Here is a 72,089-nt window from a genome sequence, read left to right on the forward strand (position 1 = left end):
AGAGAAGGGACTAAATGTGAAGAGGCTGAGAAAGAATACACTCCTTCCCCATGATTTCAGCAGCCACCTTTGCCTCCCCTGTACAGACTCTCACTCTGCAGTCTCAAAGGTCATTCACAAGTTTGTCTCAAATCTATTCACCTCTGTAAAAGTCATGTGTACAGAATTAAACTCTTGTAGTTCATTAAAGCACACCAAGGTGAAGATAACTGTAATTGTACATAATTAACTTCTTTTTCCCTGTTTCTTAATAGTTGAGATTATGGATGTTGTTTCCACAGTTTGCAGTAATGAGGCCTGAACTCTCACTTTCTTTAAAAATAGGCTATAATAAGGCAGCTGCTAGATGACTGTAAAAAAAATCTTCTGGATACCTGTGTCTGTGCAGATAATTCCACCTTCCAGTGGAGGTGGGAGGTTTCTTCTCCACAATTATGTTTTGCAGGCTAGACCCAAGTAGACCCAAGGTGATCATGATAAAGCATTGTAGAAATGGGTAGTTCAAGCAGGTGAATTTATTTAAAATTACTGAACTCTACTGCATACACCTCAATGCGTCAAGAAGTCATAACAAAATCCCCTAGCTGCTATGAGAAAATAAGTAAGAAAAGGAGTCACTGAAGATGTTGTCTGTGTTGCATCATTATTTTGGGTTCTATCTAGACTAGGTCTGTTGGAATAGAGCAAAGCACAGACATTTTTATTGCTTCATACGTCAGTGTACCTATCTCTTGTGATTCAACCACCATTGCTATCAGAGGGTACTGGCTCCAGAGCAGTAGAAATTTTGGGAGGTGTTCCTCTGAGCTCACTGACTGGCCAATTTAGATAGTTTGGCTTCTTCCTGATCCTTCTCAAGGTCTTTTTAGTCAAAACAAGATCATTAAACATTTAATTTGACATTTATTACTTTTAAATATTCATAAGAAATTGACTATTAAGGACACACCTCCTGCAAAATTCAAGCTTGACTGAACCTCTTGTTGTATGCATGTGAAAGCCAAGGTAGGAGCAGCAGGAAGAGCTGTGGTATGTTTTGTACAGATTCCTTTTGTGACTAGAAGAAATTAACTTCCTGTCTGCTGGAAGAGCAGATGGGGCAGCTGGAGCTGTGTCCTTCCCTAATGAGATCACCTTGTGGTATCCAGCTAGGATATCTCTCTGACCAAAGTTCATTTAAACACTACTAAAACCATTGCACACTTTGCTGTGTTGTTAGTGGGCTTCCAACCACAAGGGTCTTTTGACCAGGACAGAACTCCAACCACAACATAGTCTGGAATCTGGGCATAGGAAGTTAAGTAAAAACCCCAAGGCTCCCATGACTTATGCTGGCAAACAAATAAATTGCTGGAATACAAACATTTCATAAAGCCTAATTTGCATTCAACCCATCCCAAAGCAAGCTACGCCAAATGCCATGATGAAATGAGGATGGAATCAAGGAATCAAAATGCTGAAATTATCTCTCTGTCTTTATTGCAACATTTTCCATGTGACTGTATTCTTCTACTGTTTTCTTATTACCACTCTTTTAGTGCTGTCACATTATCTAACTGATTAAGAATATTTTCCCTTCAGTGTAAAACCAGCACTCACATGCCCAATAGCTCCTTCATTGCAATAATAATTTTATAAAAGAATAATTAAGAAAATGCTTGAAATAATATAACTTTTTTTTTTTCTCTGATGAGTAGTAGATTGTTTAAATGAGTGGAGTGATAGTCCCAAGATTAAGAAACGTAGGTTCTAAGCAGTGTGTGTTCATACTAGAGTAGGCATGTAAACTGAAAATTATTGATCCTGAAAGCTGACTCTAACAACAACAGAAATCAAAAAATATTCTACTTTAAAAGTTGTTTGTTGTCATCAGATTATGGGATTCTCTATAAGATTTCAAAAACTTTTCAAAGAACTTTTGCAAATGAAATTCCAGAGAATTCTGGTAAGGACAATTTTACAGGCAGCTATTTTGTTTTAGCACATAATTATATGTAATTTGTCTAAATATTTTGTTAATTGTTTATATTCTTAACATATTGTAGTGTGTGCATTCCTTTTCAGTATTTTCCCATTCATCCTTTAAATAGGACAGAAAAAGTCATGTCTGGGTTCCTCTTGCAGATAAAACTCCTTTTGTATATGATAATTTAATTCCCTTGGTTTAAAACACCTCAAGTTAAAAACCATGTGCATTCTTCAGGAAACACATAAACACCCACGTGCCGAATATATCAGATGCAATTACTTTAAAATAATCCTGTAATTTTTCCTGAGAAATGAAAGATTTTTGTTTTAAAAAACCCAACAAAAAAACCAATAATACCAAACAAAACTCTTCCCAGGAAACATTTTGATAAGAGCTTTAAGTTGATTACATTTTATATCCGGTGTCCTGTTTGACTGATAAACTCCCAGTCTTCATCCTTTCACATTGTTTTATCTTTCTGTTCTGAACCCATCTACTCAATGTCATCTTATAGTTGCCAGCATGATGGTGGTGGTGGAGAGGGAGCAGAGAAGAAACGTGAGGGTGGCACAGTCCAGCATCAAGTCAGAGATTAGGGGTCAGTCTGCCCACACAGATAACAGCTACACTCTCAGGAATTAAATTTGTTAATCTTTGGAATACTGTTCATCTTTCATTAATCGTATGAGCTATAACAGAGCCTTTGATCTAAATGCAGTGTAGCCAGAAACCTGCTGCTTCTTTTGGCTCTGATTTATGAATTTGAGTTGTCAAGAGCAATGCCCTTCCCCCTTCTCTTAAACCTGGCTCCTAACAGTATCCAACTCTATTTGCAAAGAAATGGGATGATTTCATGGCTAGGTCATTGTGCTGGTGTTTCAGCAGTCTGGATTTGGTGCACAGCCTTTGGCAAATGCTGTCTGCCACTATCAGCAGAAAGGTGATTCTGTTGATTGACAGGATTCTATTCACTGCTGATCTCTGCTGGACAGTATCTGAAGTGCTTTGTTTGGTAGGGTCACTTCTATCAACTTGGCTCTGACAAAAGCATGCTATTCCCAAAAAAGGTTTGAGTCCTGTGCTGGGTTACATCAATTCCAAAATGCATGGCTTCCTTAATGCACAATTGGAATTGTTTGTTGGTCTGTATTTTGTAAATATATGAAATGAAAGCATGGTGAAATTAAATCACAGGATCTCAAACACCACTGACACTCTGAAATACAGTCATTATATTGTGTGATTGATGTGGATTATTGACACAATTAAAATGCAGTTAAATTGGATAGCTAGTAAAAAAGGAAAAAAACCCAGCCAAACTCATTTTATGTTCATCTATGCCACAAAATCCCTGCAGATGTTACCTTGATACAGCTTTACTAGCCTCTGAGAAACTCAAAACTTCTTTAAAGGGACCACACACCCAGCTCCCCAAAAAGTGGTCACAGCACCAAGCTTCATAGAGTTCAATAAGCTTTTGCACAATGCTCTGAGGTACATGGTGTGATTCTGGGGGACATTTTGTGCTGGGCCAGGAGTTGGAGTCAAGAATTCTTGTGGGCCTCTTCCAACAGAGGATATTCCATCATTCTGTAATTCTGTGATTCCAGGTCCATCAGTGATTCTGCTTTTTTGAAATGTTCAGTTTGCCATGCATACAGCAGGATGAGAGGGTCAAGAAGATGATGCAACTGAAGAGGGGAGAGAAGGTAGCACAGAAATTTGAGGAAAAGGAAAAGTAGTAGAGAGATGTGTGACAGCACCAAATGAACTGAGCTGGTGCCTTTCAACATGGATGTTGAGATGGAAAATAATCTGAGATTCACTCAACTCATCGGCTTCTGACACCCATAGGATGCTCCACTCCTGCTTGTGTCCTAACTGCCATATTCATGAACCTTCAGCCTTGTCTCCTGTTCTACCAGAGGCAAGCTCCCTATTTTAAACTGTTCCCCTTAACTTTGAGCTTTTCTCTCCAATCTTTCCTGTATGGATAGAAGTGCTGTTCCACTAAGACTGAATATTGATATTTAATTCCCCATTTTGAACTATGTTCTCTAAAGAGTCACTTCTTTGATCATATTCAGCAGCTGTAATAAATAGAGGTCCTTCCTAGAACAGTGGTTCACAGGAAAGATATATGCGTTCAGTCTCTTACATTTTCAAGTAATATAATCAATATTAATTGTTGTACTGCAAAGTAGGATTTATTTTTCACTGTGAATGGAATGGAATGGAATATGAGTTTCACTAAATCTTCTCTATTTCAGTACAATACAACAAAAGCCAAATTTAACTACAGCTTTCAGAATTTCTGCAGATGGTATAAAAGGAATATACAAAAACTTAGAAAAAAATCTGTTTCAAAAGTGTCAAAACATAATTCAACATGTTTAGAGTGTCCTTGTAGAATAACAGATAAAGAGAATACATAATCAATTGATTCATAAGACAGAGTTGGGATCATCAGGTTTACACTTTGCTCTGACACTTTCTCTGAGTGACTTCTGGTGAAACCGGCCCATTTCCCCATGACCCACTTTCCCAGTCATAAAACAAGGAGCAGTTGTGTGCCTACAGTACCCAGCAGTTGTGAAGATCATTTCTACAAAATGCTTGGATAAATGCAGAGGCATAAAAGTCCTGTAAGTTTGGCAGTGAGTTTTTTGCAGTTTGCCTGAATCGAGGAGAGACAAGATGATGTGAAGAACAGAGGTGTTGAAAATCCTTTTTGAGGGCTGATTACGTTCTGCTTTTTATGTTTATAGCACCTTCACATTTGGAAGAATCTAAGGGATAGATTAAAAAAAAAAATAAATCTGAAGTATATTCGTTAGTTGGGAAAAAACTTTCCAAATGTTCAGATGTACTGACATAGTGTTTCTTTTATTGAATCAGCAGCCTAAACCCATGTGCTTGGAATATGCTTATTTCTCATCTCTATTTTCTACTGCAGTCTTTCTCAAGTAATCATTCACTATGAAATTATTGAACTTTTATGAGACTAAGTTAAAACCCAAGCTGGAAAACTAGGAGTTGCTGTAGTAAAAAAATGTTAAAGGACAAAAAAAAAGGAGAGAAAGGAAAAAAAGAATGAGAAGAAAAGCACAAAGAGAATGATGAAGAATAAAAATTTTGGAGATGAAAATGCTTTTGCAAAATGGGTTCATTGATAAGACATATTTGCTAGTCATTGGAATATTTATTGATTTACTTTTCAAATTTACACAAGGCTTTCAGTAGACTGACTCTCAGTGGCATGGATAGTGTCAGTGTTATGTCACCCTGGTTCACTGACCCCAGTCCAGAAATATTATTCACCCTTACCTAAAAAACAGTTTTGAATTGCTGGAAAATTATAATAAGTTCTATAAAACAATGAAAATTATGAAATTCCTCCAGTTTCTTCTTTAGAAGGACAAGGTCTTGCATAAAATAATGAAAATTATGGCTGTAGAAAAAAATCTCATAGAATCATGAAATCATAGAGTGATTTGGGTTGGAAGGGATTTAAAGATCATCTCTTTTCAATCCCCACCCCTGCCAATGTCAGAGATATCTTCTATTAGACCAGGCTTCTGAAAGTCCCATCCTTGAAATCTCAAGTGTGAACATTTTGGAATTATAAGAGATGTCAATCATGGTTGAGATCTGAATCATCCCCAAATCAGGGTGATGCATCTGAATATATTAATATATTCCTTATATTTATAATGTCTTATTAATCTCTCTTCTGTATGTACCAATGCAAGAGAAAAAATCAAACCATTTTAATCTTGTAGTATAGTGGGCAACTTTTCATTATAATTTTTGTTTTGAAACAAAATTTAGCCTTTTTTTTCTTTCTGAAATTTCCATGTTCCCCTTTTGTTTGCCATCCAGACACTTCTCATGTAATTTTCAACTTCAGAAAAAGTAGAGATAGTAGTCTCTTCATAGAAATGACAGACAGCAATGCTTAAATCTCTCCCTGCAGCAGCCTCCTTGTTAGATGGTGGGAAATTCACTCAATCTCTCTCCTGGTATATTAAAATGTGTTAGATGATCAGAGGTGAAGCCTAGGCAATTACATCCAGAAAAGATACAGGCACCTCATACCTTACACTGAATTTTAGTGCTAACATGCTTTTGAGCCATTCAGAAATCAAATCAAATGACAAGCTGTTGACACTGCATAGAGCAGAGTGGCACAGGGACACCTGACTTGGAAAACTGCATAGAATCTGAGGTTTCTAGGACTGTTTCAACACTGTGGCCTACCCACAGTAATAAGTTTATTTCATACATACACTGTAGCCAGGAATGCATCTGTGTGACTCACAGAACCAGAGCAGAAACTGGAATGAGGGCTGCTTGCTCCTGGCAGGGTTCTCATGTCCCTGAGTCATGATTTACCTCTGGCCACTGAAACTTCATTTCATAGAATCATGCAGAGCTATACAACAATAGAATTCCTGAGCTGGAAGGGACGCATGAGGATCACTGTGTTCAACTCTTGGCCCTGAAGAGGACAACCTCAGGAATCATACCATGTGGTTTCTTCCTGCCTGTGGATGTATTTTCAGCAGGGAGTTAGAGCACAGCCTAGTCTGTAGTCAGGGCACCCTGCAGATCTGTGAATTGTGAATTTCAACAATGGAAATCATTTAACCAAAGTCTTCCACTTGCTGAACCAGGCTGAAGTTGGACATCGCCCTTGCTTATCCACTTGTCCACAGCAAGAAATAACTGACGTGTTAAAGTGTTGGACACAGCTTTAGCACCAAATTTCAGTATTGTATTGGCTGAGGCCAGCAATGATATGTCCAAGAGGCAGGACTCGAAATCTTGCAGCAGACTTTCTTTTTGGCTCTTGAAAGCCTCTTCTGGCCCAAAGTTGTGAATTTTATTATTATGGATTGAATTATGCTGGCATAGTTTGAGATTTTTTTTTTTCCTGTAAGACTTTTAAGATAGATAGAAGCTTTGAAAAGCCAATAGCCAAAAAACAGCAAAATAATTAGCTAATTCTTCTTTTAAAATTTATGTTATAAATATATGTATATATTTATGTACTTTGTCTTATTATGCTGTTTGTTTTTTTACTTCAGTCCAAGTAGTCACTGAGTGAAAGCACTGAATGATCCATAAAACCAGAGGAATTATGCTGGAAAGCAATATTTTATTCAATGGGGGGAAAATGTGCATGCCCACGCCAGAATTATTGTTGGAAGGACAATGGGTCACTTCCTTTAAGCCTAATCATGGTATATCTAGAGAAGTGCCTGACTAAATACAGTGATGAGGCAAACTGTGTTGTTGGAGACTGAGTAAGCACAAAACCAGAGCAAAGCTCTTTGCCATTAAGAAAGTGGTTACCAGGAAAGAAGTACTGTCAATGCATCACTCTTGAAAGCAGTAACAGAAGGGGAGATGGGAGATGTGCTCCTCTTCTATCAAATGCATTAAAAGGGATTACTATTGTGAACTGTGGATGAATACAGTCTTGTCTTCTAACACAAATGTGCAGACTTGTGGAAGCTAAACTGAAATGGCAGCAGGCTGGTTATTACTTAAATGAGTAAAATGTTTTTGTAACACTGCCCTTAAAGAGGCATGGAATATAAAGGAACATACGGCGAAGACTTGCTCTGAGCTGGATTGGAGTGGGCAGCACTAATCTTTGTTTAAGTGCTGAGTTTGGGATGTTCACTAATCAACTCTGTTGCATGACTCTCAGGAGGCTGAAGCTGATCTCAGCTGGTTAGAAGCTGCGTTAAAATTGGAGTGGGGGCCATTGTAAAATTATCTTCATTGCTTACCTGTAGCAATACAACTGATGCTTTTTTTCTTGATTTGCAAGTGATTTTTGATGACAAAAAATATCTGAGGCTGACAGAACTGTGACTTTCTTGCATCAAGATTCATGTGGCAGAAGGTGAAGGCAGGCTGACAAGGAAGTGTAAGCGGAATAGGGAATATTTTGAATCACTATTTACAAAATTAGTATAAAGGATAAGTATTCTTATGACAGCAAGTGACGGCCTCTAGGAAGTGTGGTCCTATTTTACCCTGTTTGCCCTCACCTGTTAATGAGGACATACTATGTGAGATATCAAACTTCTTGTGCTGGCTTTATGAAATTATTTCTCCCTACTGCCTCTTCTGACAATATTTTTATAGAATTTAAATACTCCTTGAAAGAAGTATGCCTTAAATAAAGTCACAATCTGGCCATAAATTTGAAAATTGAATTATTTTAAAATATTGATATGCAACAGATGCAATTGAAGTGTTAACATATTTACATCTGTTTGTGGGTTCTAGTGCTGTTATAGTTTTCTGTAAAGCACTACTTATACTAGGAACTGCATTTACAAAACAATTTGTAATTTTGACTTCTAAGACCAAAATAATTAATAAATGTCACTAGACTTTATCAGGGCCAAAGAGGAGTTCTGAAAATCACCCTCTTCAGGTATCCAAGTCTGACCTGTGAATGTTGAGCCATCCAAGCTCATCAGTGTTTTGAAAATGTAACTTCGACGTAAAGCAAGTCATAGTTATAAATTCTCACTTTTTATCACTTACTAAATTATGTCCTTTGTAGGAGAGGCAGGATGTAGCAAGACTAGAGTTAAACTCTTCCACAGTCCTCAAACATTGTGAGAGAGAATTAAACTGAAATCAGTTGTTCATTCATTGAACCATAGGAAGACATTCAGCCTTGGGGGACTTTTTTCCCTGACTGTAGCCACATGAAATTTAAGTATCTTATCTAGTCAGAGGAGATAGAGAGAGAAATGTAACTCCATAGGACAGTATCTCATGTTGGACAGAGCTGGTTGTCTGTATGTAGCTATCTCTCTCCATTAGCCAGTGTGGATTAGATTTTTTCTGTGATAAGTATTTCTAAAGACTTTGGATGTGTTGACTTGAGCTGCTGCTGGGGCAGCAACATAAACTACCAGGCATAAGATTCATTTTCCCTAACTTCAGATATCTGCAGTGTAAGTAACAGTATGTAAGCTGGTTGACTGGATCCCTCCAGAGTGAATCAAGAAAATCAGGATAAGAATCATCTTACGGATTTCAAAAGTTTGTTTTAAGATTAAGTGCTTTCTGCTTCTGGAGATGTGTTTCCTCTACATGAAGTCAGAGAAGTACAAAAGAAGCTCATATTGGCTAACTCAGATAGCTACACATTGTGGAAGTTTGTGTTTAGGCAAATATTCCTCCTCTGTAGCCATATCTATATTCTCTAGATAACAGACTACAATAGCCTCTCTACATTTAAATGCAGAATTTAAATAACTTGCAATCTGGGCTTGTTTTGGTAGTTCAATAAAGCTGTTATCCCTCGTGTAAATGTTTTATCATGTAATTTTAAATTCATGCTATTTGTTCGATAGATTGTGACATATCCTCAAACTTACTGCCTGTGTCTGTACTGAAGCACATGTAAGCACACAATGCCCAATACACAAGCCTATCTGTGGTTTAACAAACAAATAATGTCAATTCTGCAGGTCACCAATTTGTAAAATGCAATTTAACCAGGGCATTATTTGGCAATGAGAAATACTTTGAACACATGCAGCCGGTGTCTTGGAGACATTTCTTCACTTTCATGCCAGTCTGAATGAAGAAAGAATCATGGTACTTGTACAAAGCCCAAACTACAAAACATGGAAACAGTAAAAGGTATCTTAATTCAGAATTGATTTTTCCTGCTACTGTCCCAAGCTCCAGAGGTAAATCAAATGTCTAGAATATTTATATAAAATCATATCTAGTTGTTCTTGACAAAGTCATCATGTAAACCAAGGCACTTGCTATTGCCAGCAAGTGAAAACAATGCCAGCAAGTATAACAATGGTCAAAAGCCACAAGAATACCTTTTTCAGTGTAGTCTGTAGAAAACCACATTGGGGTGAACTTTCGGCTCCACAAAAGTGATTTAACTATTGCTGAGGTCAATGGGGCAAAGTTTTCACCTCCTTTATCTCTTCCCTGTCCCTGTAAGTGGAGGACCCTAAAGGAGTATTTTAATTACTGTTTGCTTCAGGCTTTGGAGAGGCTTTGTACCTCCAAAGGGCTCATTACCAGTGGCAAACATTAGAGCTGTGTCTTCACTGCTCAGCCCTGAGCACAGCTGCTCTTCTTTCTCGTCCATCAGCTGTAGTCTTTGCAGCATCATCTGGGTCACCTAAATTGTTCAGTGGCTGTATTTCCATCTAATAAAATTCATGCTCCTGTAGCAGATATTTGTTAAAATCCTCCTGCCATCCTCATTTCAAACTTCAAACACATTTTAGTCTGGTTCTTCTTCTCAATGCTGTAATAGGAGAAAGGGATAAGTTAAAAGCGAAAACCCCAACTATATAGAAAAGGGGCACAAGCAAATAAAATTCTGTTGCAGGGGGTAATAATTATGGTAGCAAAATGTATTTCTAGATGAACTTCCATTTTAAATATTTGACCTGGACATAAATATCCTTCGCTGCAGCCATGTTCCCGAATCCTGGGAGCAAGGCTGTTTGCAGGACATGCTCAGGAAGCCCTTAGCTGGAGCAAGGCTAGTGAGAGCTATACAATGTTCCAGCATTTTCCCCAGCACCTCCATCTCTTCTGATACCACAAAGGGCTCAATGGGTGTTTGAGTGAAAAGGGCTGGGTTGGAGATAACAGAGTAAAAGAGAGAGAGAAAGAGCTTGTCAAGCTCAAGGGAGTATATAAATATATTATAAAGCTCTGGAATACTCAATAATTAATCCTGAGCAAAGTCTCCCTTTCTATCTTATTTTTCCTGTGGAAAGAACAATAAAATAAAGCCTTTGAATTCCCTCCCCTGCTAAATTAAAGCAAAAGGGAGTTTGTTTTAAAATTTGACATACACAATGTTATCTGCTATTTACTGACATATTATAGCATCATAGAAAGGTTTGATTGGAGTGGGACACATAGATCATCTATTTCCAACCCCCTGAAATAGGCAGGGACACCTTCCACTGGACCAGGTTGCTCAAAGCCCCATCCAACCTGGCCTTGAACACTTGCAGGGGTGGGGCTGCCTCAACTTCTCTGGGAAACTTGTTCCAGCACCTCACCACCATGGCAGTAAGGATTCTTCCTAATATCCAATCTGAACCTTCACTCTTTCTGTTTAAAGCCACTTATCCTATTACTCCATGCCTTTGTCAAAAAACTCCTATATATGTCCTGCTTCTCCTTTGAAGCTTTTCTTAACCTATAATAAGAAACCAACTTGCCTCCTACTTTTAGTTTTCCTTCACACAGTGTTGTACAGGTTTTAATCAGGATTTCTGGAGCAATCCCAAACACTGCTTATCCTCATTTCCCCATGCAGTTCAACCTCCTGCAGTGGCTCTCACTTTTAGCCACACATGCAGCAGATGATGTCTGTACCAGCTTTTTTTGCTACTGAACACCTGGGTTGTCTTATTTTGTCTTCTCTGTCTTGAGCTTTGTCTCCTTCATTTAACTACGGGGTGATAAGGCTGCAGGATGTGTCTCACTGTAGCTGCTCCCAGGGCAGATCCAGACAAGCCAATGTGGTTATGTGACACTGGGAAATTTGTCAGCTGTGATGCTGTAGTCAGATACTGGAATTCAGTGTCCCTGGGCTGACAGTGGATCCTCTTCTGTGGGTCCGTGCTGGCAACCAGGAAATGCAGGCTTGGGAATTTAGTTGGTTTTGTAGAGATTTATTTTGTGCTGAAATATAGCAACCCCTTCCCAGGAACCACCTCTGAATCCTCCTTGTCTATTCTCAACAATTCAATGTTGATTCTCAATTACATGTTTGCAAATGTGTATCTGCAGGAAAAGTCACTGATGGTTTAATCAAAAATACAGATAAAGGAGCAGCTCTGTGAAATGGCAGCACTCCCTCCTGAAAATAAGCTCCTCTTAACATCGGTTATGTTTATCATTTCTTTTACTCTAGAAAAATGCCCTGAATTGGGTCCCTCTTATGTTCAGCAATGAGAAAAAAACGTAACCCTTGACCTGAAAAAAAGATGGTTTTTGCAGGCTGAATAACTAAAAGACAAAAGAGTTAGAAATGAGCAGAAAAAGGAATGTTTTCAAATGTCATGTTAGATTTACAACGCTGGTACCTCTCATTCTTGCTCAGTCTTTGTTGAATCTGCCTTTCTTTTGTTTGTCCAGGAGTATGTTCTATTGTGTGTACTAGGATGATCCAGGGTTTGGAGGGAAGGCTGAAATCCATGGAGTTATTTTAAGACACAAATTCATGATGGTTAATGGAAAAAGAGACTTGGGCTTCAGTTATTACTCAATTTTGTTCTCAAGATGGCCCTGTTGTATGGCTGTGTCAATGTCACATTTGCTAAATAAAAGCTTCTACATTTGAAGTGGTTTAAATACAATAATGCCCAAAGAAATTTAAAAAGACCAAAACAAAAAGCCCAAACCAGATAAAAATAACCTAAATAAAATTGAGTAATAATAAATAAAATGAAATAATATAAAATAAGGTAAAATCAATACAGAACATCCTATTATTGCTACCCAACACTCAGAGCAGGAGTTACCATTCTTCTCTTCCATTTCAAATTAGCTGTATCAATATAAACATAATGATATTCAGTATCCCATTAGAAATACTGAAACAAGTACCTTTTTATTTTACTCACGCAGCATGAATTTATACACTGCTAATAATGATTGCTAATAACTGAAGATTTTTTTTCCTCTTAGTGATGTTAGCACTGAATATAATCATTAACTTTATTTTCAGGCAATGGAAAAATAAGTTGAGGATAAACTGATGCATTGGTTCATTCAGACCTAAGCATAGCATAATGGTATTTATTATTACCTGAGATATTACCATAGCTGATTTTTCTGGAAGACCCTGTAGTGTATTAATCGTGGATTTGCTGGGTTTACACCCTTTCACCTTCCCAACTATAAAACATTTTTAATGACTCTTGGAGGTTTTTTTTTTTGGTGAGGTATTTAGTATTATATACTTGGGTATTTAGTGATGAGAAGAACTAATAAAAAAAGGAGTAATGGGAACAGAACACAGGGCTTCTATTCAAAACATTTCAGAGAAAAATTGAAAAATATTGCCTTTGATTACTTTATAACTAATCATTCAGGAAATATATGCTGTTGAAAAAATTTAAACCTCTGAGTTGAAAATTCAACCTTATTAAATATGATTATGTCAGACAGAGCATTGGGGCTTTTTCTCACAGTGATAGCATGGTCAGCCCTGTAAAATGTGCAGCACTGGTCAAAAAATTCTTTTCTACATGTAATGTTGCAAGTGGCATCTTGACTCCACTAATTACTCAGGACAGAAAAATAAGGAATTGTCAAAAATAAGGAGAGCCAGAAAAATGTGTAATGCTTGCTTTTACCAAGCTTTTTAGGGATTAAGAATTGTCATTTCAGCTGTATCTTTTTCTGAGTACATTTACTGTGCTGAATAAATAATAAAATATTTAAGAAGACCAAGCATCTAAAACATGAAGGACAACAGAAATAATGAGGAAAGAAAAGGAGAGATTGTTTTGTTATTCAGTTAGATTTATTTCCTCATGGGAATTGTGATCTTTTTGGAGTTTTCTATATGCAAAATAAAGTGTAAATCTTTGATTTAGGCCACCAAAGGATTATTTTTCTAGTCCTGAGTATTCAGCTGAGTGAATGAGTTAAATTGATGTGTAAATGTTTGTCAAATTATATTTGTACCTAATGAGAGAGAAAGTTCATGATGTTTGAGAGAGAGCAGAGGATGTAGACTCTAAACCATGATGGAAAAAGGAAGAATTATGTTCTACTCTGCTTCATACCCAGCCTTTATCACTGCACGATCTGAGTGCTTTCCAGTAGAACATTTAAGCATTATGACTAACAACTGTCACATCAAGAACAGTTCTCCTTGTCACTTTTCCATCACCACTCCCCTTGAAAAGTGGGAGCACTTGATGTGCAGGAGACAGTTTAATTTTGGTAGGTTTGAGGGAAGAGGGTGTTTCTTTCTTTCTTTCTTTCTTTCTTTCTTTCTTCTTTCTTTCTTTCTTTCTTTCTTTCTTTCTTTCTTTCTTTCTTTCTTTCTTTCTTTCTTTCTTTCTTTCTTTCTTTCTTTCTTTCTTCTTTCTTTCTTTCTTTCTTTCTTTCTTTCTTTCTTTCTTTCTTTCTTTCTTTCTTTCTTTCTTTCTTTCTTTCTTTCTTTCTTTCTTTCTTTCTTTCTCTCTTTCTCTCTTTCTCTCTTTCTCTCTCTCTCTCTCTCTCTCTCTTTCTCTCTTTCTCTCTTTCTCTCTTTCTCTCTTTCTCTCTCTCTCTCTCTCTCTCTTTCTCTCTTTCTCTCTTTCTCTCTCTCTTTCTTTCTTTCTTTCTCTCTTTCTCTCTTTCTCTCTCTTTCTTTTTCTTTCTCTCTCTCTCTCACTTTCTCTCACTCTTTCTCTCATTCTCTCTTTCTTTCTGCTCTCCCTTTCTCTCTCTCTTTCTCTTTCTCTCTTTTTTCTCTCTCTCTTTCTCTCTCTTTCTCTCTTTCTTTCTTTCTTTCTTTCTTTCTTTCTTTCTTTCTTTCTTTCTTTCTTTCTTTCTTTCTTTCTTTCTTTCTTTCTTTCTTTCTTTCTTTCTTTCTTTCTTTCTTTCTTTCTTTCTTTCTTTCTTTCTTTCTTTCTTTCTTTCTTTCTTTCTTTCTTTCTTTCTTTCTTTTTCTTTCTTTCTTTCTTTTCTTTTCTTTCTTTCTTTTTCTTTCTCTCTCTCTCACTCTTTCTCTCACTCTTTCTCTCATTCTCTTTCTTTCTCTCTCCCTTTCTCTCTCTCTTTCTCTTTCTCTCTCTTTCTCTTATGCACAGCCAGCTCCCTATTTAAACTGGAGATGGATTATAAGGTCTGCACTAGTACTGCAGAAGTTTTTTAAACTGTCATACACTCATCAGATCCTAAAGGTAAAAGGTTTCTCTGAGAACTTTGAGGGAAAATGACAGATCTTGAGTCTGATCCAGGACTCTGTGGAGCAGTGCTAACCACAGATTGAATCACAGAAGTGTTACATTCCTGAAAATCCTATTGGTAAAGTTGTGCATGGAATCTGGGGAGACTCCAAGGATGGGCCCAAACTTTGACGTTCATACTCAGTCCTAAAGTCCCATATCAGTGAGGAGGAGTTTTGCTGCAGGAGGAACAGACTGAGGATTTCACAATTTGGCTTTGCTAATGATAACACTGATAAAACTCAAAGCTTTGTAGTTGTTGATTCTGTTTCACTCTGTTCTCCACACATTACAGTGCTGATGTTGATTTGAACAACATTGGCATTCATGAATTTGCTTCTCATTTTAACGCTCAGATAACTGGGAGCAGGACCAGGACATCTGGCTTTTAGCTTTTCCCTGAAATATGGTTGCTGAGATTTGTGTTGTTGATTCTTAAAAGAGAACAAAATATATTCAGTCAGGCTGTAAAAGATAAAATTATCAATTCCATTGATTTTGTTAACCTTCTTTTATTTTGGAATTAACATCTTGAATTGGAGATATTCCCCTCTAAGACATGTCACCTGTTTGCATTTCACTTGATTTCTCTCAGTTTCCTTTTGCTGATCTGTTAGAGCTTTTTTACTGACCCCATTGTGGTCTGAAGACTGCTTTTGAAAATCAGTTCACTGTCTAAATTAAGATTTGTTCAGAGATTTCCCAAACATGAGATTCACTGTAATGATTCTATTGAAATTTCTGCTGTATATAATTTTTAAAAAAAATTTGTACCTCCAAAGTGATGGCTTCATGTGAAGACCTGAGCTTTCTGATATGTATAAAATGAAGTTTGAAAATATAACCTCAGTGCAGCCTTTTAATATCTTGTTGGTAGTCTCAGGAGAGCATGTAATAATTTTAGAATAGTCAGAGTTTTAGAATATTTCAAACACTGCAGGTATTTAGATCAGTTATAGAGAGGATGCAGCTACCCCTCCCTCTTCCAGGACTATCAGGAAGGTTTGGGAATAAGAATGGCAGAAAGAGTAGGTGACTGTACTGGCACAGAAAAAGAGGAATATGCTAGATGCAGACAGGATCCCAGGGTGTATCCCATGGTTCTGGTCCTCCAACTCCTTCCAGGGTATGTGACTTAACTCAGTATTACTGATAGCAGGTTAAAATGTGTTACAGTGAGGAATGGAAGACTAATTGACATACAGAAAGATGAAGACTCAGGACTGGTGGAGGAAAGAGGGATATAGTGAGCTGGCAGATAGTAGGCTGGAGAAGCACATAATTATTTCTCATTGGGCATTTTGGTTGGAGGGGGAAAGGTGGCTACACCAGCTGGCAGCTTTTTGTGATTTAGTCCCAGCTGGTTCTTCTAGACAGGCTCCCAAAGAGACTAGAAAGCTGGCCCTGCTCACTCTAAACTGTTGTGAGTTGGCTGATATGCTCACCATCAAAAGAGGCTGCTCAAAAAGCAAAATTTTGGAGGGTAACATAGGAAATTTTAATAACTTCCAGGCTAAATCTCACGGCTTTGGCAGCTCAGCTCATCAGTTCTGGAGTTCTTGAGATTGGTATTCTTCCTGCCCTGGAAAAGCTTAAATACATACTCACTGCTGTGCACTGGCTAAAACTCTACAAACATTATACCATGTAGAGACTTAAAAATGTCTGTGAGTCTTTGTAGAAATAATGTCTTACACTATAATGTCTTTAACAGAGGTGCCAAAAGTTCAAATGAGACAATTTATTTATATGTTTCTATGGACAAAAAATAAAATTAAAAAAAAAAAATATTTTTTCACTATTTCAGTTGTTACACTGTCCTTTCCTGTGGTAAGGGCATTGATTTGAGATGACCTTTAAGATCCCTTCCAACCCAAACCGTCTGATGATTTCATAATTTTGTGAGTCTTTTTTATGTAGAATTTTTCTATCCTTGTTTGTGTTCTTGTTCTATCCATGTTCTTGTGATATCAATATAGTAGAATCAAAGCTCATTCTTCTTTGAAAAAGTAGTAACCATGTTTCACCGCCTGTGTGGTTGCCACTCAACTAGCACCTTTCCAGTTTGTCTCTTGTCACTTCCACTTCACTTTTAGTCCCCCTTAGCTCTGTCCAAGCTGCTACAAATAAAGCCATCATCATTTCTGCCTGGTAGTGTCTATCCCCTTTCTTCTCCCTCCTTTTGTCACCTTTATAATCATCTGCAGGATCCGGTTGCTTTGCACTGATTCGAAGCACATTGCTCATGAGCCCACATAACCCTCCCTGGCAGCATCTCACTTCAGCTCATGTTATTTCATGTGTGCTGTCTCTGGCAGCTTGTTCCACTCTCGTCTCAGAGCAAGCTTCAAGCCTTGCATCTCCCTCTCCTCTTTCATTTGTTTGCTTTCAGGCTTGCTGCTCCTCAGGAGCAATCACCCTCCCTCTTAGCAATCCTCCCGCAGACACTGTTGATGTGCTAATAATTCACTAGTGCGAAAGGTGACTATATTATATTGTAGTATATATCTATTATATGTTGCATTATTAATAACAAGAAACAAAAATCAAAATGTGCAATTATGCACTTACATATGTTATAAATTGAAGATTAAAATTGCTGAGGATGACAGCATAATTGAATCAAACCTGCAATCTCTCATTTCCCTTACCCTTTGCTTTCCCATTTCTCCAAGAACCACTCAGCCCTGCTCCTTCAGGGCCAGGCAGAACTCTGTAGAAGAGCAATACAAGTATGCATGGGAGGATGCTGCAGGAGGACAATCAAAAACAGAGTCAAGCCCTGAGCTCTAGAATCTGGAATCTGATCTATAAGGACACTCCTTTTTACATCCTAGGAAAATTCTGAGAGTGCCTTCTCACTTAAAGTGCCTAGATTCCTGTTGAATAAGAGTCATTGCTTGTCCATCTGTTTGCTTTTTTTTTTTTTTTTAATTAGTAAGACTGACAAGAAGCTGCCTGCCACATTTTTTTGTTGAATTAATTCTATTTATCATGGGTTGGCTGCAAAGCAACTCCATGCTTCAATCAGATGGAGAGACCTGGCAGATGGGACATCTTTCAAGTCATTTTTACATGTGTCTGTGAGTATATGTGGCCAGAATAACCTTCACTGTGTCACTTTTATTTAAACACTTTTTTTTTTCCACCTTTGACTGTAATATATTGAAAATAATACAACCTAAAAATATTCTGCAAATACAAACTCATTTTCATAGCCTTGATGCCTTTTAAATATGTCATCAAAGTTTATTTTTCTAGCAATAAAATCATAAAATGTGATAATTTATGGAAGTAGCAGTGTCAGTGTATGAAATTAAGGAATACGTGGTGAATAGTATCAACAAGAGAACCAAGTCATAGCAAACATCCTAATTTTTATTATTTGGAACCCTGTCAGGCTCTGCCCTAAGGCTCTGACACAGCAGCTGTAGTTACTCAGTAATGCTGAGAATGGCCAGTCTGCCCAAAGGCTTTTGTTTTAGATTCCCCTCTATTGGTAGATTTTTTCATTTATGCAAGACATTTCTTGCAATGAAGTTTTCCACTTGACTCTACCTAGTTTTATGTCCTTGGTGAGGAACACAGGGTTGTTTGTAATTGTGATCTTTCCCCATCCTCCTTTAGTGACAGCCTAGACTTCTTTAAATTACACACAGTCCTTGCAGGCAGCTGACAGAAGCAGAAGGATGCTTTGGATACCTACAAAATACATGAATGTGATGTTGTAGGCATGTACACATCTACTCACCAAAAATATATATTAATTAAGAAAGATTTTGGGAATTATCTTAAAAGGATAATCTAGGATAGAGAAATATGTCACAGCAGGTCTGTACGTATGTGTTCTATAAAAAGGAATAAACATAGCAATTACTTATAAAATACATAACAGATATTGAAGCAGAACACTTTTTCCATTTAGAGCCAACTGTGAAAGAATGCAAACCCACATCAGTTTATTTGACTGAGCAGAAAGCTGATAGGTCAGCTTTTTTTTTTTTTTTAACTGCAGATATAGGTAAAAGTCACAGAGATAAAGGAGATTGTATCACCCTGAGTTACTGAGAGGAATCTCGTTGTAGCTGACCTGGAAATCCCAGGGTGATTTGTCCACTGGAAAGTCAAAATCTTTTGTGCTCTTTTCACCTTGTAAAATAATACAGTATTTCACTAAAATATGGGGGTTTATGGCTGAAAGAAAAAGAAAAAAATAGCATATCTCTTTATTCTTAAAAGTGTTTCCAATGGCTCTATCCAAAGCCTGTTTGCAGTATTTGAAAATCCTATAGCAGGTTCTACATACGCAGTGTCAGTCCTTTTTTCTGCTATGCTGTTCTTAAAAGACACTCATCAATGTCAAACCTGGTTTAAACAAATCAAAACAAGGAAATAAAAAACTAATCAGACGAATTAGTGAGGATAAACTCAGAGATAAAGTAGATAAGGACTTTATACATAGTGTACCTATTATGCCATAGCAAAATAACTTATTCATACTTAGAGAGTTGTATAGTCTGAGCATGCAACACACAGTTGTATGTGTGAGCATTTTCCTTCTATCCAACAAGAAAAAAGGGTCATACATTACTGCTTGTGTAACTTGGTTTTGTCACAGTGGATGAATGGAGTAACAGATTATTTTAAGATTACTAATAGTTAGATGCACGTAAAAAAAAAAAAAAAAAAGGAGTAAAAAATTAAATTATGTATGTGTACACATATATATTTATATACTTGTGCATACACATACACATATACATACATAAGATAAATATTTATTTGCTTTATGTCTTCCAAACAAATAGTGGAGAAAAAAAAAACAAAGTTGTACTTGAAATATTTCTGATAATATTTAAAACTCCATAACTGCAAACATCCAAAATTGTTGAGAGCAGCTATGATGTTAGAAGAAAATTTTAGCTACATTTGCATTGAGTCAAGGACTTTTCAGGTTCTCACATCATCCCATCTGTGGGGAGTCTGCAGGGGGGAGGAGACTCAGCTGGGGCAGCTGACTCCAGCTAATTGAAGAGATGTGATGATAATCTTCCCAGGGAAGTGATGGAGACATCATCCCCGGAGGGATTTAGAAGACCTGTAGATGTGGCACTTGGAGACTTGGTTTAGTGGTAGGCTTGGCAGTGCTGGATTAACCACTGGACTCAGTGATCTGACAAGTCCTTTTCAACCTAACAACTATATGATTCTAAACCTAGATTTGTTTGGGGTACCTCAGCCTGTAAGTATAATGGTATTATAAAAATGACATAACCTTTTTGCTTTCAAAGGTTCATTCTGTAAATGTAGCTTAGATGAACTTTCTTCAAGACTACAAAAACAAGTTGAATGTAGCACATAATTGACATATTGCTAATCACCACTTTTTAGAGATTAAAGATGAAAATTATATTATTTGAAAATGTGTTATCTGCTACAGTTAAACAATACATTTTCAAGATGAACTAATCTTTGTCGATGTTAAATGGATGATGATTTTAAAAAGTCATCATCAACACATCAGGCAGTTTTCTGAATTGATGTGTTTTTCTAGTGTGGGCTGAATCATTAAGTCTAAACCGTTCTGTATTCAAGCAGAAGAAAAAGGATGAGAATTGTAATTTTTGCAGATGCAAAACTGTTGTGAGTGAGAATCCATATGATCCTCTGTTCTCACTTTCCATCAAGGCAATGTGGAGACATGGGGCAGTCATCTACCATGTGGGGCGTGGGAGGGCTGAGCATCTCTTCCCTAAGCCTGTGGGACATGGGAGAACTCCAGCCAAGACACCAGGGCAGGCAACTTCTTTGCACACAGACAGCAAGGGTGGGGTTAGAATGAGGCACAAGCCCCTTGGCTTTTGCCCAGTGCAGAAGTCTCTCACCCATTGCAGGAGAATCAGGGACAGATGAGGAACAGCAATTTTCTTGGATTATTACCTGGATGTGGCAGTAGGTCTGGGGTCAAGGACTTGAAGAAAATCCAGTTTAGTGCTGGGGAATGGATGGGCTGCCAGAGTTTCAGCAGCAGGAAGGACAAGCCCAGTACCTCCCATCTACATCCTTCAGTGACATAGCTGTCCACAGGGGACCTCACACACTGGTAGATCTCTCCTTCAATTTTGTGTTATCTGGTAGAACAGTGCTTACTAGTAACTTCTGTGTCAATTTTATAACCATTGCCTGTGTGTGTTTTCTTTTCAAATGGGTGTGCTGTAGCTCAGCCTTGAATGAAACAGTTTAACTGATGAAGGCCTACCATGAAATCTAGATACATTCCCTGAGGACCCAACCATTCTACTGATTCAATCTGAATTTCTCTAGTTTCTGCTTCCAAACATGGGCTGGTACAATTTATTTGGTTTTATTTGTTCTAAATAAGTTCTTTACAACTTATTTGTAAAGAATAAGTTCTTTTCAGGCAGTCTTTACAACTGCCTGAAAGGAGGTTCAAGCAAGGTGGGTGTCAGTGTCTTCTTCCAATATACAAGCAAAAGGACAAGAGGAAACGTCCTTAGTTTGTGCCAGGAGAGGTTTAGGTTGCATGTTAGGGAAAACTTCTTCACCAAAAGGTTTCTCAATCACTGGAACAAGTCTGCCCTGAGAAGTGGTAAGGTCACCATCCCTGGCGGTCATTTAAACAATATGGATGTGTGGCACTTGGGGACATGTCCTAGAGTGGGCTTGACACTTTGCAGGGATGGGTTAATGGGTGGGCCTGGTCATCTTGGAGGTCTTTTCCAACTTAAATGGAAATAGGATTCTGTGAGATTTAAGATCAACCTACAGTCAGAAGGCTCTTCCTTCTCTCAATGTATACAACCTGTGACCGTGCCAGCTCTGCATCATCTACCAGCATACTAAAAAGACTGGGAAATTGATTCCTCCTTAAAGGCATATTTCTCTATCTTAGATTATCCTTTTAAGATGATTCCCAAAATCTTTCTTAATTAGTACCTTTTTTGGAACTGTGCTTGCTGGAAACATTCCAGGGAAAAAACCTCACAAGTCCTATTAACTTAATGACTAAGCATAAAAAGATTTTATTTGCATTCTTTGTTATAGCAACACATAGTTTGTACTACTTTTTTTTTCCAGTTGGTTATCCACAAAGATAACTTGCTGGCCATAACCTCTCCCTGCCTTTTAAGTATGGTCTGTATCTCTGGTTTCCATGTGCCAGGATTTTGTGTTGGCCTGAATTAAAATGCACCTTTTATTAAATGAATAGCTCTTAACAAAATACTGAAAGGGGTCAGGATACCTGAGATGCTCCCTTTCTCCTAGTCTGCTGAATTTTATCCCTAATGAAACTGAGTGGGAGATGAGTTTTAATGCTTTTTAGTAACAGCTTAAATTTATTTCATTATGTTAAAATGAATTCTAGACTTCATTTCCTCTCCCAAAGATGATGTAATCAGGCTGTCTAGTCTACAACTTGGTTTGATGGTAGATAGCCTTGATTACTGTTAATGCAAATAGTTTAATATCACTCTGAGCCACAACCAACCTGCATGAAAATAAAAATGTTCACTGCCTATAATGTCAGGAAAACAAACTGAGCTGGCCTCCTCATTGATAATTTGGAGGTAAAAAAAAAAAACCAACAAAAAATCAACACAAGACTTGCAGCTTGCCATAAATTTCTCATTTGTACTGTTTTGTATGTTGCATTTCTTCTCCTTTTACATAAGTATAAGTGTGATCTGTTAAAACTTCACTCAAACTTCCTTTGAAACCTATTTATCTTTTGAGGAAGGCTTTTCTTCACAATAAAAATGTTTTCCAGAAGAAACATGGTTACATACATTCAACAAATTTATAAGGTGATATGGTTAACATAGATTTAACTACCAGAGGTCCTGCCAAGGGCCATACATTTTCTCCCTGATTATGTGATTTCCTCTGTTCAGCACGCTCCAGTCCATTCTTCCTTCTGGTCTCCCTGCAGCCCATTTCTCGTGCTGTTGGGCTGCTGAGGGAGCTCCCATTTTAGGCAATGTAAAGCCTGTCACAAGCCATGTGCTGAGTACCTTCCTGCTCTATGGAGTGGCTGCTCACACTGGCATCTGAGTCTAAAGAGATATCAGGGTTTTTTCTCCTCAGTGCATGCCAGATTCAGTGCGTAGCTGGAGTTTTCAGAAGAAAATCCTGTCTTTGCTCAACCTGCAGCCAGTCCTTGCCTTCAGGCACAGAGGAGCATATTTAGGATGATGCAGCAGGTTCCAGAAGACCAGGATAGACTATGGCTGGTCATCATTTACAGTTTTCTCCTACATGTTGTGTGGCAAAAGGTATCATCAGCACATGCAGAATTTTTTCTGGGAGTGCTTGGAGAGTGTAGATGCTGTAATGTATCCAGTAGGACATGTAGGTAGTGTAGAGTGGGGTTAAGGACTTTCCAATTTTAGACAATCAGACATGGAGAAGACACCAGGTTTAGAGCAAAGAAGATGGTGTGTCCCTGCTGTAAATATAGCAGTAAGTCTGTATTTTTTAGCTGACATGAAACAGAGAGAGCAGCTCTGCTAAGTTGACATGGGGTGTGTTACTTTTTCAGATTCTAATTGTTTAATCATCACTCTTTGCTTGGGATCTGCTTCCATGAAAACCAAACAGATGGACTGCTTTGGGATCCGTTTGGAGAAGCTATCTTTTTCCTATGGAATATTGTTTGAAGAGTCTTGCCATTTATTTTTCAGTTTTCACTACTTTTCAGTTCTCACTACTTTTTCATGCCTGACCATATTTCTCTTCCTCATGCATTGAGCTTCACATCTGGAAAGAGCTGCCTGAATGCATCACACTCATTATCCAGTACCTCCACAAAGAACAAACGGAAGGCCAACTGCTAAAAGGGGGAGGATGCATACAAAATGAGCTCAACATATTTCTATATTATAATTAAAGCTATTAAAATATTTCTGTATCCCACACCAACATTTCATATAATTTGTAGCAGCTTCAGAGTCAGAAGGAAATTTGAGGCTTTATTTACAGATGGCCAGGAAACAGCATCTTCCCAATGCCATAAATGCCTTGTTGCCATCTAAATGGTTTCTCCTGCTCTCAGTGTTTTTTTAAACCATATAAATAAGGATCAATGCTGAGAAAGGTTGGATATCTTCAGTAATCATTGACTCCTGTTGAACCAAGAGCCCTTGGATCATTGCAGGATCTGGTTACTCACTGATCATTAAACTGGTAACAACTGTCCCTTCTTAAAATTGGTGATTTTTCTTGTAGTGCTGGCCTTTCAGTCAAAAAAAAACAAAAAACAAAAAACAAAAACAACAAAACAAACACCAAAAAACCCAAATAAACTCAAACAAGGGAAAAATAAAGATAATTAATCTCAATGGAAGGAAATAATGAACTAGATTTCCTTCCTGTGAGTCCTCATTATTCATAATTTAAATATTTGGATACAAGTACATAAACAATGGGCAATAGAAAGGCAAAAGATGAGAACTGAACATTAATACTTTCCATTAATGGACAATAAGACACAAGCCTCTAAAACATGATCTGAAGTTATATACATATATAGGATCTTATGAAAAAGTCATCCCTTTTTTTTTTTCTGAGTCCAGTAGCAGGGTGTAGTCTCTGCTAGGTCCTAGTTATATGATTTTGCTCCGAATATTTGATGGGGAAAGAATTATGAAACAGGACTGTTTTTGAAAACCTCTGGTCTTTGACAGACTCAGGTCAGAGGGCTTTGATGTGCAATAGGGATAAAAAACTGGAATCTTGAACTTACAGAATTAACTGAAAATTTCTCAAGGCCTTACCCAGGTTCATCTCCCAGGACTAAGGAATCTCAGTTTCCTGTCTTGTCAATTTCTAATACATCTTCCATGAAAAAAGTTAGTTAAAACTATGAAAAACATATTCTGTTCTAGTAGATTCTTCCACTCATTTTTCATTGTTTACTTGTTATAAATTCTGATATTTTTGAAAGGTTCACTTATAATTTTTTCCTTTCTAATTCCATCTTATTTATATTCTGTGTACTGGCTAAATACTTATTTTCCTCTTCTTTTTCAAATATTTTGAACAGTTGCTATTGATTAGCATATCTTTGTCCTTCATCAAAATCCCATTAAAACCTCTGCAAAACTGAAAACCTCCCATAAAATTCACCAAGAGCCAACTTAGTGCTTTAGTCATCACTTTCCCAAGTCATTCAGAGGCTGTTTCCTCACAGATCAGTCCTCCTACTTCTATAATTGTTTGAGCCAATGCCTCTGAAGTGTGTCCAGCTCTGTGTGATTATGAGATGTTTCCACTGAGCACCCTTGGAGATGTGTCACCACCACCAGGCACAAAGAGGTTGTGACCACCTTGGCGGAAACATGGTGGTGATTCTTTTCATGCACTCTGGAATAAAGCCTCAGTAGAGTTTTGGGGGGAGTTGGGTTTTGTTTGGGTTTTTTTTTTTTTAACCTTTATGTATCAATTGTAAATTTATGTTTAATTTACAGGCTAAAAATGTGAAAAAGACACAAGCACATTTTCAGCAGCTGTAACCTGCCATCTAAGGTGATGATATTTCACTTCAGAGTTAGTTCTTTCCCTTGAAACTGTCGCTTGAGCTGCTGGATTAGAACTGCAGGTTAGCCTCAGCTTTCTGGCCATCATTTTGAGAACCTGGCAAAAGCACTTCACAGGATGAAGATCACCACTTTCTGCCCCATAGTGATGCTTGTATCTGCTTGTCTGGTTTTTCATAAATGTTTGACCCACTATTTGACCTAGGTGTCTAGTACAGATCATGTCCAAAATAAATACCTCATAAATTTTAAGGCCAGAAAGGAACATTATGCTCATCTAACCTGACATCCTACAAGCAAAAGGCCATGGAGCTTGACAGGTAGCTTCCATCTTCCCGATTAGCTGAAATATGTATTTTAGAAATGTAATGTTTAGACTCTGCATCAGAGATTTGCAGTCATAGGGAGTTTGCTTTATCTCCAGATAAGTTATACCAATGACTAATTTCCCTAGCTGTCCCCCAAAAAAATTTAAAATTAAAAAATTATGCAGCATATCCAGAGTCAATTAATTCAGCTTTAGAGTCTGGTCATTAGATCTTTTTACTTGATCTATTAGATTGCTATAATAAATCTCTTACCCATGTAAGCAACTGCACTTGCAAAGAAAATGACAAACTCAGAAGCTTAGATATATTGTCTACAGATGTTTGTTAAGGAAGAAAAAGAAGATTTAAACTAAGGGGGGAAAAAAGTAAATATTAACTTGTTGATCTGCTCGTGGAAAATGCATTTTCCCTATAAGCTATTAAAAAGATTGGATAAATTGTTCATCATAAATAATTGGGGAAGGCTGAAATAATGGATCAAATTACCTTTGGCATTTCTGTCTTCCTGTTCCTTTTGGAAGATATTACTTCAGAACTTTGGGGGGGGGGGGGGTGCTATTTATAGTGTTTTGTTATTTTGTTGGTTTTTTTTATTTTCCCTCAGATATAATTTGATTCCATGATGATTTTCCAGTGAAAGTGTTTTTGTTCTGAATAGAAACTGTGAAAGAGAAAAAGAAAACAAGTGTTAATTTCTGTTCACATAAACTAATGGCATCCATGATAAGTAAATTGGAATAGAAAGTAATTCATAAGTACAGCAGGGGTCTGGTTTTCTGTCACTGTAGAATGTAATTAAAATGGAGCTTCCATAGATATCAATCTGGAGTAATCAGAACATTCCATCTGTTACTGCATCCATCTTGACTGGTTCCAGAGCTGTGGTATCTAGCTTCTTCCAAGACAACTGTTTCTTGACTAAAGCAAGCTGCCCAAGCAGTGGCCATTTCAGTTCAAATGCAGGTTATACAAAAATTATCATTTACCTTGAGATGGATTGTCAGGGTCTTTCCTGCACTGAATGTGCTGAGTGTGTTTTCTCACAGTATACAGTTTCATAGTTTGTTCTAACTCTGCAAAGCCCCTCATGTTTTGGCACAGAGCAGAACTGTCAGCCTCCAAACTCCATGCCAGCATCCTATGCGCAGTCTGCCAAAAGGCAAATGATTGCCTGACGACCAGCAAAGTGATGCAGATGCTGATCCAACTTTGTGATTCCTTTGTGCAGGAGGGAGGATTGTTTTGGGTTCTCATTTGTAATAGCTCAAATACATGCCTTACAGCCCTGGGTGGAAACATCAATATGTGCTCTGTTAATCAGAATGCCTAATTAGTTATGACCCTCCATCCATTTGTGCACTGGGCAATGAGGGCAAGAGTGAGCTGCCTGTCCTTAAGATGCCAACACAGCACTTGAAATAGCAAGATACAAAGCCATCAGGAACTCAGGGCTGATGATTGCTGAAGAGGCTGGTGGCACAGAAGACTCATCTCTGGTACTAGAATAAGATTAGGTGTCTGTAGTTTAGAAATACCTGCAATTAATCATTAACAATCCTTAGATAAAGCAGCGTTAATTTGATCCCATCATGTTTGCCACCTTTCACCAGACCATGCAATTAGCATGGGATGAAGCACCTGGAAAGAATCTTTGATGAAAGCCTTATGAAAATTCTTAATGGGTGTGATTTAAACCAAATGGATTATAAACCTTTATTAGCAGCTCACCTGTAAATCCTGATAACTTTCCTTTCTGTGAGTTTCCAGTATAATATTTGCAGACCCTGATTATAAATTTTGAGGAAATAGCTTATAACTGTGGTTAAAATGCAGCATTAAAGCAGTTAAACAGTCTCCTTATTAGCATTGGAACTATAGACAAAACATATTATACTTGGCTAATAAATTTATTTCCATGTAATGGAAATGCCATCAAAGCATAGTTAATCTGAATTGAATTAGATTATAATTGGAGCTCTTGTGCACAAGGAATGAAAATGATTCTTTATTGTTGCAAACTGACAATGCAACATTTGTTACTCCCTCCTCACTAGCCTTCCAAGTGGCAGCTGTAATAGAAGTGTGCGCATCTCGTGAGTTGTGCATACGGTATTACTTTGTCTCTGAGCATGCAGCTCAGCAGTAAGACAGAGGAAAACTGATTGCTCTGGATGCAATTCATTACACCTTAACCCCATTCATTTAGAGGCAAATGTATTTGAGATGCAATCCTGTGCATAAGTGTACTTGCTTTTTGTCCTCACTTCTGGCTGCATGTTCTAGTGTGAGTGGTGTGAATCTGAGTTCTCAGGTCTCAGAGGAAGAGGTGAAATCCTCTTTTACAATGCTAATGAAAAAAGAGTTATGGCAGCCACGTGAAGTCTTGTGTGACCCTATCACAGCCTTTCTTTACCTAAAGTCTATAAGAAAGATGGGGACAGAGGTTTTAGCAGGGACAGTTGCAAAAAGACAAGGGCTGAAGGATTTTATCTACAAGATGGTGAATTTAGATTAGATATAAAGAAGACATTTTTTACAAAGGTGGTGGTGCACTGTCACTGGTTACCCAGAGAGGTGGCAGATGTCCCATGCCTGGAAACATTCAAGGCTAGGCTGGAGAAGGTAACCTGATCTAGTTGAATATTTCCCTACTCCTTGTAGAGGGCTTGGACTATATTTCCTTTAAAGGTCCAATGGTTCTAAGGCTGAGTGTCAAATATTGTATCCCAGGGTTTAGCCATATACATCCACTTACTGACTGCTCACCCAAATATCTGCAGTAATTCCCCCAAGACTTTATATGTGAAATTTACCTCTCTAGAGGGCACAGCAGGATAAAGGAACGCTCATGTCAGGAGTTCTGTGGCTTTCCATCATCTACAGGACATCAGCAAAGTATGTACACACAACTGTAATGTGAACAGATGTGCTTTTAGACTGCTGTGCTGGTGGATTCTCTGCAGGGAGGGGATGCAGTGAGGGCAGGAATGTGCAGTGCTTTTTTAACAGGGAATTTTTTTGCATGTGTGTATAACGAGGACAGGTGTGTGTGTGTGTGTGTGTGTGCCATCAGCCACATGGCGCGAGGTCCTGTGTGCACTCTGGTCTCTGCTTTAGGAGGAGAACTGGTGGCAGCAGCAAAAGGAAACCCAAAGCAAATAGCAAAAAGGGTTCCATTCAGGAAACAAGCACGCCTACCAGAATGTCATGTAGGCACATCATCAAGGAAACAGTGTTAGGATTGCTATGCACTTACCCTGTCACTAATATAACTCTTTCTGTAGTGTGGGTACGAGGTCTGGGAAAAGAGATCTGCAAGAGTGATTCTCTTTTTTCTTTCTTTTACTCTTGTTTCCCTATGCTAAACCAAAACAAATGAGCAAAATGCACTTCACCCACTCATAAAACCAATCAGTGCTGTAAACAAAGAGAAAGCAGGATATTAATAAAGTACAACTCAGCTGAGAGCAAAGGGAGCATTCTCTGTAAGTCTGTCTGATTTGTGTCATCTATCCCAAATTTACAGTGTGGTAATTTCTTGTTGCTTATAAACCATTGAAATTTGCAGCACAGTAAGCAGCTAATGTAATTTTGCCTGCAAGTGGTATCATATCTTGGATCCGCAGGGAGACCAGCGTACTCATGTCTTATCACTGCCTTCTGTGGTAGGTAAAAGTGCCCAGTGCTACTGGGCTTAGGCCCAGTGTGAGTTAGTTGAAGTTCATTACTGACAACCTGGGGCTCAGTTCCACTTATCTGCAAGTTCTCATTTAGCTTGAATCATCACAATATCAGAGCATCTTCCAGAAAAACACGTTAAGCAATCAGATTAGTACCCAGCACATCTGGTTTTATCTCTCTTTTCTCTTTGTCTCCCTAACAGCAGCACAGGGCAAAGAGACACTTTACAGAGAAAGATGACATTGCTACTGAAAATAAAAAAGTCCCAAGCCAGCCTGGACAAATATGATTAATGTTTCAAAGTCAAACATTGAAAAACATAGAAAATCCAAAATGAAGGTTGCCTGTGAAGTGTTTATTGTGCCTTTTATTTCATATTCATTAAATACACAGGTTTTGTTAGCAGGGACCTTTTTTGACTCTTTGTTTCATGCAGCACTGTAGATGGAGTTGTTTTTATCTTTATTGTTTTAATTTTTATATGTATATAATTATAAAAAACATCTTATGCATGTGTATATAATTTTCACATTTTTGTCACTACAAGCAAAGAATTTGATTTACCTATGTTCCTTTTAGAGGTGTTCAGCAATTTTTTCCTTTTGTCCTTCAGGAAAGTTAATTAACTGTTATTTATATCTTTCAGTAAGGTAAGAGAAAGGCGTTAGCTCCCATTTTCTCCTGCAGGGCTGGTGTTTCAAAGCATAATACCATATAAGAGGGTTCAGATTCATCTTTTCTAATTTTGTCAGTCCCTGTTTGCTCTTGACATCACCAATCTTTCAGTTTTCTGCTTTATTTTGTTCTGGTTTGGCTTTTTCCCATTTTGCATTTTGGCCTTGCAGCTTTGATGGTGTCATGTGGTCAAGATCAACATAGTTCCAGACTCCAGCTTGAAGTAGCTGAGGATAATTGTTACAACAGAAAGTCTGGCTTTACCCTGCAGACCTGTTTTGGAAACACTTAGTCAATTTATCCCATGTCATATTGAAAACCTACAAAGGAACAAAAACTGGGCAATGACAGAAAAAGCAAGATCAAAATAAGGCTCAAATCCTCCTTTTCCCACTAAGAACAAAAGAAGTCACATGGACTTTAACTGAAGCAGAATGGATATATGGAAAACATTCAAATCCTATCTCCAGCTTGCTCACATATCCACAAGCTGCACAGTTGCCCAAAGCAAGAAGATTTCTCAAAAACTCATGAAAACAAGAGCTCCACATGTCACACTCCCATTCACAGCAGTTGTCCCATGGCTGCATCTCTGGCTATTGGGCTTCACACTACTCAGCTGGAAAGTCTGTGCTGACAGACATAACTTAAATGTTCTCCAAAACCTTTAAAGCATAATCAAGTCTCTAAAATATATTTAAAATACTTCCTGTTGCAAACATTTGGAGTAAAATAATCATAAGAAAACCTGGGTGCTTCACCCTGAAACACATGAGAAGAAAGGTACACTGGTAAGGAGATGGGTAGAGCTTCATGTTGTACATCTGTTTTGGTTCTCAGAGAGAAATCAACATTAACAGAGAAGAAACCCGGCCACTTTAACCTTAGTTTGGTCCAGCCACTGAAAAGCTAGGCAGTGTTTCTGGGAATGGCTGAGCCCTAGTTTGGTCCTGGCCACAAGCATAAACAGTGTCTGTGCCTGGAGGAATCTTTGGCAGGAAGCTTCAACTTAGTGATGATTCTGTCCCTGGAACTTCCTGCAGCACAGTTTACCCATCCAATGCATACTTCTGACAAAAAAATATGTTTAACCTCCTATGGGAGGGTCAGAGAGAGCTGCTCATGTGGTAGCAGCCCTGCACCTGCAGCCCTGTGGGGTTGCACCAAAAAGGATATTAAGATGGACTAGTTCAGTGAGCATTAGCAAAACAAGTCTCATACATCCTTTTGATAAGCTAGTGAGGGTGGGAAGGTCTGAGAAACCTCAAACCTCTCTGTGGCCTTCATTTCTCAATGTCTTCATTTAACCACCCACACACACTACTACTGTCTGTCTTGTCTAATTTAGAGTGTAAATTCTTCAGGGCAGAGGCTGTGTCTCGCTGTTTGTTTGCATGGTGAGGTCCTGATCCTGATTGGCAGCTCCAAATACACTACAAATCTATTTTAATATAAACCCAAATTGAAAATTCTGCATCTCGAAGCCTTAGGGAATGTGGGACTATATTCAGGGAAAGCAGAAGCTCTGAAAAACTACTGAAAGGTCATTGCAGACAATGTACTGAATATGAACTGTGAATGTGGAGCTGATGGCTAAGAGACAAGGCTAATTTTGCTCTTGGTCAAATTTAAACAGGACAATGGAGGCATCATTAACCATGTATTACTTTACTGAGGGAAGCTGGGGCTGTCATGAGTCTCCATTTCTCATGTCTATCCTTCCAAGAAGTTCTTGAGAAAATACCAAGGATATCAGAAAGGGATAATTTTTTTTTTAGAGGTGTAAACCTCACCAAACTTCAGTTGCTTAAATGAGGCATCCAAGTGAGAGTTATATTTGCCCTAGAATAGTTAAATAGATACTGAGAGACAGACACCTTCAGGGCATACTTACATATGAAGTTAGCTAAATTGTCTCCTGGAGGAGCCTCCACTGATTAAGTAGGGATGCTCAGGCAAGTAGGTACAGGTAGTTTGCCAAGTTCGGTACCATCAGTCTTTCCACTCCGAAAAAGAATAATTTTGACACTGAGTGTATTTAGCTTGTGGAAAGATGGTTAAGAGGAGACTTGCTGACACTGTAAGCACCCACACAGGAAGACAGCTTTCTGTAGGATGGGGCTCTTTCATCCCTCAGACAAAAGTATAACAAGATCCACTCACTGGAAGTCAAAGCCAGACAGATTCAAACTAAAGATAAAGTGCAAATTTTAGCAGGAAGAGTAATGAACCTTGGGAACAACTTACAGGGGAGGTGTTATATTTTCCATGACTTGAAGGCTCAAATCAAGATGTGGTGTCTCTCTAAAATATATGCTGTAGTTTAGCCATTAGTCATGAAGTTACAGAAATTGCTAGGTGATATGCAGGTTACACTAGATGGTAAAAAAAGCACTGTCTAGTGATAAAGTGCACTAATCTAAATAATTATACTAAATATTCCATCATAACAAATTGATTTTGCATATGTTATACCAGCTCAAAATTACTCAGTTAAAATTGACTTTTATTGTCTGATGCAAGCGGACAAGGCACATGGCTTCCTCAGCACCCCAACAACAGGTATCTATTCACGACTCCTACAGACTGTTTACAGCCCAATCCATCACCTCCTGAACTCATAATTTCTCAGAGTGAAAGCTGCAATATTGTCCATTCATATATATATATATATATATATAGATACATTCATACATACATGCATACATACCTACATACATACCTACATACATACATCGGGGTGACTTATGGAATTTTTTAAGAAGCACATTTAGGCTTCTAAGAATGTTTTTAGGAATTGAGATCCCTGGAGAAACTGCCTGTTTCACAGAAGTGCTGTAATTCTTCTGGACCACACTCTTCACTTTTGTTGGAACCTATGAAGGCAAATAGCGTAAAGAGGGAAAGACTAAAGGTGAGAAACATGGTTTCCTGAGCTCCTTTTAGCTGACATGGTTAAAGGAATCATAGGAATTACTTGCAATATTTTCCCCTTCTACTGCTGCAAGATCAATAGCTGTAGGTGGTTTTCACTGTACAGTGTCATGGTTTAACCCCAAATGTCAACCCAGCCTCACTCAGCTCCTGGCTCACACCCAGCAGGGATGGGGAAGAGAATTAGAAGGGAAAAAGTGAGAAAATCCAGGAGTTGAGATAAAGACAGCTTCATAGAGAAAGCAAAAGCTGTGCACACAAGCAAAATCAGCCAAGGAATTAATTCCCCACTTCCCACAGGTGGACTGGTCTTCAGCCATCTCCAGAGCAACAGGCCTCCATCATATCGTAACAATGACTTGGAAAGAAAAATGCCATCATTCTGGATGTCTTCTCTTCCTTCTTTCCCCAGCTCCATATGCTGAGCATGATGCCATATGGTCTGGGATATCCCTTGGGTCACCTTGGGTCACCTGGGGTCCACCTGTCTCAACCACATCTGCTCCCAACTCCTTGTGCACCACCAGCCCCCTCGCTGGTGGACTGGGGTTGAGGAGCAGCGAGGCTTCGGCTGTGGGTGAGCACTGCTCAGCAATAACAAACCCACCCCTGTGTTATCAATGCTGTTTTAAGCACAAATCCAAAAACAGTCTCGTACCAACTACTTTGAAGAAAATTAACTCCATCCCAGCCAAAACCAGTACACCCAGATGGTTGCAGAGAAACCTGAAATGTCCACTGTACTTAGGAGAAGTTGGTGTTTACTCTGGAAGGAACCTGTTCTGGGTGGATTGCATGGTGTGCTGCTCAGCACTGAGGCTGTCAAAGTACATTTGTCTGTGACATGAGGGACTAAACTTCATTTTGCTATGCGTGCAGGACAGCTGTCAATCATACATGCCTGAAAGGTGTGCAAGGTGTTCAGATAGGAAGAAGCCAGTGCCAGCTACAAAATGAGAACAGGATTTCAAGTGCCAGGATACTCTGAATATTCATTACTGCGGTTTTGGATTTGGTTTTGTTTTTTAAGAAAATTATGAATTTGAGGAAAATTGAGCAAATAATTGCTGTCTGTGACAGCTGCAATTAATGTGCTAATAAGGGAAGGTCTCTGAAGCTCTTCTTTTCTAGTAGCTAAGAAATTTCAGATACTTACCCCACTGCTGCATGTTGTCAGTGATCAGTCTGTAGGAAAAATAGTTATTAAATAGTTTTGGGGTTTTTTTCTGAAAATGAAAACTAAACCTCAAAGAAAAGTTTCCTGGAAATGCCTATTATTAATCCAGAAGGACACTAAGGGAAGGAAGTTCATAGGGTTAATTCACTAATCTGAATACCAGGAGACATGGACTTCATTACACCTTCTAAAGCATATCCATCTTACCTTGATGAGCCAAATCAACCTCTTGTTGCCCTCAGTTCCTATAAATAGCACTTGTTTTCCTGTACCCTGCTTTGGCCTCTCTGTAAGTCTAAGTTCAGTTGTGCTGTCCATCATTGCTCTAGGGCTGTGTATTACCCACACCTCTTCAATCTCAGATGCTGCACATCACATTTATGAAAAAGTATAGGAAAGGGTGCTGCCATCCATGCAAATGGAAACTTAAACTCTACAACTAGCAGAAAACGGGTTTGGGTTTACATTCCTGGAGGAAAAAAAATCTTCTCTGCATGGAGAGAGTGAAAACATTTAGCAGTCACCATCATTTCCATCTCTATATCACAAAAGTACTTTGTGAAGGCTGATAAGTACCATTAACCCCATTTTACAGATGGGTGGGAAATGGCATCATGCAGCTGCAAAGTGTGTTGCTCAAGGCCATAGAGTAACTCAGCAGAAGTTATGCAAATAGAAACCAGGTCTCCTGATGCCAAGCCTTATTTCTTGGCCCACACAGATTCTACACAGGAGACCTGACCTAATTCCAACATCCGTGAAAGTGGCATCTTCCTTTGCAACAAGCCTAAGCAGGTATATGGAATGGATGAATGACCCTGCTTCTCCAGTGCTCACCATTCTTGTGCAATAATTGCTCTGCAGACATCTTTGTGAGCTTGATGAATGTTTTATTTACATGGAAATGTCTCAGCTAACACCCACAGTAAACACAAGGCTGTAGTCAAAACGTTAGTGCATCTATCATCACATAGAATGGGCTGAAAGATATGCCCGTGTCTGCTGTGAGCAGCCCTGTTCTATTAGCACTGCGGTGCTTCACTGTCCATAGGGGAGACAAGCCATGCACTTTCACGTGATGGTGGCCATGATTTAAGGGCTCCCCTGAGGCTGCTTGTTTCTCTACTGTATACTTGAATCCAATTCTGAGTTATGTTTGCAGGTAGGACTCTGAGGAGGATACCCATTGGTGGGGTGGCACATAGTCAATTATGTATCTGGGTTTGGCAGTGGTATGGAGGTGTTGCAAATACCTGGTGTGCAGGATCCTGATGCAGGCTCTGCTCTGCCAGAGACATATTATGATCATTACAATGATGGGCAGGGAGCTGAGAAGTTGTTTCTAGCCCTGGTTTTGCTGTCATGTCTGCATGAATCATGTATGGTTGGATCCACCCTGCTTAATTCATGTGTTTCACGGAAGAGCCTGATTTCATATTCTCAGGGCTCTTCTGTAATTTATAGATCCATATGAGCTCAGTCTCCCACTGGAGCTGCCTGTATATGTTGACTGACAAAAAAAAAAAAAAAAAAACCAAAAAAACCAAAACCCCATTACATTCATAGTTAATCTGCTCTTTACAGCTAATTGATTTGGTGCAATTCCAGTTTTCAATGTTTTAATTTTTGACTGCAGAGTGCAAGATTACCAGGTTTCTCTCATTAAATGTAAAGATCATCAACCAGTTTCACAAGCTGAATACTCACAAACTAAGGTCACTGGACTATTTTTGGGGGTTTGGGACTATTTTTTGGGATTTTTTTTGGGATTTCTCTGTGTTTTGCACATGTGAAATGGGTATAATGATGTTATATCCAATTCAGTGGAGACTTGCAGCACAAAGTGAAGGCTATGTTACTGATCTATTTGTTCTACCCCAAATTTTATAGCCTGATTCATATTAACAACATTTCTGTAGGATACCAGGGAGGCCAATAGTAGCTTGTTTAATGATGACCAAAACCACATGCTTGAAGTGACCAAAGGACACTCAAAGTGTTTAGGATTAAAGATATAGTGGTTTAGTGCATCGGCAAATACCTGCAAAAAAATGGATGCATAGAAAGCTGCTGCCAAAATACAAGTCCATGATGGATGGAAAGTGCAATGGGAACACTGAGTAAAATATTATTGTTTGTTATTACTGCCACAGTGTAATGTGACCATGTTTTTATATTTGAATATGTAATTTTTAAAAATTCCTTTGCTTCCTTGCAACTTTGAGGAAGCTATAGCTGATCTGCTGGCTGTGAATCTGCATCTGTGTACATACGAGTCTGTGTATGTATAAGTACAGGTACTGATTTGCATGAAAGAATGCAATAGAAGCCTTTTATATTTAATGTAGGAGATAAAGGGAGAGGCTGCTTTGTCAGCAGTCTGAAGTCTCCTGGAATTTGGCTATTCAAGTCAATTGTAAACATATTTTCCAAGGCACAAAAAACACAAAACCACTCACAAATAAAGTATTACCTTGTCTTTTGATAGCCTGAGGTGGAGATAAGATGAGGGGATGGTCTAACACGATTTGGAAAAAATCCTTACTAATGAGAAATCATCTATATGACTCGTTTCTAGTCTGTCTGATTTTTATTTGTGGATTATGTTTTCCACTGACTAATACCTATTTGTCTCACTCCTTCTTATTTTAACACTATTAACACATCCAGTAACTGTGCTGATATTTCAGAAAATATCACCCTTTACAAATTTCTAGTGCTTAAGAATATTTCAGTGTTTTAATAGTGCAATATTTGAATAATATAATTTTTCTCAGTATCAAAATGTATGGTCCCAGACTTTGCTTACCAGTTATAAATGTGTGTGATGTGGAAGCAGCTAAATTTGCCAGAAACGGAAGGGTGTGTACATAAAGGGACAAAGGGGAGATGAAAAGGAAACCACTGGGTCAATCTTCTGAACATTTTTAATGGTTATACACTAATGTAAGCTGTATGGGGAATAAGCCAGAGGAACTGGGAATCTTAATACATAATTAGAATTATGTCTTAATTGGCTTAGTAGAGGTTTTCTAGGCTAATTCATGTGACTGGAATACTGATGTGAAAAGGTATGGCTTGTCCAAAGAGGACAATGGAAAAGAGAGGAGACGTGGTTTATAGACCTAGGACATAGCAATGGCTTTGAGTGACAGAATTCAGTGTGAGATTTGCAGAAACCATCTTGCTGAAGTAGAAAGGAAGGTGATTCTCTTGGTGAAGTACAAATTCCAGAGTGATGGAATGGGATGGGATGGTGTAAACCATTAGATAGGCAAGTGAGACAAATGCCTTGAATGGCTACTGGAATATCTCAAACTCCCAGTGTTGTTGTCTGTGGGGCACATTGACACCAAACTAGTCAGAAAAAAAATGCTGCAAGAGCAATTCCTTGGTTGCTCTGGAAGCTGCGTTTTATCTCTGTGAAACTTAGGAAACAATGAGAAAGAGAATGGAAGATCGGTCAAACCAGTGGGAAATAATATTACTAGAAATGCACAGAGACAGAGAAAGGACAAAATGTTATGTAAAGGATTTACAGCAATATAAGAGCATATTGGGTAAGTGCATTAGAAATAAGAACAAGAGGAAGGGAAGAGCATGAAGAAATAACCAGCAAAACATGTTTATTTTTAACTTCAGTCAGTTAATTTGTTCACCATGCGGTCCTGCAAACTGTTGTACTGGCACAAATGAGCGGTAAGGCAAGGGAAAGAGGGATGGCAAAGGGAAAGGAGGAGGGGCAAGCTGTCTAAAGCAGTTCTGTCACTAAAGGAAATGTAATTACAGGACCATTAGTCAGTGGACAAAGAAGTTAACTGATGATGGGGCTGAAGCATTCAATGTCTTTTTGCTTTATTCTTACCTAGAAAGATTAACTGTGGATTAACTCTTATTGGATAACTAATAAAATTCATACCAGGGTCAAAAGGGTGAAAAACCAATAGTGAATCAAGGAAGGTATTGTAAGCAATGGTTTGGACCAGTCAGATGTTTTCAAATTAGCAGATTATATTGTATAACATTTAAAAAAATGTTTTGTCCTCGATAATTTGGGGCCATGATAAAGCCCCACTGTCAGCCCTCTTCCGTGACTTCAGCAGGGCATGGAGACATCAGCCTTTTAACAAACCTGGACTTTAAATGAAACTACAATAGAAGCAGATATGCTAAAAGCATTTCCCATTTGTGAAAAGAGGTTCCACATGAAGTTTGGCAGTGGTCAGTTTTTGGTCTGATTCTGTCCAGTGTTTCACTGAGGACTGCGAGGATGAAATAAGCATCATTTCTTAGTAATGTAGGTCTGCCTCGCATAATTAACCCTGTAGATCACACCTAACAAGGAGAGCTTGCAAATAGGTAGAAAGAGTGCTATAGTGCTTATAGAATTCAAATTCATCTTTTTACGTACTCTGAAGATACTTCTGCCTATCTGTGTTTCTGAAAAACATCAAGTTTGGATCTAAAGTTGCTAATCTATACTACACTGAAAAAAAAGAATAAGCATGTTGACATCATGGTGGATGAAAAGCTGGACATGACCCAGCAGCTTGCATTCACAACCCAGAATGTCATCAGTTTCTCAGGTTGTGTCTAAAGAAACATGACCAGCAGGACGAGGGAGGTGACTGTATCCCTCTGCCCTGGGGAGACCCCACCTGTAATGTTGCATCCAGCTCTAGGGCTCTCAACATAAGAAGGATATGGACAAGCTGGAACAAGTCCAGAAGATGCCACAAAAATGCTCAGAGGACTGGAGCAACTCTGCTATGAAGACAGGCTGAGACAGTTAAGGTTGTACAGCCTGGAAAAAAGCTCTGGGGAGACTTTAGAGCCTCTTCCAAGACTTAGAGGGCACTTACAAGAGGATGAGGACAAATGTTTTAGCAGGGCCTGCAGCAATAGGACAAAGTGTAGTGGTGTTAGCCTAAAGGAAGGTAGATTTAATTAGCTATAAGAAACAAATACTTTGCTGTGAGGGTGGTGAAACACTGGCACTGGTTGCCCAGGTAGCTGGTAGATGTACCATCCCTGGAAACAAGCATTTGTTTGCACTGTATACGTGTTTATTTCAAAGTCCTTTACAAAAGAGACAAGTATTACTGAGTATGGACAGAGCAGAGTACCCTGCTAAAAAAGCAAAACTGGATTAAAGAAGCCTGCACCAAAATGCAAGACCCTTAAATCCTAAAATACTTGAATACACTCCTGCTTCTGCCAGGATAAAATATCTCTCAGAATAATTGCTTGTTGGATTTATCTCAGGGAGGAAAGGTTCATCTAGCACATCCTGAGTCTGCAAAACTGCCTAAGAAGTGGTGTGTGTTTTCTCATACATGCTGCTTTCAGGAGGATCCCTGAATAATATCCAAACTATCCTTCATGAAATACTTGGCAAATGTGGTTCGAAATCTGACAAGAAGCCAAAAATTAAGATTTTTTGTTTTTCTTTTTTCCAACATGCTGTGCTCTGCTGCTGCTGCGCTCTGGTGATTTGAGCCAAATGACTTGATCTGTTTTCTGATGATAAAGTTTGCCTAGCTCTCTAAGTAGCTGTAGAGTGGGGGATGATGGGAGAGAGGAGGGAGTGATTGCAAAGGTGAATAGCTCTGCATTGCACAGCAGCCAAGCCTAGCTGAAATTCACAGTCATTGAGCTAGGCAGTATAGGAGTCACCTGGCAAGTGCATTATGGTGTGGAGTCCTTTTTGTCCGAAAGCACATATGCCCCTATTCACAGCACATTAACAGGCAGGCCTGCCTATCATGAGCAGTGGTGTGAATTCAACCTTCCTCAAGCCAACCTGGCTTGCCAAAACCTATGCAAACAGCATTCCTGAAAGGCCATTGCCCCTCTGTGCCCATACAGAATCCAGCTGTCCAGCCTGAAAAAGCCAAAACATTTTCTGGGAGAATATTGACATCTGCAAGGGCAACCACTGAGGCTCTTCTTAAAGCTCATGAAAAAGGATAAACTGTTGAAAGTGAGGGGAGACTCATTGAAAGGCAATTATGGCCAGAAAGGTCATTTCCTCGTGTGTGCACTTGCCCTGTCTTTGTATATTTGTGTGATATCACTTGTCATGAGGAAAAAAGGAGGAGCAAGAGACAAATTTCTGTGACTATATCTACCTTCAAGAGATTAGGAGCAGAAGGACCTGGCAAACTGCCAAAAAATTGATCCTCAGGTAATTTCTAGTCCAGTTTTACCAAAAGGCTTCCACAAAGCAAAAAATCTTGAGTCTGACTGAATCTGTGCATATCTGAGATGGATTTGACTCTCTAACCACAGCGCTCTTGGTCCTGCTTAAAGCTCCGTTTTCAATGTAGCTGCTGCAGAAGCAGAGTAGCACACTGCTCCTGTGAGACTGCTGCAAATCCCAGAAGTTGGCAGCTTTCACAGCACACTGCAAGATTTCTGTTGGGTTTTTTCTGAAGTTTCGGCCTATGATTAATTGGTTTAATTTTTTTTAGTAAAGTTCAATTTCTGCTTTACAGGCACCATTAGTATTTGAGTGTCTGCTTCTGTGGTGATGGATGCCAGGTAGAGTTGGGTGGATTTGGAAATGGTTTTCCTGTCCCTACAAAACTGTTCAGGTTTAAAAAAAAAATGATCTAAGGCCAAACTGAACTATCTGAAGCACTGGGGGAAAGGTGGGGAGGGAGGGGAAAGAACGTGTATGTGCTATACCTTTAGTAATCATTGGATTCAGAAAAGCCACTGTGGACATTAGGATTTTCCTGGGTCTCCCTGAGGCATGTCCCTCATCTTCAGGTGCCCAAGCTCTTTGGGTAAATAAATCTATGTTTATTGGAGCAAGGACTTCGACAGGCAGATTTCTCACATCCCAAATTAGATTTTAAGAATGGGACTAAAGAGCTTGTCTCTTTTCTGGCCAAATGAATATTTTGTTATTTATACAGCTGCAAGAGGATTTGATGGTCATCAAATAACTCAATTTTCTGGAGTGAATGACTTTCTGCTTCGTAACCACATAGCCACAGCCAGAAACCTTTTTCTCGCAAAAGTTTAGGCTGAAGTTGATATGTCATCTCTGTTATTGGCAACAGTTTTAGCAAATCAATATTTTCACATGAAAGACAGAAAAGCAGATTTCATGAAAAATTGCAGGCCAGCAGTTTTGCTAAGCAGCTGGTCCCATACAAATCCATGGCCGCCACGGTTTTGATTGTCTATGTGTTATAATATGGATTATCTGGAAGTACTATGAACATACACAGAGCTCCCAATATCAAAATCTAGCTGCCCTGAGGCACTTGACAATTGCTGATCTAGAAAAACCTGAAGTGGATTGTATATGGCAGGCCTCTGGTTTGGCCCAGCCAGCTCTGTGAGCAAAACCCTCTTTACAGAAGAGAAGAGCATTTACTTTTTAATTGCAGAAAGTAATTTGAGATTGTCACTTCTCATAATTTTCTAGAATCTTCAAGTGGCAAGATGGCTGGGTAAAAATACATTTTATTTTAAGTACATTGTTGTGCTCCAGTGATAAAATGTTAAAAATGCAGAATGGCAGAAATTTCAAGGGGAGTTTTTGGAAAGGAGAAGTGTGGGCTGCTATTCACACCTGTGCTAAATTCTTTTATCTCTCAAAACCACATGATCTGAACTGCAGTGGGATTGCTCATTATTTATCTATTTATTTACTTCTCATGGGATTCTCAAAGCTTTTATTTTCACACAATGATTGACTTAGCACAGTTGACTGCAAAGTTCTTACTGCAGAGTCTTTGCATTGCATTAGCACCTAGAGACATCAGTTGAGATCAGGACCGTATGTGCATACAAGGCTATAGTGACAGGCAAGGCTTGTCTGATGAGCCTATGATTTATTTCAGCCAAAAATGCAAGAATGTGTTTTGATACTACTTTTTAAGGTGAGGAAATAGCAGGCCCAAGGTCATGCAGAAAGATATCACGATAGACAGAAATCAAATCAAGGTTTCTGTAACTTAGGAGATAAGTACTTTTTTCATTTCTGATTCATCAAAAAGCAGAAAAACAGATTGAAAAGTACAGATGGCAAAAGCCCTTCCCTTCCCTTCCCTTCGCTTCCCTTCCCTTCCCTCCCCTCCCCTCCCCTCCCCTACCCTCCCCTCCCCTCCCCTCCCCTCCCCTCCCTTCCCTTCCCCTCCCTTCCCCTCCCTCCCCTCCCCTCCCTTCCCCTCCCCTCCCCTCCCCTCCCCTCCCCTCCCCTCCCCTCCCCTCCCCTCCCTTCCCTTCCCTTCCCTTCCCTTCCCTTCCCTTCCCTTCCCTTCCCTTCCCTTCCCTTCCCTTCCCTTCCCTTCCCTTCCCTTCCCTTCCCTTCCCTTCCCTTCCCTTCCCTTCCCTTCCCTTCCCTTCCCTTCCCTTCCCTTCCCTTCCCTTCCCTTCCCTTCCCTTCCCTTCCCTTCCCTTCCCTTCCCTTCCCTTCCCTTCCCTTCCCTTCCCTTCCCTTCCCTTCCCTTCCCTTCCCTTCCCTTCCCTTCCCGCACCTTCCCTTCCCGCACCTTCCCTTCCCGCACCTTCCCGCACCTTCCCGCACCTTCCCGCACCTTCCCGCACCTTCCCGCACCTTCCCTTCCCTACCCTTCCCTTCCCTTCCCTTCCCTTCCCTTCCCTTCCCTTCCCTTCCCTTCCCTTCCCTTCCCTTCCCTTCCCTTCCCTTCCCTTCCCTTCCCTTCCCTTCCCTTCCCTTCCCTTCCCTTCCCTTCCCTTCCCTTCCCTTCCCTTCCCTTCCCTTCCCTTCCCTTCCCTTCCCTTCCCTTCCCTTCCCTTCCCTTCCCTTCCCTTCCCGCACCTTCCCGCACCTTCCCGCACCTTCCCGCACCTTCCCGCACCTTCCCGCACCTTCCCTTCCCGCACCTTCCCGCACCTTCCCGCACCTTCCCGCACCTTCCCGCACCTTCCCGCACCTTCCCTTCCCGCACCTTCCCGCACCTTCCCTTCCCGCACCTTCCCTTCCCGCACCTTCCCTTCCCTTCCCTTCCCGCACCTTCCCTTCCCGCACCTTCCCTTCCCGCACCTTCCCTTCCCTTCCCTTCCCTACTTTAAAATAAAGTCACTTTTTCTGCTGTGCCTTTTTTTCCACTGGCAAAGCTACATTTGAGAAATGAAAATAAAACACATACAAAATATTTGTAGCTTATTAAAATTATTTCAGATGGTCTTAAGGCTATATTTTCTCAGGACATGTAGATAAGGAAAACATAGCAGCCGTTTAATTTGATTAAAAATAATTAGACTCGTAAGTGTAAACATGTTTCATATCATGAGGTGTAGGAAGACCTAAGCACTCTGATTTAAAATACCAATAGCTGTGTAAATTACAGAGCCTTTCATGGGGTTCACTGAGTCCTTAATCACACAAACTCCCAGGGTTTTAAGAGTCATTCAGTCTGGGAAAACAAAGCTGAGTTTGAAGGATAGAGATTTCCCCGGTTTTCTCTTTACTTCATAACAAGAAGGTCACCAAACCAAATTAGGAGATAGAGACAAGGGGACAGGGTTATGCCCAAGGAGCTAAGGAATTTTAAGATAGCTGGTGTGAAGAAAACATGCAACAAATCCAGGGAAACTCAGCTGAGACCTAGACTTTGAGAACAATTTGTGTAACTTCAGGCAAGGAAAGAGTCAAGGAATAAATTTTTTGCTGTTGACATCACTGAGAGGAAGAATTTTCTACTATGGTTCCCAATGTTTATTCATTTTCATCCAAGCCTCAGGTCCACTGGGGATGTTTTGTGGAAGGGAGCTCTCATCTGCTTCAAGGAGAGGAAGGGGCTAACAGAATAAGGTTGAGCAAGAGGATGGATCTGAATTTGAAGGGAGACGGTGCAGGAGCAAACCTATTTACCGGAAACAGTTGGCTATGGACAGTATCTGTGCAGGAGGAGCCTCAAGGAATGAAAGGAATTGATCCATAGGATTTGACAGGACCTGAGAATGGGCAGCTGAGAACATGCAAGGCAAATGCGTGGATCCAAGGGCTCAAGGTGGATATCAGGAGCAGTAATTTTAATCTTCAGAAGTCTAGTGAGCCTTCAAGTGATGTCTGTGTCCCTTACCCTTTCTTCCCCTGTACCCATGTAGGGATGGTGTCTCAGGTGACAGTACCTGCTGCCTGTAACAGGGATGGGTCAAGGATCAAGTAAGTCAGGCCATGGCAACTATCCCAAGAGGTTCTCCGTGGTTTGTACCTTTATTCCTATTCCTGTTTCAAGGTGAAGCCACACCTTTACTAAAGATCCAGTTGAGTATACAGTGACTTTGAGGTTACAGTGTAGGCCAGTCAAAAAAATATCCCTGGACTCACCACAGACTTAGTCTAGGGCCTTGAGAAGTCTCCTGACTTCTTCATGCCTCTCTTGACCCATTTATAAATTAAATCTCTCTCTCTGTCTCTCTGATGAGGTAAAGTCAAATTAATGAATAGATATCTATTCTCCTGAGATCCTGAAAGTACAAACTCAGTGACAGTCTAGTTTTCCTCTGGGTTCCTCAAGCCTTATGCAGTTGCTCTGCCTGTCCATCTGTTTATCAGTTCCCTTACTAAAACCTGAGATCATTTTTGAATTAGTCATGTTGAGCAAGAACTAGATATCTCCAAGAAAATATAATGAGGTACTGATAAGTTTCATGAAAATTAATGAGAAAGTGGGAGGAAAAGACTGAAATTAATACCCTCCAATTCTGGGAGCAACCCTTGGTCAGATGAATGATGATGGGATGTTTTTCTGCATGGTCTGACCCTGCACAATCAACCTGCAAGTAGTGACCACCAGTTACCACCCCTACACTTCAGAACCAGTCACAGCACGTGGTACCTTTTGCCAGCTGGTAATTGCTTGAGTTAGAAGAGAGCCTGGAGGCATGGAGGGTACCAAGGGAAAATTATTACCTACAGGATATCTGCAGGCTTTGGAAATGGGAGCTGAAATCATAGGGGAAAAAAGAAAGTGAAAGAAAGGAAAAAGAATGGTGTGCAGTGGTGGTGGTGGGGGTGGGACTATAGATAGAATAGAACAGAAACTCCAAGGTTTGCAGACTTTTTTAGCTCCCCACTCACAGAAATATTTGTTAATTGTTATTGGAACATCTGTTTACTATTTTAAATGTCTGATTTCAAGAATTTACCAAATGACAGGAAACAAAATAGAAATGTGAAACAATTTTTTATGTGACAACCAACATTTATTTCTGAAAGCAATCATTAATAAGGAAAGACTCAGAAAGACATTTCAAAAATGCGGATTTAAGTCAAGAGCCCAAAATATAGGAATTTAATCAGCTTCATCTTTGATACTGACATTCTACAGACAGCCTTGAAAGCCTCTTCTAGAATAAATCTGAAAAACTCAATAGCTGCTAGTGATTTTACAAAGAATCAAGACATTGTAGTTGTGAGATCAGGTACTGCTCCTGCTTTGACAAGAAAGATTTAGGATGTCAAACATTCTGCATGCTGCAATGCATATCACATGCTCAAGTGATGTTCAGTCAGTAAGGAAAGGTATAAGCCAGCAGCTTTATAACTCTGTACATCCCTCGGTATGGTGATAAAAAAGACCAGCATTGATGCTGTCTTCAAATGAGCCTACTGGTCTCCACAATAGTGTTTGGTCCGAAAGTTGAACTGTACAGGACATGAAGCTAGAGAGTGATAGTGGTTGGATGGCAACATTTAGCTTTCATGATCTTTGTCCAAGATCACAGTTGGAGAAGATTTTGTGTGTGTGTGTGTGTGTGTGTGTGTGTGGTCTTATAAATATTCTTCAATTACTACTAAATGTATAATTGAATTCTTAATGTTCATAATTCATATGTCAGATTTGGCAGAGAGAGGATAACAAATCAGAACTACCAAACCAACTGAGCTACTCAGATGCTTGCTATGATGATCAGATATCACAGATTAAATTGAATTTGGATAATCTAAACACCTATGAAGAGCTGGGTCTCCTATGCTTTGTTCATACACCTTTGTTCATTGCCTGATTCTAAGGCTACTCCTACTCTCTCTCAGCTCTTTTTAGTTTTTCACTCAAATTTTCTCAGATTCTCCTGATCAAGAAAATTTATCTGAGAACATTGCCAAAAGACCAAAGACCTTCAGAGACATCCTCTGTCTGGAATTTCTCTTCTTCAAACCTTTTAATCTCTTCCACATGTCCAGGAAAACACTCCCAAAATACCCTATATCCTAGTCAAGAACAGGTTCTGCCTTTCTGACCATCACTCAGTTAAGATCTACACAGCCCTCTATTGCATGGGTAAGTGCAAGGGCAGCTTTTTCCACAGACATTTCTATTCAGCCCTGCCAAGAAATTCAGCACTGCCGTGCTCTGGAGGGACCTATATAGGACCTTTTGTGTCATCTGGTCTTTCACATCTAAAAGCATTTCTATGCAGAAAAAAGCTCAGGTGCATTGGTTTTTTGGATTAGTTTGGAGGATTTTTTTTTTGGGTAGTCTGGAGGAGTTTCCTCTCACAGTGCTTACATGCACTTTCTTTTTTAGAGACAGCTTCCAGGACTATCATTCTAAGAAATTTGCAACATAGTAATCAAAAGCAAAATGGAAAACCAGTAAATCAGCTGCAAATACAATCAAAGGAGATAAATTGGACTGTTTAAAATTGACCAATGAGTTTATCTTGAAATCCTGTGTGTAGAGAAGGTATGTGTGGATCTGTACGTGTATTTGTGTACATATGTGTACATATATATGCACAAACATATAGAAGTTCTCAGGAGTTTAAATAGCATTTTTATATTGTCTATCACGACTAATTTTACTTTTGTATATTTAAGCTGAGTTTTTTAAGTTCATGAATCTAAGACACTCTCAGAAGTATCTGCATATGAACTTGAGCCAAGTCCTAAGGGAGACTTGTGTGGCATTTGCACACCCTGTTGACATTTAGAACAAAAGTCAAGCCCTGAAAACATAACAAAATTATGGGCTAGCTCTCTTTTCTGTGCCTGCATAAATTAGCAAGACTGTCATCCTTGTCATTTAACACTATGGCTGCACCAGCGTAGAAATCCACAATAACAGCACTGACCCATGGGTCACTGAACCTTGAGAACAGGGAAGATATTTTGCAATGCTCTGCAGTGACTTTCCTTCAGAAATCTTAGCAGAGCTGCTGCAGTTACCTCACATTATGGACGTTTCAACCAGTGGTAACGGAGAGAAAGAAAATTTGCCAGACTGTTCTTCTGTGCAGGAGCACACATTTGCCCATGTTTTTAGTAATGGCCCAAAACCTTTCTTGGAGTTCTAGATCTCTGCTAAATGATGAATTAAGTCTTCTAACAGTCTTAGCTCTGATATAATATTTAATAAGTATATTCCTGATTTAGTGGTCACAGAGAGCTTGCACAAAGCCACCTGCCTGGTTAACAGTATTTTCTTCTTTCTGGAATTCTTTGTCCAAATTCAATGTGGATGACCTGGCAAGTTTTGAAAGCATTCTAGCTCAAATAGGGGAGCCTGAGATTTTCAGAATCCTTGGTTTAGAAATGTGCTTCTGAAAGGGCTTGGCTCCAGCCCATTTAGTTGCCCAAATTATATTTATAGTCACACTTGGCATCTACCTGACACACATCTCAAGGCAGTTTTACAAATCACTGCTGTCCTCAGTTTACAAAGAAGTTAAGAAGACTTGAGTTCTCAGTAGCAGTTGTCCAGACTCCTGATCTGAAGAGTAATGTTCTGAACCACTATGTCCCTACAATATTAGAAACTATATAGTCTGGAACAAAACTAAACAAACCTATCTTGATTCCGTCTGAGTACTGCTGTGGTAGATCCAAAGAAAAAAAAAGAAGTATAAATATAAATGTAAGCTACTGATCCTATGGTTAGAGTGTCAGCAAGGACATTTTAATGCTATATATAGAGAAAGTGTATATATAGTATTAAGGAGATGAGTGTATTTTATCTTTGGTCAATGCATAAAGCTGTCTGAGTATAATAATAACTCTCAGCTGGGTCTACCTCTGCATAGACTGCTTACAAATCACTGCAAACATTTGTACAGAGCAAAGCACAAGACACTGATGAATAGAAAAAAGCTGGAGAGAGAGAGCCCTGTCCTTTGCAGGGCCACTGAAAAGAACCTTAGCTCTATTACGATGTAAAACCAAAATCCACAGGGATGGTGAAGTAATATTTAGCTCCATAATATTTATTTTAGCTTGAGGTCTAACAGAGTTTTATAAAGATGATGGTCAAATGCTGCAGTTCACCTGAAAACACTTTTATAGTGGGAAAACATTTTGTGTCAAATATTTTAATAAAATTAGCCTTCTTTCTAGAACAGGATAGCATAGACCTGCATCAAAAAACATTTATTAATTAACATTTATGTATGAGGAAAACTGAGGTTCAGTTTTGCATTGTCTAAGGGCTCAAACTTCACTGTGTCACTCTCTGTTCAGAGCCCTGTGAGAGCTGTGGAAAGAGGCCATGGAGGCTAGAGTACCACTCAGACTGTGCACTAACAGTCACAGACCAAAATAGTTTTCACTTCTCACTAAATCACACATGCTATCTAATTTTGTAATGCAACTTTACAAAAACATATTACATATTTTTGGGGTTGTTGTTGTTGTTTGTTTTGATTTATTTATTTTATTATTTTATTTTCAACTTAAGGAAAAAAATAGCATCTTTGGAAACAAAATCAAGGGCAGTGTTTCCTCCCTCATCAACCTAATGTCCCCATTTTTTTCCCAGCATTGGGAAACCCAGCTGTATTCAGCCAAATGTGACAATCCATGGAAAGCTTTTGGTTCAGATTTTGGTTTGCCTCAGGTCTCTCCCTCCATCACTGTCCTTGCTCAGGCTCACCCTACTACAGTCAGTTCCTCTAATGAGAGGAACCTTAGCACAGGAAATCACCCTCAAAATTCCCTTTCTGATTTTGTTTATGTGTCTGATTTTTTTTTTTTTTCTGGTCAAAGGATATTGGCAATGGCAGAGAATGCTTGAAAAAGTAGGATGGAAACAGTTTTAAAAGTCAGTTAGAGAGATTTATATTTAACATCATAACCAGCACCATACCCTACCTGCAGGGATATTCATTGCCAGAGTACTTCATACGAGTGGAGATAATCAGGAATATTAGACAAAGATCAAATGGTTTTGGAATTAAAGCATCTCTAGTGTGACCAGTATGCTCATTCATTTAGTTATCTTTCCTTGCTTGAAGTAATGAAATCAGAATTTTCTTATCAGAAGGAAGAAAGACAGAAGAAAATCTGTTGTCTCCTATTCATAGAGAGCAGTCCTTTTAATATACATTGTAAAAAATTCTGGTTACATCTTTCTCTGTTTTTTTAATTTTTCCCTTGATTTCCTTTATATTTTCCTTTTTCCCTATTCCTTCTATCTTTTTCTTTTTTGTTTTCTTATTTCCTTTCCATCTTTTTCTTCTTTTTTTTTTTCTATTTTTTCTTCTTCTTTGTGTCTTTATATATTTATTAATTTTTTTTTGTTTTAAATACAAATAAAGAAGTGCTTATGGAGGTTGCCATTGATTTGATACAAAAGTGGAAACCTAATTTTTCACACTTCCAAAGAGATTAAAATCTCAGACACGAGTGGCCACTACAGGCTAACCTCAGTTCTGTAATGTCCTTGGCTTCAGTGAAGGTGTACATGGAATAAATTTAGTAATTATTTGCCAGTAGGAGCTAATAACCCATCTTTTTTGTTTTACACAACAGTGATAATGAAATTTTTCAAAATTCAAGTTAGGCATTTAACTGGAGGAACAGTACTTAAATCATGTTCTTCCCTAATTTTTTCACTTATATTTGGTAACCTTTGTATGACACCTCCTGTCTGTATCAAAGATCTTAAGGAAGAATTCTGCTTTGACATCTATGAATATCTTGATATACAGTGGTTTTAGTCTCTCTCAGCTGTCTTAACCGTCTAGCCCCTGTGGAAATCCTCAAATGCTCTCAACAGATTGGGATGCTCAATAGCACCCATCTATCTGATTCAAAGTTAAATGCCAATGTAGATGCACACATAAGATACAGAAAACTTATTTCTTTTTTTTATTTTTTTTGTTTTTTTTTTACACCTTTATTTGGCAGCTTATTTAACAAAAATATGCTTTTCTTTGCAGCAAGCATTTCTGTTGGCATAGATGGGTGTAATCATTCAGTCTGTGAGGCATTGCCATCCCTTTCCCCTTAAAAATAAATAATTAAGCAGTGAAATGATGGAATCTCTCCATATTTACTCACTCCTTATTTTTCTTACTAAAGAGGTATTTGATGATTTGTTTTACTAAGGCTGTATTTACAACTAAGATTCAATATGAATCACAGAGCAAACTTGTTTCAGAAGAGATGTGGGTGACTGTGACTGAGGAGGCAGCATGATCTACCATGCCATTGGGATGGCAGGAAAGCTAGGGGTAATACACATCCTTTACAAAATCAGTTTATCTGAGGAAAATGGTAGGTAAACAAGAACATTTCTTGCACAAAACATAAACTTGACCTCTTTCTTTCATGTTCTAATGGACAATATCTTTGTAATAATATAGTGCTTTCTTCTTGTGATATAAATTGTTGTGTAACATGTTTGTGTTTTCCTGCTGAGGCACTCTGTTTTTAAAAAAAAACTTTATAGGATTTAGTGTATTGATGGCAAAGAGCTACTAGATTGTGATTCCTCTTATAAGAGCTCTCATGAGAGGATAACGACAAGGCTGATAGCAGCAAAATGGTAGAGTATCAAAACCTCCCTGGCTTTCCAGGACTTTCATGCTACCTGTGTTCCTAAATCCTGTGGCATTCAGTGACCCTACAGGAGTGGCGGTAAGGGAAAAAAGAATCACAGAATGGTTTGGGATGGAAGAGACCGTAAAGATCACCTCATTTCAACCCCTCTCATGGGCAGGGAATCTTATATTAGACCAGGTTGCTCAAAGCCCCATCCAGCCTGGTCTTGTTGGGACTGTTCCAGCTGGGGCTGGTCCCACAAGGCTACTGGAGAATGTCATTAGGATATATCTAAGGGCTAAACATTAGGAAATGTTCTGCATACTCAAGAGAGAGAGAGAAAAAAAATTATTTCCATCTGAGCTATCCATTTCTACAGCCTATAGCTGACCTTGGATATAAAACCACTGATGTTCACAATCTCTAAGGGATGGGGAGACCTATTAGTTGCACAGTATTATATTAGATATTTTAACGCCTGAAGATGATCCAAGAGGTAAACAGGGAAGACGGCTTGCAGACAGGTTCTTTTTCTCTCCACTAATTTATTCAGTCCCCCACATTCCTTTGACCTGTGATCTTGTACAAGCTCCAAAACAAACTTGATCAGTGCACGCTTATACGGCCACCAATACATTAAACAACCCCAAATCACTCCCTAACTGGTGCTGCACAGTGTTGGAGGTGGGGGAGGCTGTGCGTGGCTCTGCAAAGCTGTGAGCAATCAGACAGTTCATTCTTCTTTCAAGAAGTGTTACATGTCCAGGCTGTGGTATTCTGGCTCCTTTCAAAATGTGTCAGCTTAAACAATCTCTGCAAAACACGTCCCCTTCTCTCATCCCTTTTTTTCTTTGTGCTGGAAGAGCTGCTGTGTTCCACCCCCCAGTCAGCACTGATACTTTTGTATAAATTAAAGTTACTGAAAGGATTTGTGGCCACTTCATTATCACTGCTGTGCAGATGATAGGGGTTGGAGCATTTTTAGTACCTACGGAAATGTTGTGGGATGGGGAGGCAGGTAACAGTCTGAGCTGCCTCCAGCAGAGGGAAGTGGTACACACATGCTTCCCAGCGTGCTCCATGCTGCCGCTGTGCAGAGCAGACAGCAGAAATGTCAGGTCTGGTGTTTGCAGAGCTGAAATTTCTCCCCCTCAGCCCGCCTCATTCCCCTTGCCAACACAAATGCCTGTTTTAATCCCCTTTGGTTCTTTGTCACATTGATCTTATCCTGGATTTCCCCCAGACCAAGAAAGGAGGTGTCTCCTACCCAACTCTCAGTAACACCCCCCCCCTGCCATGAGACTTACATAAGACATTGGATTTTAAAGCCCAGAGTAACTGCTGGGAAATAGAGGTGCAGCTAGGGCTCCAAAAGCAGTTTTGGTTTTAAGTATAAAGTTTAACATTATATTCCACAGGCTATTTTAAACCAGGGCTGCTTTTTCCTGAAACTCATCAGTAGATATGGCAGAGAAACTTTTCTTGGATTTGTGCAGGTGGTCCTGGTGCTGCCTACAAGGTAATCCCCACACAGCTGCACACTTGGATCCCTGCACACCAACACACAGATGGAGGCTGCCCAGACACAGTTTCCACTCTTCTTTTGTTTGTCACACATCTTTCTGTCACAAAGTCCCTTTTTGGACAATCACACACACCCCCCTACACAAGCTGAACAGAAATGCACTGGTATCTCATATAGAAGAAATTGTTTTACCACTTATCCTTGACAGTTTTACACTTCTAAAATACATGTAACTCTTCCCACATCTTCTCTGCCTTTGGAAAAAGCAAAAGCCTGCTGGAGATTAATTCATGGGGAAGTTAATGTCCTTCACCTACACTTCCTTGAACTGCTTTAATACTGTTTGCAAAGCAAGATGACTTTGTCTCATCCTCACCTCATCTAGAGCTGCAGGGAGCCAAGTTTTGCCTCCAGCTTTCAACCTTTTGATGCCAGGATTTTCCACGCTGAGATACAGTAGGTGGGTAACAAGAAGATCCTATTAAAGTGAAATGAAGTAGCAAAAGGATTGTCAGCTGAGCAAATAAGAAGCATATAGTACCTATCCATCCTTCCTGCGTTCCTTCCTGCTCACTATGAGAAAGAAGGAAAAAGAAAAGGTGGTAAAGGGGGTAAGAGCAACAGAGAGCAATAGGAGCAGTGACAAGAGCCTGATTTTATAAGTAGAAAACTAATCATTGCTGCTAAACACACAGCTCCTTTAATGAAGAGGCTGCTGCAATATCATCGCAACAACTAGCAACCCACATGTTAGATTACAACAGGTTGAGCCAGTGCACGCTCCCCTGTGCCACACTGAAAAAAATACATCAAATGTCTGTACCTCAGGCTCCTTCGTTTCCCATGCAGAGCTCTCCTTTAATGCAGGCTTTTCATGGTACCTTTCTTTGCCAAGAAGGGGCTGACAATGCCTTATTTACCTACTTACCTGTCCTTGAGCTATGTGCCTTTTCTTTGAATAAATTAAACTGGCTGTTTCGAGTGATGCTTTCAGCCTCTTGAGTCTGGATCTAAGTCTCAGAAGAGTTTTTGCTTAAAACCTGTTTTTCAAGTTTTCAACCAAGTATTGACTGTCTGTGAGATGCAGCTCTCTGAAAAGACCCTGGTGCCTATGGGTAAGGAAAAATATCCTATCTGGCTACCTCACCTGCATTTAGGTTTCCTATATACTTATGATAGACTAAAAGTGGAATGAGGGCTTGCTAAAACATGCCTTTGTCTTTTCTCAGTTAATTGCCTTGCTTGTTTGCTGCTTGTGACTCTGGGACCAAATTTTCAGCTGCTTCAGAGTTTCTTTAAATCCACTGCTAGGAGATAGGTTTATTTTTTAATGCTATAATATTTCTGAGTGGATATACCCATTAGCTTTGCTTTGAGTGACTGATTCTGTCTTACAGGAAACGGTGGTAAATACTTGAAAAAACTGTCATAGTTAGGAAGTTTGATTCTAGTCTGAAAAGCAGAAGAAATTCTTGATTTTAATTTTTGGCAATGGGTGTTTTTGTCTTGTATTTTCTATCATCTCAGCAGCAAAAAAATTTCAAGGGCCAAATGCTCATTTGTATGAGCTGACTTATCTCTGAGGCAAGGAATTTTATGGTTCATCAGAAGAGCTGTCTGTTGTCATGGACATGGGGTGATTTTTTTTTCCCCTTGGGTGCCTAGGAGAAGAAATTTTAAAAAAACAAACAGTGAGACATAGAAAAACATGCCCAAATATCATGCAGAAAATATGCTTTTTCTTTTTAGTACACTGTAGAAAGTTCTAAAGATGATGTCCCAGGCACATTAAAACACAACATGTATTAAATCTGGCATGCAGCTAGAGTAAACGGTTGTTTCTCTGTTATTTGTTTTTTCCCTATGCATTACCACTGTATTCAAGCATATTATATTTTTACAGATACCTATTCTTGTGGTGTAGAGAGAGAGGAAACCACAAGGGCGGCAGAGACCAAAACAACAGAGATCCCCTTAATTGCTGGAGCTGTGATCAGGATCAGGGTGCAATACACACCATCAGAGTTCTCAGCAATGCTCAGGGCAGAAGTGAAGGGAAATATTCAAATTCAAGTCCTTCTTTGGAAAGACTGGCTCACTATTTACTACTATGAATAGTTAGAACTCCATGCACGATGCTGGGCTCTTCAGAACAATTCACTTCAAAATGGTCTCTGACTAGAGATCTGTATGTCTCAATCCAAATGAATTCAGGATAATTACGGCGCAGGTCTGATGCACCTGAAATCAGAATTTGGACCTAAACGGAATAGTTGTTACTAAATTATTATTATCATCACTGCTATTATCTCTATGTAAACAAAATACCACATACCATGACGAAACTGCTGCTTTTATCTCTCTTTGTAATGCTCCAAATCCTGTAATCTAATTGTTACACATCCTTGCTCAAAAGAAAGGCTCAAATATTAGCTTAAGGTTGTAATAGTAATTAGCAGTGCAGAAGCTTAAGTAATCTGTGTAGATCACAGGGTTTGCTTACCACATACTTTATCAGTAGGTTAGCTCGGGCACCTTATCACCTGACACTAGGAATCCTGAATTCAGATGATTTTTTAGGAGTCTGACTGTTACAAATGTTTGTTCTTTATCTCTTACGCTGTGGTTGAACATACATCAAACACAGAAAGGAATGTAGGGGGTGAGGGAGTAAGGGAATGTGGGAAAACCAAGTGTTCTGGCAGTGAAATGGTACTAAATAATGCCAAAATGTACTTGAAAGAGGAGTGGCAGCAGGATCTGTTTAACTGATGGTAGAACCAAGCCAGAAGTAGGGTTTCATACTCCACTGACAGAGCAAGGGCAGTAATTCACACCCAAACACAGCGTCTGTCAGCTGAACACAGAGGTGAGCAGAGCAATGCTGCTGCCATGTACACCAGAGAAATTCCAGCACCAGAGATTTGGAGACTGGATGCTCTGGCTTTGACTCCGTGGCAAATTTACTGTATACCTTTTGTTTTTAAGTTCTGAAGATAAAAGGGAAGGAAAGTCCTCACTCAGGATATTAAATCGAGCTCTGTCCTTCAAGACATTATGAACAACCAAGTCGCTCTATTAACATCTTAAATCATATATTCCTCCCTACAAAATCACACCCTCCAACTTTTCCTCTCCCCTTCAATAACACCATTTACCCTTTGACCACAGCCCTTGGCATGTCTTCTTTTCCATTTTTGTCTATCCCGGTGCACACCTACTCCCTCTACAAAGGTCTCCTCTCGTCTGCTGGCTTGCCAGGTGCACTGTGTGAAGATCCAAGAAGTCACTCACAGGTAGCTGAGCTGGCTGGTTTGCATGTACTGACTGGCCAGCTGGCAGCCCAAGCCAAGCAATTAGCTAACGAGTTTATACCATGGCCTTTCACTCACATGAGCTGTGCTTTGTCGCTGTCTCACACACCACTGATTTTCATAATATATGTAGGATATTTATACCTTTTAAGCTTTCACCTCTCTAGAGAATGGGGTGAAATTAGCCACCAGGTTCAGAATACATTGCTGGGCACAGGATTGACAGATGGAGAGCCAGATGGACAGACAGCACTCCTATAAAAGCCTTATTTCCTCAGGAAAAGAGGCCATTGGGTCTAAGCACTACTAGTACAGGGTTATAAGATGGACAGGGGGGATTATAACCCTCATTAACAGATGTCATGTGTCAGACACTCCTGCAGAGAGATGCAGAGGGTGAGTAAGGGAAGTACCTTATTTTGCTTTGCAGGTGTGAATTTAAGTCCTGTTCTGTCTCAACTCACAGCAGACTGGCATAGCTACACTTTCAAAAGGGAAAGGGAAAAGAAGGCAGATTAGTCACTATCTCCATTAGTTCTTTGTGTATTGTCATTTAAAGGTGCTCATGTGGCTGTTCCTAATCTCACCCAACAGGCTCATGTATGATTTTCTGATGTTTTCTTTACCCAGCCCAACAGGGTAAATGAAGTAGCATATTAAGATTGTAGTCCCTTACCCTGAAAATGATTTGAATCCATCCTCTGACCCAGCTGTACTCTGAAAATGGCTGGATCAGGCATGATCAGGTCTAACACGCTACATAGTCTGCATCTGGGGATTTCAAATAAGAAAAAAGACCAGTTTTAAATGTACTGCTTACTGAGTCCTAAAACCCACCACTTCACCTCATTTTCTAAATCTACAGTCACTAAATATGCAAATGATACAGAAAAAATTCATAGACACACAGAATAGCTTGGATTGGAAGGGACCTTAAAGATCATCTAGTTCCATTCTAGTTCCCACCTTAAAGATCATCCAATTCCATGGGCAGTGTATTTTACCTGTGCAGCCCTTCTCTGGGGTTTAGTAGTAGTGGTGCACCAGCACAGGTTTTGGACCAGTCCCTGTTAGACTCGTGATTGAGTCTATAGGACCAACCACCTGTTTTATTTAGCCATTTTATTAAGTGGTCATTTTTGTAGCATCCTTCCTTTGTAGCATCCTCAGCACCACAGTGAGCTACCATGTGAGGTGGGGGATATAAAACAAGTGAAAGGTGAAATGCCTTAGTTGGGAGGATTATCACAGGCAGAGCTGATATGTGAACAAAATCCGGTTCCAGAGGTTATGGAATTCCCTCCAGGAAAGTGGGTGGGAACCCTTGGTTGAACCCAATTTCCTGCTTGAAGAACTGTTGCTCAGCAAGCATGCTTTGAGTTGTCCTCACTGCTGTATTCATCTGAAGCCTGGATGTTGGGTTGTGGATGCTCACTGCAACACGGGCAGTCCTGAAATGCAGAGAGTAAAAAGTTTCAGAAAGTAATGTCAATTACTGCATTTCAGAAAGCAATTGTGTTGCTCACAGTTTTATTTAAATTTGTAGGATAGCTATGAAAACATCTCATGATTTTGATGCTGTGCATAAAGTTATCATAGCCAAGGGTAACTAGTACAATAAAATAAGCACAGATGCTGCTGGAGCTTTTCAGAACAGCTTTCACTCCACACTTTCCGGTAATATGATGCACCTTCAGTACTGAAAGCTTTGTAATCAATCCTTTTACTTTTCTTTCACTACAAAAGTTCCTCTTAAAAGAACACCAGATCCAATCTTCAAAAATATTTGCTGACTTCTGAAGCATGTTCTCATGCCTCTGAGTTTGAAGTTACAGTAGAAAATTTACTTATGTAGGATGGCAATCCAAATAATCTTATTTTATCTGAAAGTATATAAAGGTCGTATCAAAATTTCATTGGAGCTCTGTCCAAGGAAAAAGAAGTTGCTTGCTTATGAAATTCTGCTATAAATGCATTTAACATCTGGTCCTGCAAATGTACATGATTGTTTCTTTGTGACCTCTTGCAATGAATAAAGGCAAGAGATGCAAGCAGAGATGTGCAGGATTAGATCCCTCACTTTGTGTATTTTTTTTTTTTTTCCTTATGGCATTTCAATGATAAAAGACCAATTTCTGCCCTTGCTTAACCTCCAGCAACCCCACTGATTCCCTTGTTCATTCCAGATTGTAATGAATGACTTTACACACTGAAGCTCTTTTATTCTTTCCCTTCCAGATTGAGTGTCTCAGCCCAGACAATGGGCCCCTGCCTCCAGGAGTGTGCGACTGAAATAAATCCACTGACTTGAGCAGCCGCGCGCCATCGCGACTGAAAGCTGAAGCTGGTTTCCGACACACAAACTTCCATGGAGCGCAAGCCGAGGAAGAGCATACAGGTAAGCAGCATTTTTAACTCCTTAGCATGGCTTGTGTTCATATCAGCCCTGACTCGTGGTTTATACACAGAGGGTATGTATTAAATATCACTGTACCTGCACTACGTGTATCTATTTGAGATAATTATGGCTATTTGAGTGCTGGTGGGACTTGCAGTCTTTAATGCTCTTATCCTCACAGCATCTGATAAAGTGAGGAAGTATTTTTATCTGTATATTATACAGAGGAAACTGAAGCCTAGACAGTTTTTTTGCTACACCAAGCAACTGAATCTGGATTTTCCAAGCTGAAAGCTAGCACTCAGTCTGTTGGTCTGTCTTGAAATAAGCAGTACAAATAGGCACAGAGAACAGCGCTTCTTGTAAATTTGGGATACTGAACTACTTCACTGTGATACAGCAGTCATGATAAATTACTACTGTTAAATAAAGTGTTAGGGAATTGTCACGTAGCTACGGAGAGGCCATGCTGTTATTAAGGATGCGAAAGGCATATATTTCAGCTTATTCTTCCATATCCATATTGATTCTGAAGTGCAAACAATAATAAAAACCAAATGTTGCCAGTAAACTAACACAATCTATCTGGAGGACAGAGCAGAAAGTGGGAGCAGAGCTCAGTCCCTCCCTGCTTGTCAGTGGTGATGTGTCAGCTGATGGAGGCAGCCCAGGCTGGAGGCACAGAATATTGATGCTACTTAATATTCTGGTGAGGATTCAGTGAGAGAGGCTTGGGGTCGAGTCCTAAAAAGTTAACAAGGATTGAAAATGTGTATCAGAACCAGTCATTGTACTCAGATCTGCAGTGTCAGTACCAGAAGATCACTTTTCTGTGTTATCATACAATAATGTGGGTACTTTGTCATCTCAGAAGTCAATGGTTGGTTCAACACATGAAAAGGAGATGCCAGAAGTGAAGGTACTGGGGAACTGGGGGCTTTATTCTTCTGTCTCAGACATTATTCTCTAAAGGGAAAAGATGTCTCCAGATCTATTTTCTTTTAGTAAGACTGAGACTCTCTGTGATTGAAATAACTGGCTTTTCATTTCCCAAGAGCATCTAGCATGTGATTCAGACTATTATTATGATTTTTTGTATTGCACAAGTGTAAATCTAGAGTGATCACAAAGTTGGTAAAGATATGTGGTCTTTTTGGAGAATTTAGAAACATTACACATGTGTCCAAACAAGAAGATTTAATCAGGAAAATAGTCTTCCTCATGAAGAGGTTATGGCTTGAAGATGGTTGCAGATTGGCCTTCTAAGTTTTATTTTATATTGTTTGATATGCTTCAGTATTTCATTGTAATTTAATGGCAATTCCTATTCACACAGATATTCTAAATAGGTTCTTAAATGTACTTATCACCTTGGTAGCCAGGTTTCTATATCAAATCCTGAACATTCTATTATTATTAAAAATATAAAAGCCATCTATTCCATCTGTTTTGTACAGTGAAGTGAACAAAATTGGATGCGAAATCACAGTGTGGTAATAGGGTAACTATTTTTTGGAGGATCTTCCAATATCCTTATGGTCAATTGTATTGAAGAGGTATTGTATTACAGTTGTTCATGGCTGTTTTATCATGTGCTGTGAATTGAGAAATATTCTATCCTATTACTAGATTTAAAAAAAACAAAACATGCTTTAGAACTTTAGAGAGGAAAAATATGTCTTTGAAAAGGTGTAATTTGATCCTCTGAGAAATTTATAGCATTCTTGACATGATCTACACCTTCTTGATGAAGATATTTCTTCTTCCTAAAACATCACTGGAATTTCTGGTGATAAGAGAAACCTCATTCTACTTCAGTAGACTGAAGGAACCAGCATCTCATTTGAAGTTCACTTCATATGGTATATACAGTATGTTTACACAATCCCGAAACACTAACTTTAGGAGCAATTGTTTTCCACGGAAGTGGCCTCCTGAAATGTTTTCCTTAGTTTAAAAAATATAGAAGAAAAAAAAGGGGACATATTTACAGAGTTAAAATATAAACAATGCACAGGGAAAAAGAATGTAATAGGCTTAGAGAAAGGAGAATAGAGACCTATATGTTTATAGGACCTTCCACCTAACTGCCTATAAATAATTGTCTTGTGCATATTACCCACATCAGAGCATGGTCTATAAGCCTGGATGTCAGCTGCAGAGCTCAGCTGCTGTTTGTAAATGGTATTAACTGTGCTCTTGGTTTTTCTGTGCTTAACTGTATATAGTTTTGTTTCATTGGCACTGTACTGTAAGCATATTCTGCACTATGCAAATATAAGAGCTGAGAAGCATATGGGCCGAATCCTGCAACATTCACTCAGGCAAATGGCCAATTCACTTGATGGGAACTTTTCCTGAGTAAGCAGTTGGAGCAGACTCTCAGCTCCATCGTATGCCTCGGCTCATTCTCAGGTATGACAACAGACACTGGTGCTCTGCAAGGAAGGAAAGGAAGGCTATAAGGCCCAGTCCTGTGGGTAGATGCTCAGTTCTGCTCTTCTTGAGACTTAAGACCCACTGAAATGCTACAAAAGGTACAGTCAGTATAAAATGACCCTCTTTTACAAAAGGAAAGAGTCTTCAGGACGAGAGGAAAGGGCCTCAGGTTGGGCCAGGGGAGGTTTAAACTAGATATTAGGAAAAATTTCTCCACTGAAAAGTGATCACACATGGCAACAGGCTGCCTAGGGAAATGGGGGAATAACCATACTCAGAAGTGTTCAAAAACTTGTAGATGTGGCACTTAAGGACGTGGTTTACTAGTGGACTTGACAATGCTGGGTCAACAGTAGGTCTTTTCCAATCTTATTAATTCTGTGATTCAGTATTTTGTCCATCCCCTGTTTGGACATAAACTCATGGTACCAATAGTGTAGCCATCTCTCTAGTCAATGCAGACTGATTTAAACTGCAGGAATTAATGGAATGAGGAGAAAGAGGAGGGAAATCCTGCTTTTGATAAAGAGCACCAGTGATTTCTGCTCCACCACCTTGTTCAAGAGCTTTGTCAGAGAGACATAACTCAAAGTGGGAACTTCAGGATTCATCTCTGCATCCAGCTTTGGTTCAGCCCTGCCATCTGTCATAGAGGAATGGGGTTTCACCACTTAATGGTGTAGGTGGATAAAAGCTCTGTCCCATTTCCTGATCTCTGTATATTACATGGCCCAGGCTGTGGTGGCAAGCAACCTGTTGTGGACTTCAGGTCCAAGTCCTACAAAAGCTCCCACAGGTGCTTTTCTTAATTGACTCCAGTTTTGTCTACACTGCCCCTCACAGCTTGATACATATCAGAGAAGCTGGATTTCCTTGATCTAGCTACCATGGGAACCAGTGCAGCATTGATGCCGTAGCACACATTTCAGCACAATCCCCACACAGACACTGGTAACACACTTGGGGCTGCTGAAGTGTGTAGAACACTGGACTGTGTGTTCTCAGAGCAAATGTCCTCCCTAATAGCTACACTAATATTAGCACTGGTACCCATATCTTTCTTTTTCCTGCAGCCATTTCTTTCAGCAATGCCTAATTGGAAACTTAAGCTGCAGCTCTCACTCATGTTCCTCATCCTCATCCTCGTGCACTTTTTAAACAAAATAGCTAATTCAAACAGAAGCTTAAAGGTCAAACACTCCAGACCTGGTTTTGCAAACCCTTTTGTACATGGCTTTTTCCCCTCGTATTTAGAAGAAAAAAAAAAATAAAAAAAAAAAATATTCTCATCAGGAAATGTTGGCAAAAAGGGTTTAATTACAGAAATCATTTTGCACCCTATGGAGAAAGCATGAAGAATGGCATATTTCTACATTTGAATTGCACATTCATCAAGAAAAGAGTGATTTCTCCATAAGAATGTTCTGGAGGAGTAAAAAAGAGCATTGAACCCTGGGGTGTGTATTTTATAGTCTCCGAAAGGCAAATGGTTTCACTTCCATTGATTAAAATATATGGGTTTTCCCTCTGGATTATTCTCTTGGATGTAGAAAAAAAAAAATTTAAATCTTTAGTAGTGGCTGTCAAGCAGTGCAGCCCCTCTAGAAGATGTCTCCACTAAAGCAAAGGGGTCACCAAACCAACTGCTGCTGAACTTGGCCAGCAAGAAGCATTTGACCACCAGATGTTGCTACTTTTTTTGCTTGGTGAATGGGGACTTTACAAAAGGTGATTTCATTTTGTTGGAGTGAATGTCAACACGGAAACACAAGCCGACATTAGGAGCACTAAGCGCTAATTGGAGTGGCAGCTCCAGGACTTGCTGTCCTTGCTCTCTGGCACACGAGGTCTAACAGGCTCGTGCACTAGTCTTGTCATTTACCTTCTTGTCCCACAGATGCAGCTTCTTTACAAACTCTTTGCAAACACTGCATGGAGATCTTGACTCAGTCACTGCTGTCAAGGAGCAAAGTGCAAAGTAGCTGGGGTGCAAGACACAAGCACAACATGGCAGGCTGATACTGATACTTGAATGTATATCTTCATAAAATGTGCTCCAAACTGGCGTGCAGCACACTTCTGTGACCACAGTAATTCACTGTGAATGGAAGCAGGAGCAGGATTTTCCTAAGCAAAGTAGCTTTTCCCCATTAAATTACTGTTGTTATTTTCTTTTTTCCAGGAACATTATTGTCTAGTTCTGTTAACAGAGAAAGGCCAATTACACGAACAGTGCTGACTTGTTAAACTTGAATTTACCAGCCAGAATTCAAATAAACAGCATTCTACTCCCCACTTGGGTTTACTTATTTTCTCTTAATAATGTCACTTGAGTTTAAATAATAAATAAATAAATAAATGTCTGGGGTGAATGGGTGGATCAACTGAGTGTTTCAAAACTGCAGGAAAGTAACGCAAACTGTAAGAGCACTAAGAATAAGAAAAAGTTATATGTAATTGGAAAAGAAGATGTTCCATTTCCTTTCTAAAATCAAATGCAAACTGCTCATGTGACTGATTTAGTATTGAACAAGAGAGGAAAAATTGCTTCTTGGCATTTAAATGGAAATGTTTCTTGTTCTGAAATTTTGGAAGCTTGCATACTGTATGATTTTTGAAAGGCTTATACAATTACCATTAAATTTGGATGAGGTCTATTCCTAACAATATATATATTTCTCAGTTAAACTTTTTCCTTCTGGAGACCTAAATCACCTTTGTCTAGAGTTTAGATTCCTGATGTGGAATATATTCCAGAGGTAATAAGGCCAATGCAAATATATTTCATTTTTAATATGTATGTCAGAGAAAACAGTGAACAGCAGCAGCTATTTTGCAAAGCAGACCTTAATGTCAAGGATTCTACTGTTTTAGGATGATGTTCTGATTTGCTGTGTGCCTTTTTACTGTGATTTCTGGATTTGGAATAAAACACATATCTTATCTCTTGCTTTCCACAAAGGCTAGAAATTTTAGGACAGGAGAAAAAGGCAGACCACAGCACACCCGTACCTGTCTGATTTAAAGGTATGCCATGAAGAGGATGATTCCCATGTAGCTCAAAGCACTGCTTGAAGTACTGCAGTCCATTATGTTCAGCACTCCTCTTACAAAGCGATTTTAGGGCTCAATCCCGTGTCACTCCAAGATTTGTGATGTCAACACAAGCCCTGTAGAGACTGTTGTTGAAAAGTTTTGTAAGAGTAAATTCTGAGGAGGGGCTCGAAAGAGAAAAATGAGATTATTTAGTGAATGAGAAAATGATAGGCTGAGTGTAAATGGCAATGGGTGATATATACTGACAGGAATAAGTTATTGAGAACATGCCCAAGGTCATGCAGTGAAGCACTGGCAGGGCCTGACACTTAGCAACACCATAACCCTTTCTTTCTTCAGAGCATGTTGAATAGCAGCATTAAAAATCCCTAATTTTTTGTCACTACCATTAAAAAAAAATAAAAACAGATAAGACCAAAACAATTCCCTTCATACACACACCCCCCCCCCCCCAAATAAATAAAAGCAGAAACTGGTAGCATTGATCTTCCTCCTCAAGAAGATCTAACCTTAAATCTTGCAGGCCTTTTTTCTGAGAATTTGATTTTAATTATCAAACAGCACAATTCTGTAAAAAAAGTTAAAAAATAGTAGTAGTAACTGATAATGATAGAGGTGTCATCTCCTGACACCATTGTGGACGATGCTCCCTGACCCCAAAAGCAAGACATTATGCAAGCTGCCTACCTAGAGGCACAGGAGAAACAGAGGTTTCCTGCTCCTCACTATGTGCACTTAAACTAGAGCCCACCCGACCCCAAGAGGAGAGAGAGGTTCACCACAGCCAGGACATGAAGGCACCACCTGAGGCAGATTTCCACTTCTTCCCTCCATCCTGATCCCCCTTCCATTCTCATGCTAAAGCCAATGTTATTCCAGCCCAACCCCATGCCAGTTCCTTGCCCAAGACCAACCCATTCCTATCATGCCCAAACACATCCTCTCCCATCCCTATTACCTTCTCATTCTAATGTCCACACTTTATCCATCTCATCACCATGCCCACATACCTGTCCATGTCCACGCCATGTCCATCCCCCCCCCAGAGCCCTGTCCATCCTCTCTCCATGCCATGCATGCCCAAATCCCCTTCATGACCATGCCCCTCTCCCAACGTCCATGCCATGCTCCTGTGCCCGCCCCAATCCATGCCTATGCCAAGACTGCATCATACCCATACCTGTGCCTGTTCCCGTCTCATGCCAGTGTTCTCCCCATGCCATGCCCGTGTCTCCGTACATCCCTGGCCCATGTCTGTTCTATGATCCTGACCTTCCCGTGTCTGTATTTTCCTCAGCCCCACATCCTTGCCGTGTCTGTGTCCTCCCCTGCCCATGCCCATGCCCATGTCCATGCCCGTGCCCATGTCCATGCCCGTGCCCATGCCCCTGCCCGTGCCCATGCCCATGCCCATGCCCGTGCCGATGCCCATGCCCATGCCCATGCCCATGCCCATGCCCGTGCCCGTGCCCGTGCCCGTGCCCATGCCCATGCCCATGACCGTGCCCATGCCCCTGCCCATGCCCATGCCCATGCCCCTGCCCGTGCCCATGCCCATGCCAGGCCGGTGCCTGTTCGCACCCCGTGCCCCTCTGCACGCATCCGCAGGCCGTGTCCGAGCTGCTCCCACGCCGTGGGGTGGGCAGCCGCCAGCCGCATGTGCGCCTGTCATTCCAGCCGGGAGCGCCGGCTCCTGCCTCCCATTCATGTAACCTGTGTGTGTCTCTCTTTCTCTCTGTGTGTAACAGCGAGAGGGAGAGAGCGAGCGAGGCACGGAGAGAGGGAGGAGGAGGGGGGAAGCTTTAAATAAAGCCTTTGGATTGCAGCTGCTTATTTTGGGCAGTCCTACCAGGACGATTCCTGTCAGGAAAGAAGCTGGACCAGTCGTTGTTCTTTTTTTTTTTTTTTTTTTTTTTTTTTAATTTATTTTGATTTTGATTTTTGGGGGTGGCAGCGGTGTATCTCTGAGCTGCCTGCGGAGATGAGCTCCGGTGCCTGCCTGTAGTTTCCACTTTGGGATCGCTGGACACAGAAGTGGCATTTCGGTGGGGGGAAGCTGCAGACATGGTAAGCTTCGCTTTTTCCTCTGTAAAGTGTATTTATACCATAGACTCTCTTGAATTTTCCCTTCCCCCTTCCCTCTTCCCACCAAACAGCCAGGCACACAGGCTGGGGCTGGGGAGAAGCTCCCTGAATCTCTGGCTTTCCCTCCCCAGCATCCATCCTTCCCTCATGCCCAGTTCCCTGCCCTCCCCTCGCACAGTTTGCAGCAATTCGGAGGGCGGCATAGATGCTGCGGGAAGCTGCGGGCTGGGGCGGGGGTGATCAGACACCCCCAGACTGCCAAAGCCTTGCTTCAGGGTATGTTTGGAGTGGATTCCCCCATCCAACCTTCCTCCTCCCCGACCCTTCCCTCTGCACCCCGAGCGGTGCGGCGGTGCTGGGGGAAGGCAGCAGTGCAGATGGGGAGGCACTGGAGCAGGGATGCAGCTTTAAGATCAATCGGTGTTATTTATGTAATAGTAAAAGCAGGGAGGAGAGGAAGCACAAAAAAAAAAAAAAAAAAAAAAAAAAATAAGAGTAAGAAAGAAGTGCCTTGGTATTTCTCAGCTCTTTTGGCTCTGTCTGAACCCCCCATACTCATGTCCTGCTGCAGGGTGGTGCGTGGTGCGAGTGTGTGTGTGTGTGTATGTTTACATTTGGAGCCGCGATAGAATCGGGGGTGAGGATGGGGTCTCCCATTTTCCAAGGAAAGGTGGGTTTTCCTCCAACAAAAAGCAAAAAAAAAAAAAAAAGAAAAAAAAAAAAGAAAAAAAGAAATGCGCTTGACTGCAAGTTGAGTGACAAGTCTGTTTCTTAGGCATTAAATGTTAAAGCCCTGCTTCTAGCCATGCCCTGCCAGGATTAAAAGATCGCACAAATAGTGTGGTGTTGGAGAAAAGATGCTGGAGTGCCTGGAAGAAATGCAGTAGTTCAGACTCCTGCTCGTATTCTCAACAATTTATATTCTCAAATACAAATTTGGGCTGTTGAACATGAAACCAGACTGCTACCAAAGGGCATTTATTTCCTAGGATTTGTTTTGATTGAAAATATAGTGTAAAACATCTGGGATATTTTACTTCAAAACAAGTAGTAGTTAAGAAAATTCTAATTCTATAAAAAATAATAATTAGCCCCTCCCAAGCTCTAAAAGTACTCACAAGGCAGTATTATTTACTTTCTTATCATGACCACACTTAGAAATTCACAGTGGTTATAACCATGTAAGCGCATGATTTGGAAAAAAAAAAATAAAATAAAACAAAATAACTCCCCCAAAACCCAACCAAAAAAACATATTCATGACAGTGCCTTGTTTTATGGGATACACAGTCCAAAATACATATTTCATATGGCCAAAACACAAATTACTAAATGCTCATTGAATAGATAGGCAAGAATTTTCTGCATCTTGAATGCATTTCCTCATGTTTTTTCCTGGAAAGTTCAATTTCTTATGATTTAAAAATGATAAATATGCACGGCAAAACACCAAACTCCTGAATCAAACTAAAAATTAGTCTTTCTGCCTCAAGTCTATCTTCCTCCTTAACTTTTTGCAGTGAAGCCTCACCTTGAATTTACAGCTGCATTTTTTTTATTATTATTTTTTATTTTTTCCCTGAGAAAAGTTCCAGTGAAGGGAGGGCCATAAAATGAGAAAACGAGAGCAAATCTTTGAAGTTGGGAGTTGTCTGTGTGCTTTTTAGAGGTGAACTTCTGCTGTAGCCTGGCAAGTTGTTAGTGTGCTGCTCCCTGCTCTGGGGCGCCGGAGTCGGCCAGGGGAACTTGGCAGCTCCTAGCCTATCCCAATCCCATTTCTTTCGACTTCGCTGACCCTAATAAAATTGCCTACTAGTAGGATAGCCCCTCCCCTCCTAAGGAAAGTGCTCTGCTCCCAACATGTGCACCATATGTGCCTGCAACACCCAAGGCTTAACATATATTCACCCATAGCATGGCAGCAGCCCGCGAATGCCACCCGCACTGTGGCCGTGGCAGGAGCCGAGGATTGGCCGTCGGGAACCCCAGCCTCTCCTCGGGTAGCTGGGGGAGGCTGGGGCTGAGCCAGTGATTTGTATTTAATTTATTTCATTGGCCTCTTCAGAGCCAGGCGCCTCCCACTTAGTGCCTCTGCCTGTAGCACTTTTATAGGCTTGGGTGGAAAAAACAAGGAGTATGTGTGTGTATGTATATGTCTATATATATATACATCTATATATATATATGTTTAGTGCGGTGTGGGGGGAGCAGAAAGAGAGGAAGGCGAGTCTCCTGCGCTGTTCTGCAGCGAGGCAAGACTTCAGAGCAGCTCGCTCGGCTCTGCCTGTGTTGCAAGGCTGTAGGAATCTGCTCGTTTGTGGCCATTGCGAGCTGCCCTTCCTTGTAAAATTCCCAGCGCCCAGACTCTGCCACGCCGCTGGATCACTCCTTGCTGGAGTGGGCTGGTTTGCGGCCAGGAGAATTGTTTGCTGCCATGATCCCCTGAGAACGCAATCCCCGAGAGTGCGTGGCCCAAGAAAATTAGGCTCTGTGCTAGTTTGCTTTGGGTCTGGGGGCAGGGAGGGGACCGTGAGGTCACGGTGTGTGGCCGGGCACTTCCCAAGTGTTGCTCTTCCCTTGAGAGCAGGACCACTGCTCTGCACCCTCCATCCAGGGAAGGGAGTCTGCACACACACATGGAGCAGGGGAGGAGGGGAGCTGCCTTTGCAGACAACCTGTTTCACTTCTTTTCCCCTTCCCCCCCCCCTCAAAAAAGAATCACCAAGACTCGGAATTACTGTCACTGCACTGGAGATGCACTGTATCTTTCCAGGGACTCTGCCCCTGTGCCTCACCCTCCCTTCCCATCCATACCTATGTGAATGTGTACACATCTTCACAAGGGGAGATTTTCAGTTCATCTGCTATTTGTGTGTGTGACCTGGAGAGGAAATCTCACATTTTGGTGAAGAAAGAGGGTGATTAATACGGAAAAAGGTTCTCGGGCTGTTCTTTGGCAAGGAAAGGGGTAAAAGGCAAAAGGAGATGCAGAAGTTAACTTCATAGTTTCCTTTTCTTATTAGCAAGGGGTCCTGGTTTAGAAAAGCTTTTCTGGGGAGGATTTACCTTCTCTAATTTTCAAGGATAGGGAAAAATTATGGAGAGATGAAGATAAAGCCGCTCATCTGGTTTTGGTTGGTGGGGGGGAGATAGTCTCCCCACCCCAATTTAATTTACTCCATGGGTGGATGGAAAAAGAGAGACATCTCTCTAATTTCAGTGGGTCTGGGAAAAGAGTATGATTTGGACTGAGAAGAAGCCGCAATTTTAAGTCCATATAGCTTAATTATTTTCTTTGACTCATTTAAAATAGATGCTTTCCTTTTGTTTTGGTGAGCAGATAGTGTGCTGGCAAGGGAAAATGTTATTTTTGTTTTACAGAGTGAATTCTTTATTTTATTTTATTTTATTGGTTTCCTGGAGTGCATAATAACGAAATGTTATTTCATTCTGTCTACAACGTGTACACTATTCCAATTAAGAGCCTACTCTGATTATTTTTAACCTGGTAGTTTGCCATTTCTCTGCTCAGGAGAATAAAACATTGAGTTCTTACACTTTAAAATAGCTGAGATGCTTAAGCAAAACTACCTTTTTCCCTGGGAAAGTCATTTCCAGTTCTGTTGAGTTCTCGCTTCAATGGTTCATTTTCTGACAGAATCACATCTTTGCAAGAAGCAGAGCTATGATCTTATGTAACTTGATGTTTCCAGATCAAAAGTTACAAATATTGCAGTAATACCACGAAGGGAGAGATTTGACAGGAGGAATGTTGTGTGGCATATTTATTATTAGGATTTCAAATCAAGGTGGTTTTAAAAATTTATGGAGGGGAAAAGCAGAATTAAAAAAAGATGGATAAACAAAAACTTGCTAGTTTGGTATCTTTAACATCACTTTTCCCTTTTATGTTACCTCTGTAGGCAGTTGAGATTTTATTTTTTTATTTCTTTAAAGCAAACTCTTCAGTGTTTAAGAAATGTGTAGTTGTAATTTCAAGAGATGAAGTAGCTTGAAACTCGCTCTCTCTCAGATTTGATTCAGAGAAATGAAACTCTGTAAATCAATGTCAATTCAGATTTAGAGACTGGCTGTTACCTGCCCTGTTACAAGGTCTATCAGCATATCTTATTGTAACTAAAAGCTAAAATACTCAGTTTCTGCTTTGAACTGACAAATTGGCATTGCTGGGTACTTTGACAGAGTAACTTGCCAGGAAATTGGGTATTCATGGATCCTTGACCGATATGTTTCAGAGAAAAAAGTCCCATAATCTAACATTTTTTTTTAAAGCATATCTGCGTATTTCCTCTTTGGTCTAGATTAAAAGGAAAAAGAGTCACGGAGAAATTTATATCTTAATTTTGTCAGCATAACATGAGGAGTGGTGCTGTAGTGTGGCTGTACGACTTATAGTAGTCAGGAATAAATGTACAATTCTCATTCTTCTGTGCTGTTTCACCTTTGCTTCTCTTGATAGATAAATAATTTTGTCAGAAATATATATATATATCTTTGCCAGCTGTTGTAATCCCCCTGGAGCATCTGTAGAGGCAGAGTTGAAATGTGAGTAGGAGGGCATGTTTCCTTGTCTGTGCGCAGTGACAAACACTTCTTATAGAAAGTTCCAATTTTGGAAAGTTTGAGCCTTTCTGACAAAAATCCTTTTGCCTTTATACCAAATTGCTTGGAATGAAGCTGTTTGTGCTGTAGGGGGATTCAAACTTCATCGAATGTTGTCCTGCTGGGTATCAGCAGAGGTGATCTTTTGAATGTGAAGATGTCCATGAAAGCACAGATTTCTCTGTTTTTCCAGTGTGTTGGCAGCAAGAAGAAGGAAAGTGCATTATGAAAAGAATTAGGGCTGACAGATAAGTTTCCTTTTCCAAGTAAGAGCTGCTTTCTAGGATGTGACATGATCCTTGTTCTTTTTTTAAGTGGGGGGAAGCAGGAAGGAGAGAGGAATTGCTGATGGTCGATTTAGGTGGAGGAGCTCACTGACCTGCATTTATCAGCTCATGTAAATGGGGATGGCTCAGTGAGATTTCACAGATATCTCCACATGTTTTAGAGAAGTAGCATTTTATACAGTCTAGGATAACCACTGCAGTCCAGAATGCTGCTCCACTGCCATAATCACTGCTAAGGCACCGGTGGCAGATGCGCTACCCCAGCAGTAACAGATGAAAGCAGGAGGTGTCTCACTGCCCATTGATTTAGGTTGTAGGTGATTATTCAGTGCTGTTTTCTCTTTAAACACTGAGCAGAAGCTGTATCACTTGCCTACATATGTGTTTGCACACGCTGAGCCTTCAAAGTATTCTGGAGATTGATTAGTTATACGGTCAAAAGTTAGAAATAGAATATTAAATCCTATTTTTCTGTCTTAGTCCAACCCTGCATCGTGTATGCAATAAAGGCTCATAGGTTTTGTTGTTACCTCCTTAAACTCCAATATGTGTACTGTAAATCTTAAAATTGCTTAAAAATATAGCCAGTCTGGGCCTGCCTGTTCCTTCTGGGGAATATTGGGTCTATTCATAAAATCAGTCTTAGTCTTCCATATCAGGAGTTGATCCCAATGAACCTTATGGATCCTTTCCAACTCAGAATATTCTATGATTCTATGATATCATGCTGTGTGGAGTATAAGAGAAACCAGGATTCATTTCCTGGGCAGGAGCATCTTCAAGTACTGTCTGTCCACCTAAGAGCAAGTCCTGGAGGCCTGCAGTTCATAAACCATCTCTTCCACTGGGTCACCTGGACTTAAACAGGCCACACTTACGGATGAACTGAACCCCCAAATTTTATAATGGAAAGTTTTCAATATTCTGCTAATTCCTTTTGAATTACCTCTGTGTCTTTGGATGCTGAAAACCATTTCATCTTTACCTCTGTAACATAAAGAAGACCAGGAAGGGAGAGTTTGGTAAGCTAAAAAGCTTTTAGAAGTGACTACCAGAAATGGTTGGGAAAACTGACAGAGCATGAGAGACACTGGAATTTGCTTTCTGCCTGTTGGTACAAACGATGTTAGAGGTTTGGGCTGTGGGCAGCACAGATCCTGTCAGTTTGGAGCAAGCAAATGCTTCTATTTCTAGAAAATTACCCTTTGTACAGCTGGGTTTAAGGTGTGATCAGCTTTTTGTCACAGATTTTTCTTCTAGAAAGCAGAGAACCACCTCAAGAGCCAACCAGCTGATGTGCTCCTGCA

Source organism: Poecile atricapillus, chromosome 1 (genome assembly GCF_030490865.1).
Source record: "Poecile atricapillus isolate bPoeAtr1 chromosome 1, bPoeAtr1.hap1, whole genome shotgun sequence".
Lineage (NCBI taxonomy): Eukaryota > Metazoa > Chordata > Aves > Passeriformes > Paridae > Poecile > Poecile atricapillus.